Consider the following 53,280-nt stretch of genomic DNA (forward strand, 5'->3'; position numbering starts at 1 on the left):
TCTGGCATCTCATCTGGGAGGACGCAATCAAGGCATAAGCTACTCTGCCCTCTCTCTCCCAGCACAAGACCAACCCTCATACCGACCAAAACTGAATTCCATGCACTTTTTTCTGGAGCGGTATATTTGTTTTTCTTCCCCTCTCTCTTTTGGGTCTGACTTTCACGTTCACAGCCGAGGCCCAGGCAAACCGACGGCTCTAGTTATAGCTCATTAATCACTGTTCCCTCTCCCTGCCATCCCGACAAACCCAGTCACTAATTCATGGAAAGCACTTTATGACAGTACTCCTGAGTTTCCTGGAAATTAACCATTATTCTGGACTTCCATTATATTTCTAATAGCATGGGCTGGGGTGGGGTTGGCTGCGTTTCAATGATGGAAAAGGATGGTGGGAGTAACACTGGTCAAGAAATGACAACAACATAAACAGTGTAATCTTTCATTAATGTCAATGGCAGACTTAGTCAAGTCAGGGGTTGTAGAGGTTGATGAACGACGTATGGCAGAGTGTCAGACCTATTAGGTTTGAAGAAACAAACATTAGGGTTTGTTAAGCATGAATGAAATACAGACCCTGCTGTTGATCACTTCATCTGCATGTTGAATAAATGCACTTTGTAGTGACACGTACATTATTTGCCAGGTCTTTGGCTCTCTCTCTCTCTCTCTCTCTCTCTCTCTCTCTCTCTCTCTCTCTCTCTCTCTCTCTCTCTCTCTCTCTCTCTGTCTCTCTCTCTCGCTCGCTCTCGCGCTCTGTCTCTCCCCCCTCCCCTGACTGCTTCTCTCTCCTTTTGTATGTTTAGCCAACAACAAAGTGTCTTTTGTACATCTGTACATTTCATGTACATGTACATATCCATACATGTGCATTTTCATGTATATGTACATGAAAAATTAGGAAGAGCACCATAATTTGGTTTGTATTGCTCCCATTCCCTGTCTGTCCATCAAAATTGGTATGAAGCAGGCGTCCTGGTAGCGTAGCGGTCTATTCCATTGCCTACCAACAGGGGGATCGCCGGTTCGAATCCCCATGTTACCTCCGGCTTGGTCGGGTGTCCCTACAGACACAATTGGCCATGTCTGTGGGTGGAAAGCCGGATGTGGATATGTGGTCCTGGTCGCTGCACTAGCGCTTCCTCTGGTCGGTCGGGGTGCCTGTTCGGGGGGGAGAGGGAACTGGGGGGAATAGCGTGATCCTCCCACGCGCTACATCCCCCGGTGAAACTCTTCACTGTCAGGTGAAAAGAAGCAGCTGGCGACTCCACATGTTTTGGAGGAGGCATGTGGTAGTCTGCAGCCCTCCCCGGATCGGCAGAGGAGGTGGGGCAGCTACCGGGACAGCTCAGAAGAGTGGCATGATTGGCCGGATACAATTGGGGAGAAAAGGGGGGGGGGTGGTATGAAGCAAGAAATAACATTAGAAATGTTTCATAACTCCTAGTTTGGGTTTATAAATGAATTTTTTTAAAGCCCCCCCCCCAAAACACACACACACACACACACACACACACACACACACCTTTTCCGCTCCCATCACCATCAATTCTAGCCATCCCCGATGCAGACCGCTGTTGTATGCGCTGATGTCCTTGTACATTTGTGAGACGCATTTGATGTTGGACTGTACTATTTTATATCATTCTTAGCCAGAATCGGATAATCCTCACCCCTCTGTTGTTGCATGAGCAGGAAAATCACCCTCAGATTGTGAAATAACAGTTGCGATCCAATTATACATTTCAGCGTTGATTTAAAAATAGTCTTGACTGAGCTGGGGATGGGGCCCAGTGTACAGAAACCTAATAAGCCTTCCACTGCTGATTTAATGGATGAGAAGTCACAGATTTGATAAATGCAACACGGCCACGTGACATTTGACAAAGTGCCAATTTTGCTGGCATTTTCATGTAAATTGCACTCTTTTTTTTAATGTTTTTCAAAAATAAAGATCCTGAGCTGTGGTAGATATATACAATCTAAACACTGTTCTTAACCATGCCTTCACTATGATTTTGTGGACCACCGATCTCTCACAACAAGGACAAAGGATGGTCTCTGCTGTAAAACTTGACTATCAGCCATGTTTTAGCAAACAATGATCAAGGGCGCCACAAGTCGAATAGACTTTTTTTCCCTAGAGGCCTTCGGCAAAACAATATCCACAAGCAGGAGAGGGAGAATTTAGGATTTATACTTTATATTTGACACTTTGGGTGGCGCGGAGGCGCAGTGGTTAGCACGGTCGCCTCACAGCAAGAAGGTTCTGGGTTCGAGCCCCGGGGTAGTCCTACATTGGGGGTCATCCCGGGTCGTCCTCTGTGTGGAGTGTGCATGTTCTCCTCATGTCTGAGTGGGTTCCCTCCAGGTGCTCTGGTTTCCTCCCACAGTCCAAAGACATGTAGGTCAGGTGAATCGGCCATACTAAACTGTCCCTATGAATGTGTGTGTGAGTGTGTGTGTGTGTGTGTGTGTGTGTGTGTGTGTGTGTGTGTGTGTGTGTGTGTGTGTGTGTGTGTGTGTGTGTGTGTGTGTGCACCCTGTGGTGGCCTGATGGCCTGTCCAGGGTGTCTCTCGGTCTGCCGCTCAATGACTGCTGAGATAGGTTCCAGCATCCCCCATGTCCCTGAGTAAGGATAAGCGGTTTGGATAATGGATGGATGGATGGATTTGACACTTTTAATAGCAATGTGACATTCATTGAATGAGCCACGATGCACATTCATGATTACAAATGAGTTGTTCCCAAGACGTCATTGTGAAACTGTAGGTTTCATTATGATATCAACCACGATTTCATGGCATTTGACTCCTTTTAACATAGATTCACTGCGGGGTTTAAAAGGGACTGGAAATGAATGGTGCAAGTCAAGGGGGGGGGGGATACCGATTAGGATCCCGCCCCCCCAAAAAAATTGGTACCAACACTGGCAAGGGGGCAAAGTTCTAGGAAATTATACTTGTAGGTTTATTTGCTTTCAAAATATTGTTTTGTGTTTATACTTCCATCAGGAGAGAACAGTATCTAAGAAAACGTGGAAGGAAACGAGATGAAAACAAAGGAAGAGGAAGGGAACCCAATGTGATAGAGCCTGTCTCTCACTGTTCCTGGCTGACTCAGTGTCATGTGGGCCATGGCACCACTGGACAAAATCAGGGACCACAGTCACTCATGAGGTACCAGGGAGGACACAGAGGGGCTTTTTTTTTTCCTTTTTTTTTCCCCTCTTAAGAAAGCACTCAGATTGTACGTTTGAAACTGACCAACTCTGCGTCGTGGTCATAATGGAAGTTGAGACAATGCTATCTCAAATTTCCACCCGTCACGTCAACATGCGTGCATGCAACTCTTGATGACTATCATGCTAGCACTGCAAGGCGGTGTAGTTAACAGTACTAAGACATCGCTGGTTACATGTGGCCGAAGGGCCCAACTATGGGGACGCCTTACAAGTTGATAGCCTCTCTTGTGGAGAAAAATGTTTGCCCACTTGTTATGCTGCAAATGAGACGCACTTTGAATTTCCCATTTTGAAGGGAATATTCCAATGAAGATGTGCTGAGTTTCCAAATGAACCGTTTTCCTCGACAAACGGGGCTTTTTAAACAACTCCTCTTTCTTATATGAGGCAAAATAAAGCATGGACTCATCACCTATACTGAATTCAATCCTGTCTTTCTTTCTATCCATATAAAACCAGTTGCGATCATAGAGGCGTTGATCTTTTGAAAAATAACCAAAAGCAAATGTGGCGCTTAATGTGAATATTACAATCTGATATTGTTTGTTTTGCAAGCAGACCTGGACAATGTGTCTCCATTCCAAATAAGCATGCTTGGCAGTGACCAGAGTAATATGCACCAGTCATATGTGCCATTGTTCTATCCCATCTCTCTCTCACTCTCTCTCTCTTTCTCTCCCCCTCTTTCCCTCTCTCACTCTCTTTCCATCTCCCCCCTCACTCTCTCACTCTCTTCTTCTCACTCTTTCCCTCTCTCTCCCCCTCACCCGCTCTTCCTTTCTCTTTCCCTCACTCTCTTTCCCTCTCACTCTCTTGCGCTCTCACTCTCTCTCATATTCTTGCATTTCCCAATCACCTGCACTCAGTTCTATCTATAAGTTTTACCCTTTTTCCTCATAAAGTGCAGTCATCTGTCCTTCAAAACCAGCGTGAAATAAAGAAATGCGTGAGAGAGTGGAAAGAGAGTGGAACTGCAATGTAGTGTTTGAAAATATGGCAATTATTATCATCATGACTATCATAGGGAATATATGATATCTTCTTACATATGGAAAAAAACCATGATACATTTAAGGATCCAACTGAGGTCCATCATAACCAACTGTTATGTCATGTAAGGTAATGTAAAGTGTGATATCAAACCAAAACCAGTTTTCAAACAGTATGCCCTCACATATTTCCAACCTCATTTCCTGAGAAATTTCTGGTAGTAGATTTTTGTTATCATTAATTTAGATTAATTTAGACTATCATTAATTTAGACATTAATTAAGGCCAATTACCTCAGTATGTAAACGTCTATGTATAGCTGTAGTAACTATACTAATCTGTGTCTGTAGAATATTATGCTTTGTTATAGCCTATTGCTGCCATATGATGCCTCGCTGTGCCATACCTTTTCTGGTTGTCAGGATATATTGTGCTGTTTGCGAGGGTCTAAGGACAGGATGTTGTGTTGCTGTAAAGCCCCCTTGATGCAAATTTGTAATTTGTGATGTTGGGCTTTCCAAATAAAATTAACTTGACTTGACTGCAAAATTGTGTGTCATGATATGACAATATCCAAATTTCATCCTGATACCATACTAAGGCATGGGTAATATGATGATAATGACATTGCTTTGTATGTTTAAGAAGGGAAAAGTTCAGAACAGCAAGTTGAAATGATTAGAAAAAGCCAACACATGCATGCATGAGTCCTTTTTCTTTTTAGGTCTTTAGATAATAAAAAAAAAAAACTACTGACGCAAGTTTCAGAAAATTATTTGTTGTCTTTTTAGCTCCAGAGCTAAATGTCCATTACAACAATGACATCTACTGCCTGCCAGCACACTTGTAAGCTTGTCCTTGAGTGATCTCCAATAGATGCAAATTAAGTCCTTAGAATATATTAAAATTTTCAAATCATGAAAAATGCAAAGCAAAGTTCCATGGGATCCAACAATTATGAAGTTAATCACGAGTTTGACGTTGCCTGAGTTTTAATTTGGCTGGCAAAATTCCATGCACAAAACAAGTTCATTAAGTCAAAGCCTATAACAATGTCAAAAGAGAAATATTGTATCTCGTGGCCTGCACAATCTGAACTTCAACAAAGACTGAATAGAGACTGATACCCGAAACAACCCAGAGATCAAGGATACTGATTCTGAAAGAAACAAGGACAAACAGTGTCATGAAGCAGATGTGAAGCCCCACTGTTAAGACCAGCCTGGTATGTTGTAACCTTTACATGGAGTTTAACCTGTAGATGTCAGCAAACTCACTAAAATGGCCTTTAGAAAGGCACTCCTCATTGGCCAGCCAAACTGAAATTTGTTATAGCGTCTAAAGTAACTCATTTAAGTTCTAAAACGTATTTGCAATAGCTAGGTTTGGTGTTGGGGTCTGATTGTGTTTCCATAGCCTTGAAATGGGATGAATAATTACATGAAAACTCATTTGCAAACCAACGTTAGACTTTAAACCAACAGCAGTGTGGTGAGGCAAATGCAGTTGGGAGATACATTAGCCACTTTTAATGAGTTAAGTCACCAAGGGGGGGGGGGGTCTGAAAAGTCACTTAACACGGTTTATTTTGATGTTTTACCTCAAATTATCAAATGTTGTCCGGGTGGCATAGCGGTCTATTCCGTTGCCTACCAACACAGGTTCGAATCCCCGTGCTACCTCAAGCTTGGTCGGGCATCCCTATAGACACAATTGGCCATGTCTGCATGTGGGAAGCCGGATGTGAATATGTGTCCTGGTCGCTGCACTAGCCCCTCCTCTGGTCAGTCGGGGTACCTATTCGGGGGTGGGGGACTGGGGGGAATAGCGTGATCCTCCCACGTGCTACATCCCCCTGGTGAAACTCCTCACTGTCAGGTTAAAAGAAGCGGCTGGCGACTCCACATGTATCTGAGGAGGCATGTGGTAGTCTGCAGCCCTCCCCGGATCAGCAGAGGGGGTGGAGCAGCGACCAGGACAGCTCAGAAGAGTGGGGTAATTGGCCAGAAACAACTGGGGAGAAAAAGGGAGGAAAAAAAATTATGGAATGTTCCTGATTCATTGTTGAGCCTCTAGAGACCAACTGAGTGAAGTAATACTTGGGGTAGTATTGGTCGAGGATCAATGACCACACCGGGTTATAGAACTCAGGTTTAATCGTGGCTCAGTAGGCAGACGTAATAACCAGATATGGTAGTGGTGTAACCATAATAACAGTCCGGGTAGTACATAACACCTAGAGTAGTTCCAGTGGATATACATGGCATTATATCACGACATCCCCCCTGTTTAGTTTTCAATTTTTACAGTATCAAAATACTCTAGAACATTCCAATGTGGTACAATCATTGATCAGCATTGTACAGTCATTACACAGAGGTTGCCTTCTCTTTTTTTTTTTTTTTTGGACAACACACTCAGAATTGTCCATCTCAAAAAACAATAAACATATTCAGAGCCCTCCTTTTGTGTGTGATTGTCTCTACTCATAGTCCTTGTAGTGAGCTGGTTTGGAAACAGCTCTTCCATATCTTGTGCGTACTGTCTTGTGTGTTTCACAGGTTTGGCTGGAAGAAGTTCCAGCTGCATGAGTGTCCCGTTGAGGTTCTGTGAAGCGGGTTCTTGCGCTCCTCAGTGTATGGGGGTGGTGAATTTCCCGCATGTGGCTCCTGCCACATCTGAGTTTGTTCCCATTTGATGTTTGCACAATGTAGCTCCTTGGCTCATCGCACTTTTGTACGACGGTGGCTGGATACCAAGTCCCTTTTTCCTTGTTTAGGACAGATACATGCTGTCCGGGACCGAGTGGAGGTAGTTCTCTGCCGCTGCTGCGGTCATGATGTTCCTTCATGTTTGCTGTTCTCTGCTCCAGGTGGAGTCGGTTTTCCTCCTTGCCTGGCTCCCTCGACTCGGCAGCAGGGTGGTGACTGTCCTTCCGAAGATCAGTTCTGCTGGTGATGGTAGTTTACTGTCGATGGGTGTTGCTCTGACCTGTAGTAAGGCCACTTGTATGTTACCTCCTTGTCTCATGGTTTTCTTCACAATGGATTTGATGTGCCGCACATGCCTCTCAATGAATCCATTGCTTTTTGGATAGTGGGGTGAGCTTGTCACGTGCCTGATTCCCCAGTCAGCCGTGAATTTCTGGAACGCCTGCCCTGTGTACTGGGGTCCATTATCTGTAAGTATCTCGTCAGGCCTTCCAAAAAGAGACATGTACATTTCCATTTTTTGTGCAACTGCCTGGCTGGACACAGGCATGGGCATTTCATCCACTAGAGGGAACTTAGAATATCTGTCCACAATCAGTAAATACTGATGTCCATCGATCTCGAATAGATCAGAAGCTAGGGATTGCCATGGTTTTGACGGTGTGTTGTGTGGGTTGAGAGGTTGCTTTGGATTTGCATCCTGATGTTCCACGCATACGCTACATGACCTGCAGACTCTTTCGATGTCATCGTTCATTCTGATCCAGTAGACACTTTCTCTCGCCAGTCACCGTGTCTTTTCGATGCCCTGGTGTCCTACATGCAGCTGTTCGAGTATAGAATCAGTCATGGAGTCTGGGATGAGCACCTGTCTGCCTTTGAATATGACTCCTGCTTCAACTGCGAGCTCATCTCTGAATGACCAGTACTCACGTAGTTGTCTTGGTAGAGCTTTGATGTTGTCTGGCCATCCCTGGTGGATCAACTCTTTCAGTGCATTGAGTCTGGGGTCGCTGGTGGTTTCCGTGCGGAGTGCATCCTGTTTCTCGGGAGAGAAGTTTATCATTGCAACAGTGAGCATCTCTGGATCCTCGACTTCTGCCTCTATTCCGTCAATGCGCTCGTCCAGCTCGATGTTGCTGTTGTTCTCAGGGTTGGGTAGTCGGCTGAGTGTGTCTGCCAGGACCATCTGGTTTCCTGATCGATACGTGACCTCGTAGTTGTATCCTTGTGTTTTTATCAGCATTCACTGAAGCCGTGGCGGGGCGGCATGCAGTGGCTTTGTGCATATGGTAACGAGGGGTTTGTGGTCTGTAACTACAATGAATGACTTCCCATACAGGTAGGTATGGTATCGATGCATTCCATAGACTATGGCCAGCATTTCTCGCTCTATGTTGCTGTACCTGGATTGGCAGTCGTCCAGTGTCTTTGAGCCAAAAGCTATGGGTCTTTTGTTCTGCACTAATGCCACGCCCAGTCCTTTCTGTGATGCATCGACCTCAAGTGTCAGAGGTGTGCTTGGATCATAGTACTTCAGGCAGTCATGTTCGTTGATAACTGATTTCAGGTCCTCAAAGCTCTTTTGGTGGTCAGTGTCCCATGTCCAAGGCACATCACTTTTCAGCAGCACCCTCAGTGTGTGTGCTTTGTCTGCGAACTTTGGGATGTAGGGTGACAGGTAGGTCAGCATCCCCAAGAATCTGCTCAGTTCATCTTTGTTCTGGGGTGTCGGCATTTTCTGGATGTCCCTGATTTTGGCTGGGTCAGGTTTGATACCTTTGTCTGTGTACAGGTTGCCAAAGAATGAGATGCTTGTCTGTTTGATTGTGCACTTGTCACTGTTGAACACAATACCTGTCTTGGCTGCTCTCTCCATCGGGTTGGTCAGGTTCCTGTCATGCTCCTCTTCGCGTGCTCCGTAGACTGCGATATCATCGGCTATGCTGACGACACCGTCGAGCCCCTCCAGGATTTGGTCCATCTTTGCCTGGAAGAGATCTTGAGAGACACTGAGACCAAATGGCAAACGTTTCCAGCAGTATCTACCAAATGGAGTTCGGAATGTGGTTAGCAGTTGTGACTCTTCCTCTAGGTGTATTGACCAATATCCAGCTTTTGCGTCAAGTTTGCTGAATATTTTTGCATTTGCAAACTTCGGGTTCAGTTCCTCCACAGTAGGAATCTTGTGTGGGCATCTCCTAAGGCTGGCATTAAGCTTTTGGGGGTCTAAGAATATGCGAAGGGAACCGTCTTTCTTTGTGCTGTATGCCAGACTCGAGCACCAGTCTGTGTGCTGTTCTACTTTTCTTAACACATCTTGTTCGACTAGGTTATTCAGTTCATCTTTCAGTTTGTCTTTGATGTGAATGCTGCACTTACGTGGTGGGTCTATGAATGGTTCAGCATCCTTTTTCAGGAAGAGCTTGGCCTTTCCACTGAAGTTGCCAATTTTGTCAAACTGGTCTGGGTATGCTCTCTTTAGGTCTGGACTGTTAGATATGGTCATTTTGGGTTTTGTCTGTGTTGTGTTGACTTTTTTCTGGTTTGCATGTCCTTTCTCGGTCACTGCATCTACATTGACAGTCACTATGTTTAACAGTTCACATGTTGGCAGCCCAACTATGGCTGGCCCTGGTACGTCTACAACATAGAACTTTGCATTGATCCATTTGGATTCTTTGTACTGGCATGGAATGTCAATGGTGCCTAGGCAGGGGATGGCATGACCACTGTATGCAGATAGCCTCCAGTTGATTTTTTTCAGTCGTTTCTGGGTACATGCATTAACACCGTACATCTGCATGAAGGTACGCAACGGGAGTGTGTTGCCTGACGCACCTGTGTCTATCTTCAGACGTAGTGTGTATCCACGACCAGGTAGGTCAGGTGGTGTCACCTTCAGGACTGTGTACGCCTCCTCTCTGGCCGGCTTGCTGTCTATGCTATGCATGCACTTTTCACTGATAGTTATGGAGTGGAACTGTTTCCGGTAAGTACTTTTGTTCTCACTGTCTGTTTCACTGCTACTCTCTGCAGCATGTATGCGAGTCCTGCTCTGTTGCTTTTTGTCTATACAGGTTTTGCGCTTGTGCTGTTTGTCTTGTGGTATGTGGGACTTACTTCCCCCGCTCCTGCTCTGGCTGGAGTGTTCCTGGCACTCTCGTTTGGCCTTCCTGCAGCACCGCTCCCAGTGACCTTTTGCACCACACGCATTGCATTCATCATCATATGCAGGACATCGACGTGGTTTGTGGCTTCTCCCACAGTTAAGACATATGCGGTCCCTGTCCACAGCGTGGATTCTCTCATTGTGTGACAGGCTAAGTTTGTCTAACTGTTCATTGCCTGCTGTCAGGGCTTCATATTTTCGTCCTCCGACCAAAACCTCTGCTAAGGAATATCCTTTTGGTTTGCTGTATAGATCACTCTTCAGGGCATCATGGGGAGTGCTCGCAATGATAAGCTCAATCATACGCTCGTTAAGCTCTTCGTCTGAAAACTGACATTTCTGTGCTAGTGTTCTGGCTCTGGTCACAAAATCATCAATATTCTCATCTGGTTTCTGTCTGTGTTGCATCAGTTGCAGTCTATGGATTCTGAAATTTACGTTCAACTTTAGCTGTTTTTCAAAGAAGTCCCATAGTTTGGAAGGCTTTTTCTTTTCATCATCAGTGAGACCACTGGCGTTCAGTCTTTTTAATCCTTCATCTCCGATTCCACGACATATTTTCCTAGCTTGTTTATCTGCGCCATTTATTTCTTCATCTTCTAAATACAGAGTCATTTTCTGTTTATACAGTGAAATTGCCTCACCCAGGTCCGGTTCTGACCAATTCATCGTCGGTAGATGCGATGCCATGACGTCTCCTGTTACTAGCTAGCTAGTTAGCTTTGCGGCTAGCTCAGCTCCGGCGCACTCTTGCTTGAATGATGACAGAAATTATCCACGGACAATTTTATCAGTCTATCTTCATTCTTCATAGCGAGTACTTTACCGCTGCCACCATGAAGTAATACTTGGGGTAGTATTGGTCGAGGATCAATGACCACACCGGGTTATAGAACTCAGGTTTAATCGTGGCTCAGTAGGCAGACGTAATAACCATACATGGTAGTGGTGTAACCATAATAACAGTCCGAGGAGTACATAACACCTAGTGTAGTTCCAGTGGATATACATGGCATTATATCACTACACTGAGCACCTTTTAAATCTAGAGCCCTGCTTTCACTTTTTTATTGTTAACACATCCGATAGATCTGAAACTCTCGATAAGAGCAGGCTATCTACGTCCATAAAAAATGCAGCATATCTGCCGATGAGGTCACCAATGATTGTAAACTTCAGCATTGCTTTATATAGTTATCTGTTTACCTATTTATTTGCAATTTCGTTTAAGATGGAAGTGTGGCTGTTGTAGGTACAACACTAGCATCCTACCTGTGTTGTGGTCATAGTGCAGAGTGGAGAATTTAAATTGATGGTAACAATTTATGAGAAGGACCGGGTATTAGTTCGTCACACCATACGCATGCACATGCACACACACGGTGGGTTAAGTGCAGTAAAGGTCCTTCACACTCTCAATTTATGACTCTGGTGTAAGAGTGAACACCCAGTGCCGTCTTTGTGATAATGGGTCGATGAAAGCGATATCACTGTTAACTTGCTATCAAAGAGTGAAAGGTGAATTATAAGGAGGAAGAAGAAGGAGGACATAGAGCCATTTAATGCAGCTGCAGTTCCATTCTTTGCTTGCCTTCCCTCAGGCTCTCAGGTACAACAAAGGACCAGACCCAACAAAGCTTAACACCTAAAATCACTTAACTTATGGGTGTCACATAAGACGATAAAGACGCATATAGCCAGTTATACCAGCCACTCTCTCAGAGCAAATTCAGATATCAACATTGTTTGGGCCACTTGTCCACAGTCAAATCTAGGTCAAAGCTGAAAGGGCAGAGATGATGAACTTGAAGAAGAAGAGGACAACTCCCACATCCATCCCCAGGCCAGTTACAGCTCGGATTGCTTGCAGCGTGGGCAGGATGTTCAAGGGGACGTGTGTTGTATTGCATTTAATTGCTTGTGATTCTTTCTCTTGACTTCAAAGGCAGGGAGCATGATAGTTCAGGGGTCAAAGGCTAGGCTGTTGCCCAAACGCCCCCCAATTTCCTGTTTTGTCTGACTCTCCGAGTCAAAAGGCATTTGAAATGAAGGGCATGTGCTCCCATAGTTGACAAGACAAAGGCTCCGTGACTCTGTCTGTCTGCTTATCACTCTGGCGGTGCTGAATGTTTCGAGTCCTAACCCTCACTTCCTGTCTTAGCTAGGATTGGATTTTTGTTTATTTTCACACTGCAAATTGTCTTCAGACGTTTTAGAATAAGTGATTCTTTGTCATTTTTATAGTCTTACATGTTATTTGATAATGCATTATTCAAGCCTAATATATGAAACGGCACATTAATGTATATTGTGATAGCAAGAAAGCAGCAAGCTTAGAAATGGAATTTCAAAGCACACAAGCTCATCTTGCAATGATAAACTCTTAATTCTACAATAAACAGTGATTCATCTTTGCTCTTGCCGTGTCTCTCCATTTTACTCTACATTTTTCCCCCAATTTTTCTGACAAAATGTACAACAGAAATGCAGTAGACGACCATCTTGGTCCTTAACATAAGCATCTGCTGCAAGACCCACTATGAGGTGCAAGAAAAAATAAAACACACATATCTACAAGGTTTGAGGCTGTGAAAAATATCCCTTTTGCACTTTCTCCAAACAAAATAAAAAGCCACTGAGAAGTTTTTACCATTACAATATATTTGGATGAACACACGCCACAATACTGCCACTAACATCTATGACAGGCAAGCGATCACAGAGCACAAAAGACACAGAGGCAAAACGTGGGCAGGAGGGATTTTTAAGGGGGTAGTAGGGTAATGTAGGAGTGAGTGGCTCCGGTCCTAAATTACACTGCAACATGGTACCTCTCAAAGCCCACATCTGGGATTGGCCCTGACAACTGGATGCCGTACTGCTCTAATTTTGGTAACTTTGTTTATAACCCTATAATAGACTCAGTATAGGGCCACAGAGCCAAGATGGGGGAGGGCAGAATGAAACCAGCAAGTCCAAGTAGACCTCCGAGCAGCTATTTTCCAAAAAGCTGATGAGGTCATTGATGTTAAAAGTTAAACTTGGAAAAAATATATACTAGGTTAAAATCGTTGTTAGAATTTTCATATGTGTGTTTTTGGAGTTTGGCAGCAAGTCTCCATCTTCCTTAACACGTGTGTTTGGCACGTTGCACTCTTACTTGTTGATTTGTGCAAGCATGACGAGACCGTATGAAAAACTGTAATTACACTAAAAGCACACTGGGGCTTTACTTGCCCCGCGTTTTCAGACTACAGTGAATTACAACACTGGATTCACTGTATGGATTTGTACCACATACTGCGCCCAACCATCAGATTTGATCATGTACAACAATATACAGAGGAATAATGTGTAACCAACCAAACCCAGAACACGTTCACACATAGTACCATGGTGATTGAAAGTTTGTGAACCCTTTAGAATTTTCTATATTTCTGCATAAATATGACCTAAAACATCATCAGATGTTCACACAAGTCCTAAAAGTAGATAAAGAGAACCCAATTAAACAAATGAGGCAAAAATATTATACTTGGTCGTGTATTTATTGAGGAAAATTATCCAATATTACATATCTGAGTGGCAAAAAGTATGTGAACCTTTAGGATTAGCAGTTAATTTGAAGGTGAAATGTGTTTTCAATCAATGGGATGACAATCAGGTGTGAGTGGGCACCCTGTTTTATTTAAAGAACAGGGATCTATCAAAGTCTGCTCTTCACAACACATATTTGTGGAAGTGTATCATGGCAAATACAGAGGAGATTTCTGAAGACCTTGGAAAAAGTGCTGTTGATGCTCATCAGGCTGGAAAAGGTTACAAAACCATCTCTGAAGAGTTTGGACTCCACCAATCCACAGTCAGTCAGATTGTGTAAAAATGGAGGAAATTAAAGACCACTGTTACCCTCCCCAGGAGTGGTCGACCATCAAAGATCACTCCAAGAGCAGGTGTGTCATAGCCAGCCAGGTCACAAAGTAACCCAGGGTAACTTCTAAGCAACTGAAGGCCTCTCTCACATTGGCTGATGTTAATGTTCATGAGTCCATCATCAGGAGAACACTGAACAACAATGGTGTGCATAGCAGGGTTGCAAGGAGAAAGCCACTGCTCTCCAAAAAGAACATTGCTTCCCATCTGCAGTTTGCTAAAGATCACATGGACAAGCCAGAAGGCTATTGGAAAAATGTTTTGTGGACGGATGAGACCAAAATAGAACTTTTTGGTTTAAATGAGAAGCGTTACATTTGGAGAAAGGAAGACACTGCATTCCAGCATAAGAACCTTATTCCATCTGTGAAACATGGTTTTGGTAGTATCATGGTTTGGCCCTGTTTTGCTGCATCTGGGTCAGGATGGTTTGCCATCATTGATGGAACAATGAATTCTGAATTATACATCGAATTCTTAAGGAAAATGTCAGGACATCTGTCCGTGAACTGAATCTCAAGAGAACGTGGGTCATGAAGCAAGACAACGACCCTAAGCACACAAGTCGCTCTACCAAAGAATGGTTAAAGAAGAATAAAGCCAATGTTTTGGAATGGCCAAGTCAAAGTCCTGACCTGAATCCAACCAAAATGTTGTGGAAGGACCTGAAGCAAGCAGTTCTTGTCAGAAAACCCACCAACATCCCAGAGTTAAAGCTTTTCTGGTACGGAGGAATGGACTAAAATTCCTCCAAGCTGATGTGCAGGACTGATCAATAGTTACCAGAAGCGTTTAGTTGCAGTTATTGCTGCACAAGGGGGGTCACACCAGATACTGAAAGCAAAGGTTCACATACTTTTGCTACTCACAGATATGTAATATTGGATCATTTTCCTCAATAAATAAATGACCAAGTATAATATTTTTGTCTCATTTCATTAATTGGGTTCTCTTTATCTACTTTTAGGACTTGTGTGAAAATCTGATGATGTTTAGGTCATATTTATGGAGAAATTTAGAAAATTCTAAAGGGTTCACAAACTTTCAAGCACCACTGTACATGTGTATGTATGTGTGTAAGTATGTATGTATGTATGTATGTATGTGTGTGTGTTTACTGCACATATTCTTAGTGTGTCTGTGTCTTCTTTTTTTTAATATGGTGATGCTGGTCGTGTGGCTTGGGTTCTGGGCTGTTCTGGTGGCGTATGGACGCTGCTTGGCATCCTGTGCATCATATCCTTCAGAAATGTTATAATTATTTTACCCTCTTTCAATGTTGTATTCTGTAAATTGAGTAAACACAACATCCATTGCACGTTGTCCATCTTAGGAGAGTCATCCCTCCTCTGTTGCTCTCCCTGAGGTTTCTTCCTATTTTTTTTCTCCCTGTTAAATGTTTTTTTAGGGAGTTGTTCCTTATCCAATGCGAGGGTCTAAGGACAGGATGTTGTGTTGCAGTAAAGCCCCTTGAGGCAAATTTGTAATTTGTGATATTGGGCTATACAAATAAAATTGACTTGACTTGACTATATTCACGTTTTGCATTGTGTTTCTTTTCATGTCGGTGGTGTTATATTGCAGAGCATAGCCACTGAGTTAGTTGAGACAGGGCTGATTGCCTTTATGAAGTTCAATTAACCATGAAAGAATTTGTCATCCAAATAATTGTGTTATTGATTTTTAATAGCTACTGCAACTCACAGTTATACTGATCAAAAATCAAATGTTATAATGTATTTGTTTTCTGGGGTGAATAGGACATTTCCCTGATATTTAAAACAGAGAGGAAGATTAAAAAGAATGGGTGATAACCAAGACATCCAGTCAGTGATCATCATAAAGGATTATAACCGACAATAAAAGCAATAATGCCTTTTTTTCATGAAAAAGTTTACAAAAAAAACTGGATTCAATCTTGGTTGGTATGCTGTGTACTGTAAATAACATCAAGAATTAAAGAGGTTCAACTCCATTTCTCAAATACTAAACGGCAGGGTAAATTGAACTTGGGCCGGCCTAAACAGCACTACATCCCTGGTCTATCTCTTACTCATAACTACAGATGAGAGATTAAATAAGATATGTGATAAATCATCTTGCTGTAATTGTATGCACAATATACAGGAATAGATTAGCAGGGCCTGAAGGAACCAAGTCATCACAGAATTCATGTTTTGGATGACAATAATCACTGAACTGCTCAAAACTGCTCCCAGAAATGTGCGACTATGGTGACCTGATCCACCCACCCAAACGAGTACCCTCCATCTCAAAAAAACTCTCGTTTAATTCTGTTTCATTGACTGATTTAAATACGTCCTATGGAGAAGTCCAGCCTTTTCTCAACGATTTTCGCAGGCAACCACCAGAGGGCGACATGACTCCACTCCACCCCATTCACATTTATAGCCCCACCATCATGGATGTATTACTGACAGGCAGGTTTCACGAACAAAAATGATTGCCATTAATCCGTCGGTCACGAAAAAAATAACAGCAATCAGACAGTAGCTGTCTAATTAACGGCTGTACTCAGACAAATAGAAAAGTCATTTGTACACACAAGCACTGCTTTGGGTTTCAGATGTGGCTCAAGGCAAACGAGGAGCCGGACAGTATTAGGGGTGTGCACTAGTTTTTTTGGGGGGGGGGTTCATGGTCGATTAGTCGGTGGGTGGTCAGACCGAGTAATCGAATAAACGGCTTGCGTGGACACCGTTTAAATTGCAAGGTAGCAACCGGGGAGCCGGGGGTTACCAAGACAAGTCCCTTTCTTTCTCCATCAGTAAGCAAGCTAAACTGCAGGTATCACAAGCTAGCCGCGTAGGCTTTCAATCCACTATTTTGTACACGTTTGAATTCAATTCGAATATGTAAAAATTGGAATTATTACTAATCGAAATTGAAAATTCACATGTAAAAAACGAGATTTTAACATGTCAAAATTGAAATTGTACTTTCTTCTTTTTTTTTTACTAGTAAGAATAACATCTTTGCGTGTGAAAATTCAATTATTACAGGCAAGAATTCATGGCTTTCCCCCGTTTAATCCAGCTGGAGGAATCCTTTTTATTATCCATCCATCCTTTATCCAAACCGCCCATCCCATCCGGGGTCGCGGGATGCTGGAGCCTATCCCAGCAGTCATTGGGCGGCAGGCGGGGAGACACCCTGGACAGGTCGCCAGGCCATCGCGCGCGCGTGCGCACGCGCACACCTTGGGAAAATTTAGTACGGCTGATTCACCTGACCTGCATGTCTTTGCACTGTGGGAGGAAACCCACGCAGACAAGGGAAGACCATGCAAACTCTACACAGAGAACTACCCGGGATGACCCACAAAGGTGGACTACCCCGGGGCTCTAACCCAGGACCTTCTTGCTGTGAGGCGACCGCGCTAACCACTGCCCATTTTTATTAGCATAAATCAAGTTTGTATTGTATCAGTACTGCCATGTGACATTCCTATTTTGACATGTTGAAGTTTGAATTATTACATGTTCAAATGGAATTCCTACCAGTGAATATGTAAAATTGTGTTCATACATGTATTCTGATGTTATTGAACCCAAACCTTAAGCCATGAAAAAAATATCAATGATCATAGCACAAAAGTCACCCCCCCCCCGACTCGATCCCCATGAATGATTGTTTGATTTTGACGACCCGTTCCTCGTAGTTATCAGGTGGTTAGAGAAATAGCGGTGCAATGGGAAAGCCGATGGTTTGAATGGATCGATCTATAGTAAAAATTTTCCCGCCGTGTATTTGCTGCCTTTCTGTCCAAATTGGTTAGTCTTGACTTATTTTGACATGTAGTCATTAGAGACTTGCACTCAAATTGAAATTACAGTAGTGTACAACAGCCTCGCGCTCACGTAAATACAATTCTGTAAAGCGGACATGCTTTCAAAAATGAAATGAAAAGTTTCTAAATATATTTTTTTAAAAAGACTATAAAGAACATGAAACAAACCCCTGGGCTTTAAACCTGCATCAATTCTCTTAGGTACACTGTCATGCAGTTTTTCTTTTCTTTTCTTTTTTTAATAAAATCGGCTGGAAGGTTGTTCCACGCATATTGGAAACCTCGCCACAGTTCTTCTGCAGACTTTGGCTCTCTGGCTTGCATCCGTCTCTCCAGGTAATCCTAGACAGCCTCGATGACGCTGAGATCAGGGCTCTGTGGAAGCCATACAATCTGTTGCAGAACTCCTTGTTCTTCTTTCCTCTGAAGACAGTTCATTATGACCTCGGCCGTGTGTGTCCTGCGGCAGAATGAAGTTGGGACCGATCAGACGCTTCCCTGATGGGATTGCATGAACTTCCCAGCCTTGAGGATTCCATTAATTCTGACCAGATCTCAACATTTATTTGCAGAAATGCAGCCCCAAAACATGCAGGGAACCTCCACCGTGCTTCACTGTCGGCTGCAGATGCTCTCCGGCTCTTCTATGGACAAACTGGGTCCAGTTTGAGCCAAACATTTAAAATGTTGACTCGTCAGTCCAGAGCACTTGCTTCCATTGTTCAACACTCCAGTCCTTACGTTTTCGTGCATTGGTGAATCTCTTGGCTTTGTTTCCACTTTGGAGGAATAGTTTTTTTGGCAGCAACTCTTCCATGAAGACCACTTCTGACAAGACCTCTCCAGACGGTGGAGGAGTGTACTTGGGTTCCAGTGGTTTCTGTTAGCTCAGAGCTGATAGCGCTGCTGGACTTCCTCCAATTTCTAAGGGATGTGTTTGGCGTATCTCTCGTCTGCTGCACCGTTTCCATGGCTGACCACTTCGTTTCTGGTCCTCAGCCTCGTCCGTTCCGACGTTCTTCTTCAGACGAGCTTGGACGGCACATCTCGAAACTCGTCCTGACGTCATGCGAGACGCTGCTGATGCAGGATGCAGGACCACCTCGTGTCTTTGTTGCTACGCTCACTTTCGCCATGGTGTGAGAAATAATGATTTAAAGGTTAACCATCTGCCTCATCCTCACCTTTCACTTTGGTTCTCCTTCACCCAGTTTGACTCATTCTACACGCGTTTCTGCAAGGGTTAAACCAGTTTGGTTCAACCAACTCAACGTCATCAATCATTAGCACCCGTTTGTTATCTCTGTTTAATCATGCACTGGGCTATGTGCCCACAAAGTAATCATGTTTTTAATCTGAAAAGTGGTCCATTACTTACACTTTTTTTAAAAGAAATACTAAAACGTCTCCATTTACACTCTTCTACTGACACGCTAATGTAGAAAACAAATTAAAATGTAAGACAATATTGATATTACAAAAAATCTAGGGTGCCAGGGGTCCAGGTGGCGTGGCAGTCTATTCCGTTGTCTACCAACACGGGGATCGCCGGTTTGAATCCCCGCGTTACCTCCGGCTTGGTCCGGCAACCCTAGACACAATTGGCCGTGTCTTTAGGTGGCAAGCCAGATGTGGGTGTGTGCCCTGGTCGCTGCACTAGCGCCTCCTTTGGTCGGTCGCGGCGCCTGATCAGGGGGGAGGGGGAACTGGGGGAATAGCGTGATCCTCCCGTGTGCTACATCCCCCTGGCAAAACTCTTCAATTTCAGGTGAAAAGAAGCGGCTGGCGACTCCACATGTATCCGAGGAGACATGTGGTAGTCTGCAGCCCTCCCCGGACCGGCAGAGGGGATGGAGCAGCAACCGGGACGGCTCGGAAGAGTGCGGTAATTGGTCGGATACAAGGGGGGGAAAGCCAAAAAAATAAAATAAAAAAATCTAGGGTGCCTAAGACGTTTTGCACAGTATGGTCTGTAATTAGTAGGGAAGATGTTTTAGGTTGATAAACCATGGCAGTTTTCAATGTATTTACCAATTTCCTTTATTATGGTGGTAACACCGAAAGTATAGAAATGAAACAAACATTTTCTTATATAATGTACTTAAATTTTGATTAAATGTACAATAAATGTAAATGTAATTAAATAAAGATGTACATTTTGTACTTTGACAGTACCTATGCATTGCCAAGGTAAGTTTAAGCAGAATTTAAGAGCTGGGACAAAGATCATGCCTCTGTTTAAGAGATTTTGACGCATTAGTTTTCTTTTCTTTTTTTGTGACGACCGGTAAAATTGCCACAATCAGCTTTAATAAAAACTACATAGAGTATTTAATATTTCTTCCTTGCTTTTATGCAACCAAGTAATGTAATTACAATTCTTTTGTAATGCACATGAAAAGTATAAACTGAAGTATTTTGACCTTCTGTACACCCATTTCTCAAAAACAAGCTTTCATTAGATGGAGCTGATCTGAGGCACACATGTGAGCTTAATTTAATCGCTGCCAGTACGTCTGAAAGAAAAGTTTATCCGTCAATTTTTAGTAGTTAATTGGTGAAAGTAACTAATGAGAAAACTACAGTTTATGGTGGAGGTCACTAGGAGTGTCACGGCGGCCGAAGCAAAAGAACAGAGCCGCCTTGTGCAGCCTTTGGACTATGACATGAACTAAGTGGATTTCAGGAGAAAGTAGATGGAAAAACAAAAAAGAAAACAAGGTTCCTCACAGCATCTGATTTGATCTCATCTTTAAAGTACATATCAAAATTTAATCCTGAATAACTTATCTGAGTTCCTGGGTATATTCAACTGTTTATAAAAATAATGCGAAGTCTCCTCAGGGGGATCAGAATCGCTTCATTTGCCTGCGTTCTTGCCGTCTTTGTTTCTTCTCATTCACTTCCTCCTGTGCTGCAGGGCTCTCAGCTGAAAACCAAGGACCCAGAAAGTTTACCCATAGGAGGTGCAGTGCACGGGCAGGGGCCTAGTACAGACAGACAGGCGGATATGAAAAGAGCGAGGATCATAAAAAGGGAAACGATGCGGAAAGAATTGGACAGAAAAATCAGGAATAACAATAGGTTCGTCGAGAACTACATGTGCAAATGGAAAATGGAAAATTGTCATGGGAGTTAACAATCAGGTCACAGAAAGAATCCCAGCTCTGTGGCTGTAATAAAAGACAAAAGCTCTCACCAGCAGCCAGAGATACCAGAAGTAGGAGGTGATGGTGCTGAGTACTTGTACTATGGCAGTGAGCAAGATGACATCCTTAAGGTGCCTAAGACCAGAGAGCCAGAAAGCATCTTAAACGACTGGTGAAGCTATGCTGTTGTCTTTGGCAATAAAACAACACTGCTGTTTCAGATTTTTATCAAATTCCATTCAAATTTTGTGGAATACTTACTCTGCCATTCCCTGTTCCATATTCAAATCGATTCCTCCATCTAAAAGACTCCCATCCTCAGCAAACGCAGGCTTGGCCACGGCAGACATGGAGCGGTAACTCCCAACATATACTGCCAGTGCAAAGGCAAGTAGCAACTAGAAGTGACAGGAGCCAAAGAACATCAAGCAAGTAATCAACAGTGGAGGGTGGTAAAAATTTTGTTTGTGGGCCTTAGCCTTATGCAAGTCATTATATGATACACCTAATGGAGTACACTCACCCATGTCCATAAAGTGGATGAACTATAGAAAACCAAAAGATTTATAGCAGCATATATTGCCTGTGGAGGAAAAACACATCATTGAAACTGAAAGAGCTATGAGTAAATTAATCATAGAATTATCACATCAGGCCAGAAACCCACACAAATGTATTTGTAGTTGCAGGGCTACGATGCTATCATCAAACCATTCCCAGGAGGTGTCCTGGCAGCTCTGCCAATTAATGCACACCATGTTGGCTCAGGCCTAAGTGCAACATCCTGAGTTCAAATCCAACCCAGGACCTTTGTTGCATGTCTTCCTCTCCCTCTATCCACCCCATCCTTCCTATCTGACTTTACCTTTCCATTAGAGGTTGTCAGAGTGAAGATAAAAGATAATTAGAATGAAAACAGTCTTAGGAAACTGAGCTTTTGTTTTTGTTTTTTTTACTATTTCACTGGGTAACATCTACCAGAAAATGTGTGTCATACACATACTGGGTAAATATTTGTAAATGAAACATAACGCTGTGCTGAATGACTAGGCATATCTCTCCAGTAAGCAAAGGCTCAACATTAATGAGGTCTAAAACTGAAAACAAACTCAAAATAAACAAGTTTGTCCCTGAGGGACCATATTACATTGGCTAAAAATGGAAAAGGCCAAAACAAATCAAAAGTGTAGTCGCTGAACTGCTCTGTAACAGCTTTACATGCCAAACTGGTCTTGGGAGTTGATCACATTAATCTTACTCTAGGGATAAGATGAATGTGATGGACTCACAATATTGGTCTGTCTTGCAAGGCTCGCCCTGTAATGTTAACAAACTCAATTTGTTTTCAAGAAATGCAAGATATGAATAAGGTGCACAAATGTCTTTATGCATGCTCAGCAATCCAGGTAAGAAAATCAAAGCAGTTTGAATCAGTTCATCTGGATACAGTGTTTATTGACAGATACGTTTCATTACTCAACTAAGTGACATCTTCAGTCTAAACTGAAGGATACCTACAGTCAGTACCTACAGTACCTACAGAAAGTTGAATCAGTTAATCTGGACATGTTTACTGAGAGAAACGTTTCATCACTCAACTAAGTGACCTCTTCAGTCTTCTGTGTATTCTATCCCTGTGTGTACTAGTCACGGAGGAGCTGACCCCCCCCCCCCCCCGGTTCAGTGATGGCCTTTCCCTCTTCACTGTGATTGCAAACATTCCCAAATCCTCTGTGACTAGTGCACATTGCCATTGTAACTCTAGTTAATGGTTTCGACAGTTTGCATAGGATTCAACTTTCTGTGATTTTCTTACCTGGACTATTGAGCATGCATAAAGTCAATCATGCAATGTAGCCTTCAAAAACACCTGCATATAATTTGCAATGCAGTTAACATTGCTGCAAACATTAGAATTGATATAGGGAAAAAGTGGCAACATTAAATGATTGTAGGATTTACCGACATACATGCCAGGAGAGAATAAAAACAAATTTCAAAAAATGTCAAGAGTTCCAATGTTGATGATATTGTCTTTCACTGTATTACAACGAAAGATAATATAAACATCAGGTACATGATCACATCTGAGCATAGAGTAATGCTTTGAGACAACTTATTTGAAATAGTGTCTTTATGCATGCTCAATAACCCAGGTAAGAAAATCAGAAAGTTGAATCAGTTCATCTGGACACGTTTATTGAGAGAAACGCTTCATCACTCATTTAAGTGACCTCTTCAGTCTAAACTGAATGCAGGTATCCCCACCCTTACAAACAATACAGTGGCATAACAACCGAAACCAACAATCAGTTTTATATGCAAATATGGACGTGACCATTAACTAGTTTCATTAGCCTGTGTGCTACTTACAGAGAATTTGGGAATGTTTGCAATCACAGCATTGTAAGATGGTGACAGATGTACTCTTATCTATGTGAAGAGGGAACGACCATCCCTGAACCGAGGGGGGGCTAAGAGTACGTCTATCGCCATCTTACAATGCTGTGATTTCAAACATTCCCAAATCCTCTGTGAATAGTATACATGGCCATTGAAACTCTAGTTAATGGTAGCGCCTATTCGTTTATGAAACTGGTCGTTGGTTTCGGCTGTAATGCAACTGTATTTAATGCAACTGTATTGTTTATAAGGGTGGGGATAACTCAGACAGTTTAGACTTGAGAGGTCACTTAGATGAGTGATGGCAAAAAGCGCTGTGTTCAGATGAACTGATTCAACTTTATTTGATTATTTGAAATGTGTGTATATACATACATTTGTATGTATATATATATATATATATATGGCCCTGTGATGGCCTGGCGGCCTGTCCAGGGTTTCTCTCCGCCTGCCGCCCAATGACTGCTAGGATAGGCTACAGCATCCCTGTGACCCTGAGAGCAGGATAAGCGGTTTGGATAATGGATGGATTAGAGGCACAATCATGACATTACATAAATTTAAATCATTCCACCATGGTAGTTAAACCAATGGATTACAACGACGCAGCCTATATATAATTCAGAGTATTCAATACCTCAATAGTAGACTGCATCTGGAAATCTGATCTTTAAACGTGGATTGAGCCAAAAACAGAACTTTTGGCTTCTGACCTTTGAACAGACGTAACTGATAACAGACTTTTCATTCAACATCAAGGTGTTAGATTGGAATTCAGAAATCATTATTAGTTTTTTGCATATATTGAAGCAACATTCTCTGCAGTGTCTGCATTTGAACTTGCAGTCATCTGATCACTTTTCTCCTGTGTCAACATACGAAACAATGAAAAAAGTATTAGCCAACCAGCTTGGCACTCTCAAATCATAATAAAAGAGACAGACAGACAGACAGACAGACAGACAGACAAGTGTCTTACATTAGCTCCGAGAATGACTCTCGTGTAGAATTTCAGAGTCGCCTCGTTCTCCTCGTAGATCTGCTTCTTGCCTTTGGTGCCAACTTTCCCTTTGGGCTGGGTACAGTAACATAGGAGCGTGTGATCAGGTTTTAAAGAAACATGGGATCTTCAGATAAAGGGTGATCATACAGCCTGTCAAACTGTCACTGTCGGCTGCATGCTTGTGACTGAATTACCTACCGCCATTCGCCCAACGACGCTGTGCAACTATTCTTCGCTTCAAGGCAGCGTTATATTTCCTCTCTGACATCTACTTATGTCGTATCCAAGTTTTTCAATAAGTGTTTCATCAACATGAATGAGAGAAGCTTCACAGCGCCGTTATACCTTGTAACACATCAGCATTTACATTGACAGACAACATATCCGGCGCAGATAAATTGCGTCATCAAATATGTTGTCGCGTTATTTGTGAGCTTTTGTCAGTGAGCGCCATCTATTGCAGTAAAGATTACTTTTGTCGCCACTGCTACTACTTCTACTACTACCTCTGTTACTATTCCAAAAACCGCTACTACTTCTGATGATAATTATAAAAATGATTTTAAATTCAATATTCACGATTACATGACATTAGTGAAACTGTGGTTAAATAATGTTGGGTTCATTGTGTCTTTTTCGCTCGCCTGATGACGAACTTTGCATAAATATTTCCTCGGAAATGAACGCCCTAAAGCCGGTGCCATTTCTTTGCAAAGAAATAGCCACTTGGGTGCAGGCTACAGGGTAGATAGATGGGTGAAAGAGGGGGTCACACTTTTTATAGCAATATTTCCATTAATAAAAATTGTGTTACTATTTAGTCAGTTAAGTTTCCCTGATTCACTTTATCCAGGTGTACTTCACTATCACAGGTTGCTATATTTCATGCGATGAACAGCCATACTTGCCGTTTACCTTTGGATGACAGCAATATGGTAGAGATTGTTCTGGTGTGTGGGTCACATGAAGAAGACTAACAGAGATAAAACTCACTAAGAAGTCAACTGTAGACTGTTTCCGTTTATTTTTTACTAACATGTCCTTATGCAGATAAGGCTTTTTTTTAAAGAAGTCATTTAGAGAGCACTTTGTTTTTGAAACGCCTCAAACGCGTTGAAAGATGAAAAGTGGCGAAAGCGCGGGATTATTTGATGCTGATATTATCTAGCTTGAGAAATTTAAAACTGGCATTGTTTAACCGTTGAGATGAGTGAATAGATTTTTGTATTTTTTTATGGTGATTATATACGTAATTACATTAATTTTGCGATCCACAACGCTCTGGCTGTTTTGCTATGGAGATGTGCGCATGCGCGAGACTTCCTGTTTTCGCCGACATGACTATTGGAGCAACGGAGAATTTCCCGGTGCCTGCGGACTCTTTGCTTACTAATATTGAAACTGAAGTACCAGGAAACACGTTTCAAAACGAAGCACAATGCATGCAGAAGGACAGATCAGCTGGTCTCGTGGTCGCTCGCATGTTGTATCTTGAGAGATAGATGACTTGAGGCTAAAGTCACTCCTCTACCGCCAGCTCAAGAGTCGATATGGAATATTTGCTGCAGGTTAAGATAGGAGCTCTCTTTGGTTTGTTGTTGTTAACACTTCTCTTTGGATTCATTCCTGCTCGGGTGAAATGGTTCAGGGCAGCAAACGGGACAGGTGGGTACACTGGTGCTGTTTGATTTCTATCACAACGTTGCAGATACGGGGTATAGAATAACGTTTGTTATTGGGGTTGAGTCAAGAGACGTTGTTTTGCCATCTTTTAACTATAAGCACTTGTATATATTCACCTCCCCTGTTTTACCCATTTAACTCTCAAATGTATACTATTAAACACACTGTTCTACCATTGGGATGATGTAGTAATAGCTTGGTCAGCTTTGACTGCAATTTGGCCCCATTTGCTTATAGTAATGGATATTAGGAACATTGTTTCATACATCATGTTTCAGTATTTCTTAGCCTTTACAACAGGGGTTCTCGGAACTTTTGGGGGGCAGGCACCCCTTATAGGGGTGCAAATTATCTAAGGACCCCCTCATAATCCTAACACCGATTAAGCATATGTTTACTACCATTAGTACTCTTAGATACTAATAATATTTATCTATATCGCACCTTTCTAAGCAACGTTACAAGGTGCCATTGGAACTGTTTGTGTTCTAAAAATGTTCAGCCTAACTACTTCAGACTTGTTTCATAGTGATATACAAACATTTCTATTTGAATTATGTCAATACCACTTACTCCCACTGGGTGGGAGTAATGGACACAATATGCTTATTTTATTGGCGCAAATGGACCTCATCTGTAGATATGCACTATTTATTGATATAGCACAATTTTGTTAATTATAGTAAATTATTTCGTGGACCCCCTGGCTATGGGTCGCAGACCCCACTTTAAGAACCACTGCCTTACAATCAAATGAAATTTCCTGAAGGGCTGGAGTCACCTGATAGTGCATAAGCCAGAGGCTTAAAGGCCCCCAAGTGCTTGTCACATTCCATTTAAGTTAAACCACAGGCAGCCTTAACATGATGGTGAATATGTCTTTTAGACTTGCTCAGGCATTTTGAATCCAAAATGGAAGCGAAACTTGTGGGGTGTTCAAGTCTTAATTGCTGCCATCGGTTAATTTCACTGAAGTGTGTGTTGATAACATGCTTGTTACATTATCGTTCGTCTGTAAAAGTCTAACCTATGGTAAGAACTTTAATAATGACTTATTAACCATTCAGCTTGTGTATGTGGAAATGGCAGAAATTATTTTTTGATCCCCCTTCTTTTGGCCAACTGAACCTTAGTTTATTTTTGCCTATTTGTAAGAAAACTGTGTATTAAAGGTAGATAGAACTAAATCAAAAGTAAATAAATTGTAGATAAAAAATAAACTATCTGATTTAGCCTTTTTACTGGTTCATGAGCATACCACACTTGAGCAGAACAACACAGCCAATATTAATCAATTTTCACCTCACTTGTACCTCAGTGCTACTGCATAGCCATGAGCTCTATTCATAATACAAACAAAAGTTTTCCTATTGCACATTTGTTTTTCTTGGCTATATGTCGATCTATAAAGAGGTGCCTTTTCTGTTTCCTTTGCAGAAAACCACGGCATTGTTCTGAGTTTGATCAGCTGTTTTGCCGGAGGTGTCTTCTTAGCTGCATGTCTGCTTGACATTATTCCTGATTACCTGTCGGACATCAACGATGTGTTAGAGTCTAAGAGGGTGGAGGTAGGTCTAAGATTTTATGATTTCTCTGACACAGTCAGGGTGTGTCAAGGTCCTCACAGATACACCATCTAGAGGAATGAAATCATTCACAAGTGGTGGAGCCTGTTTAAAATCTGTGTTTTCCTCCCCTTTGCCCTCATCAGAGTGAATCTGCATTTGCTGTAAAGAAACTGAGTGTTGGGGGCGCCCCATTGGCTGAATAGTTAGGGTGCATATCACCTAATCGCTACATCCCTGGTTCAACTCCAGCCAGGGACCTTTGTTGCATGTCATACTCATCTCTCTCTCCTGTTGTTTCCTGTCCTCTGCTTCACTCTCAGCTAGCCAATAAATGCAACAACAAAAAAACTAATTTAAAAAAAAACTGAGTTTTATTTCTAAATCTGTCCCAAACAGACCAGCTTCCCCCTTCCAGAGTTCATCATTGCCGCTGGTTTCTTCTTTGTCCTCATTATTGAGAGGATTGTCCTCAACTGCCGGAATTCAGCGGGGACTCATGATGAAAGGGCTCCCCTGATACAGACCAACAGCAGCGTGCATGGGCTATCCCATAATCAAGATCTGGAGGCTAGTGGGCAACATATCCATGTCGACTTTCACGCTCACTCTTCCTTCCGTTCATTCATCCTTTTCCTGTCTCTCTCCCTCCACTCGATGTTTGAGGGCCTGGCCATAGGCCTACAAAACACTGATTCCAAGGTAAGAATAAAAATTAAAAACCATGTTGTAACCTCATTGGAATTTCACTGTACATGTGAGTGTTTAGTCAAGTTTCCAGATTTTTTCTTAGAAACTCAGAGCTACAAGAATACATGTTGCACAAAGATTAATCAGGAATTTATTACTTTGCATATCCGCACACACACACACACACACACACACACACACACACACACACACACACACACACACGCACGCACACATACATCAGGGTTTCCTCCATAAAATGCCAGACAAAGAACTGAGGGAAGATTTATCCTATTTGGCATTAATGGTATAATCTGAAAGGAGAATTGAAATTAGATGTGTGGAGTCAGCATTCTCCTTTTTGCACAGACTCCGCCAGTCAACCTAAGTAATATTAGTCATTTTACTTAACTTTTACATTTTCCATCATGAAGGCAATATTTGCTCCAGTAGCCTACATGGCCTGCATTACATACACATGGGAAAGCACAAAACATCCTGAATGAATTCTCGCAAACATGCAACAACACTGAATACAAACAGACGAGTGTGTAATCAACAGGATCAGAGAGCTGCCGTAGCCGTACATGTGTGTAAGGGTCAGTAACTAGGTTGAAGTTACTTTGACAGGAATGAATGAATGAATTTTTGCCATCATGGGAATAAAATCTTTGACCCTCCTAATCATGGGACAGTGTCTCACTATCCAGACCATGTTATCAGTATCCCCTCAGGACATTCCATGTTCTTCATGTGATTTTTTTTGTCTTGTGGTGTACTTTGTGTGTTCGGCCAGTACATATCAGCTAATCCATGTCACTTTGATACTGCAACCCCTGATCTGGCGTAGTTTTCCCATCATGAATTGCAAAGTAGAAATTGATGCAGGGAGAAAAACAAGAGAAGGAAGCTAATTTCTATCAGCTGCCTCTCTTCTGCTGAATTGCTCAATTACACAGCCTGTCAGCTGATTCTACTTCCCTAACATGAGGAGGTGTCCCGTAGGCGGTGGATCCTGTTTTGAGTTCACTGACTTAATCTAAAACCAGCAGTCAGTTTTCCCAGTTAATTAATCACCCATTGATGTTCAGTCAGAGCTGTAAATACTGGGCTTTTAAATTTCCTTTGACTGACTATTCAAGCTAATTAATAATCAATAGACCATTGAGGGGAAGTGATTTAAGATGGTATCAAAGAAAGTTGAAATCAGTTCATCTGGACACAACGTTTATTGAGAGAAACGTTTCATCATCACTCATCTAAGTGACATCTTCAGTCTCAAGAGACTGCAGGTATCCCCACCCTTATAAACAATACAGTGGCATAACGACTGAAACCAACAATCAGTGTCATGTGCAAATAGGCGTAACCATTAACTAGAGTTACAATGGCCATGTGTACTATTCACAGAGGGTTAGGGAATGGTTGTAATCACAGCACTGTAAGATGGTGACAGATGTACTCTTGCCCCCCCCCCCCGTTCAGTGATGGTCAGTCCCAACTTCACATTAGGGCTGTCAATTAATATTCCAAATTCGAATATATAACCGAAGTGTAAAAAAAAAAAAACAGACATTCGAGTGTGAAAATTCACATTTATTTGTGTGGGGGGAAGAAGCGCTACTGTGGCTGTCTGTCTCGCGAGGGCTTTGGATGCTGCACTGCATGTGCTGCATGATGGACAGGAGTCACACATCACTTTCACTCTTGCCCAGCAAAGATGGAAAAATACTATCAAATTGTTTATTTAAAGGGCATCGGGGTAGCGTAGCGCCCTATTTCGTTGCCTACCAATGCAGGGATCGACTGTTCGAATCCCCGTCTTACCTCCGGCTTGGTCAGGTATCCCTACAGACACAATTGGCCGTGTCTGCGGGTGGGAAGCCTGATGTGGATGTGTGTCCTGGTCGCTGCACTAGTGCCTCCTCTGGTTGGTCGGGGCGCCTGTTCGCGGGGGGGGGGGGGTGAATAGAGTGATCCTCGCATGCGCTACGTCCCTCTGGCAAAACTCTTCACTGTCAGGTGAAAATAAGCGGCTGGCGACTCCATATATATATAGGCGGAGGCATGTGGTAGTCTGCAGCCCTCCCCGGATCGGCAGAGGGAGTGGAGCAGCGACTGGGAGTGCTGAGAAGAGTGGGGTAACTGGCCAAGTTCAACTAGGGAGAAAAGGGGGGGTGGTTATTTAAACCAGTATGAATATAACCTAATCTGTATAAAAATTAGGTTATCAAATAACAAATCTACTACAAATCATTCATCTCACTCCAAGAGACAGTGCGTTCTCATTTCTCACTCTAGCACTAACCACAGTGCAGAGAGACAGAGAGAGATTTTTTTTCAATTTTAAACAACTCTGTATTTTACATAAAACGAAACTTTAACATTGACACATCTATTTTACAATATTTAATAGACGTAACTCTTTTTCATTAACACATCCAAAATAAGAGTTCATCTTCCATCATACAACTCTGCATCAATTCAAAAATCAAGACAGAGAGAATCTTTTTTTTTTTTAGAATTTAAAACCACTCTTTGAAAAGAAACAAGCTTTAACAATGACACATCTTTTCTACAACATTAATGGTCACTCCTTTACATTAATACGGCCAAAAAAGAGTTAATCTTTCATCACAGAACCCCAGATTGATTCAAAGACAAAAGATGGACACAGATTTTTTTCATGCAAAAACAACTGAGAAAAAAATGAATGCACAGAAAAGTCTATCATAGAAAACGAATAATACTTGAATAGAATTAGCAATAGTAAAAGATGCTTGAAATTTAAAAAGTGGTTCAAGTCACAAGACTCACAAAGTGTTAAAAAAAACATTATGCAAAAACAGAATTAAACACCAGTTGCATCTCACTAACTGAACAAATGGCTGTAGTAAAACACTACTGCGCAATGAATTCATTTAAGTTGTTCATTAGGGTAAAGAATCTGAAATCCACTCCAACTCTCACCTTCACCCGTGCAATGAACAAAGGAAGTGAATCTTCTCCTGAACCATTACTAATTTGACTTCCTACTTCCATAAATTGATAGCTTAGCTTGTCCCACTACAAAATGTAGAAGTTGGCACTTTTCTGCATCCTTCCTCTTTTACCCAGCGCCAAAGATAAAAACAATTTCATTCAGTTTTTCTTTACAGGGTAAGAGTATGGTTTGTAGAGCTTCAAAAAGCACCTGAAGTCTTTCACATTCCAAGTGATAATGAAAAATTGTCTCTGGCAACTGACAGAAAGGACACTTAACAGAAACAGTTGGATTTATTTTAGAAATGAAGGTATTGACTGCCAGTGCTCCCTGTAGATCCACCACTGCAGGTTACTTGACTTTTTGTTCAGCAGGCTTTATATAGCACCCTCCACACTGGTTTACAATCATCTGCCCCTTTTAACTTTGTTCTGCATACAGTGTTCTTTCTCTCATTCAGCATTCTTTTGTTTGTGGCTACAACACAACACTTGTACAAGACTTTGCGATCTAACATGTAACGATCCATTTTAGTAGCCAAATTAGAGACCAGCAAAGGTCCCGTTAGTCCAGTCTGGTCCATTTGGAGACCCAACTCGGGGAAAGGATCTCCATTATCAGGAGTCTCAGTGCCAATGGCATAGTCCTGCAGCATGTCCAGTTCCTCAGTGGTGAGTCTTTTAGTTCATGCATTCAGAAGAATGTCCCTAGTATGTTGGCTTGACCTCAAGCCCAGCAGTGAAGCTATTGCCTCTGTGTCAAGAAGCTTCAGACCTGCAGCATCCGACTATGTGCTTCAGTTTAACAGTTCCAGCTGAGCATAGCCTCCAGTTGAGACCAAGTTTGCTGTCATCCTTAACGTCCAGCCTGGCCCCATGGATTAAAGGCTCTTCCAGGAGCCAAAACAGAGATGCTTTAGGCTCCAGTCTGCACCACTTAAAAAGAGTCCAGGCTCTAAACAGTCCTTGATAGAAAGGTGGCAGAAACAAAGAGGCGTCTAAACCCAAACCCTGTACCTTCTTTAAAATAATGCTCATAAGAGGTCTCCACAGCATATCATCAGTCCCCATGATGTAACGCTGTATAATCTGTAATCTAAATGTGGCTACTCTGCTCTCTAGATGCATTAAATCCTGTCCTCCATCCTCTTTTGGTAGGTATAGTACACTCTGTGGCACCCAGTGCAGTTTATTCCAAAAAAAGTTCACCAGAATAGACTGTACTTTTTGTAGCAACCTAGCAGGGGTTCCATACATGTAAGCTTGTGCCAGAGGATGGAGGCCACCACATTATTAACAAGTAAAACGCTTCCTCTGTAAGACATCTGTGGCAACCGCCATCTCCACTTTTGTAATCTCCCCTCCACCTTTTCCATCACCCCCTCCTAGTTTTTCCCAACAAGTCTGGCCATCACCTAGAAACACTCCTAGGTACTTGAAACCTCCCCTCTTCCAATTTAGTCCTCCTGGCAGCTAAGGGAGACCTGCAGACCACTTTCCAACCACTAAAGCTTTACTTTTTGCCCAATTTACTTTAGTGGCTGAGCAATTCCAAAAACATTTCACAATTTTTCCAACCAAATTGACATCATCTTGATTCTTTACAATGCCAACTATATCATTTGCATGTGCAGATAAAACAATTAGTGTGTTAAAATCAGGTAAAAACAGACCACAAATATGAGTGAAAATTGTGCAACAAGGGTTTGATTGAAAGCACATAGAGCATACCCGACATTGAGCAGCCTTGTCTTATACCTCTAGATGCTTTGAAAGGTTTACTCAAAACACCATTAATTTTCAGTACACTCTCAATAGCTTCGTACAAAACCTTAATCTTGGCAATAAATCCAAGGCTGAGGCCAAACCTTTCTAACACTTTCCAAAGGTATTGGTGCTCAACCCAGTCAAAAGCCTTTTCCTGATCTAAAGAAACCAGACTAGCATCAAAGTCCAATGAGCCAGAGACTTCCAAAACATCCCGAATTAGTGACACATTGTCAACAATGGACCTGCCAGGCACACAGTATGTTTAGGTCCGATAGTTGACCTGATCCATCACCTTCTTCAGTCTGTTGGACAGGACTCTGGAAAGCCGCTTCTAATCTGCACACAGAAGAGAGACTGGACACTGGACGCCAGCTCTCCTGCAGCTCAGAGGACCCCGCTACTCCTTGTTGGTCTCCTCTGAGATTCTGGGCAGCCTACTGCAGAAGGACTCAATTGGTGTACTCACTGCTGTACACAAGAGAGTAAAAATCCACACCCCCTGTACCTTAGCACCCAGCAAGGTAACCACAGCAAGGCTTTTTTAGACTTGAGGTCTTCAAAGCAGCCTCAGTTTCCTGTGGACCATGCAGAACTCTGCAGCTCCACTATTTCAATCTCTAGAGCACTCACAAATTTGGTAATGTCATAAGAGACATTGAGAGTGTACTGTTGAAAAAGCTGCTTAATCTCTACCTTCCCACAATCCCACCACTGTTTCAATGATGTAAACTCCCTTTTCCTAGTTTTGAAAATATTCCAAAAAAATAGAAAAGTTTCTGTGAAATGTGTATCTAGTAACAGAGCGGTGTTAAAATGGCAGTAAACAGACTTTTTTTTGACTTGTGCAATAAAAACATTGCATGTCACCGTTGAGTGATCTGAAAAATGTACAGGCATAATCCTGCATTCGTTAAAAATACTAAAATGATCCCTAAAAGCAAAAAAAACGATCCAATTGTGCCATAGTAAATGACTTTTCTTTACTATGAACCCAGGTGTACTGTCTAACGTCCTCATGCATCTCTCTCCACACATCAAATAAACTATGAGTTACTGTCAACTGTTTGATTGCACATCTGGAGGCAGCATGAGGTTCAATATTATTCCTGTCTACATTGTCATTTTCTGTGCAGCTAAAATCCCCTCCCAGAAATAAAACTTCTTCAGGCCCACACTGATATAAAACCACACTACTACTACTACTTTCGGCTGCTCCTGTTAGGGGTCACCACAGCAGATCATCCGTTTCCATCCATGTTTGAAATAGAAACTCAAACTTAATAGTTTTGATTTGAAGTAAATTGAACCATTTTTGACAAAGTTATGACCGGAAAACAAATTTGACCTTGAGCAGGTCATTGACATTGCTCACCCTTCCTGAAAATGTCATGTCGTTTGCTGCAGCCAATTTTCCATAAAGTTGTGGACAGATACATGGAGACAGACCAATAAACTACTAATACTACTACTTTCAGCTGCTCCCGTTAGGGGTCGCCACAGCGGATCATCCGTTTCCATCTCTTCCTGTCCTCTGCATCTTCCTCTGTCACACCAGCCACCTGCATGTCCTCTCTCACCAGATCCATAAACCTCCTCTTTGGCCCTCCTCTTTTCCTCTTCCCTGGCAGCTCCATATTCAGCATCCTTCTCCCAATGTACCCAGCATCTCTCCTTCACAGTCAAAGCCATCTCAATCTTACCTCTCTTGCTTTGTCTCCAAACCGTCCAATCTGAGCTGTCCCTCTAATATACTCGTTCCTAATCCTGTCCTTCTTCGCCACTCCCAATGAAAATCTTAGCATCTTCAACTCTGCCACCTCCAGCTCCTCCTCCTGTCTTTTCGACAATGCCACTGTCTCCAAACCATATAACATAGCTGGTCTCACAGCCATCTTATAAACCTTCCCTTTAACTCTTGCTGGTACCCTTCTGTGGCAAATCAGTCCTGACACTCTTCTCCACCCACTCCAACCTGCCTGCACTCTCTTCTTCACCTCTCTTCTGCACTCCCCATTACTTTGGACAGTTAACCCCAAGTATTTAAACTCATATGCCTTTGTCACCTCTACTCCTTGCATCCTCACCATTCCACTGTCCCCCTCTCATTCACGCATAGGTATTCCATCTTGCCCCTACTGACTTTCATTCCTCTTCTCTCCAGTGCATACCTCCACCTCTCCAGGCTCGCCTCAACCTGCACCCTACTCTCGCTACATATCACACTGTCATCTTCAAACATCATAGTCCACGGAGACTCCTGCCTGATCTCATCCGTCAAGCTGTCCATTATCATTGCAAACATGAAAGGGCTCAGAGCCGATCCTTAGTGTAATTCCACCTCCATCTTTAACCCATCTGTCATTTCAACCGCACACCTCACCACTGTCACACTTCCCTCATACATATCCTGCACCACTCTTACATACTTCTCTGCAATTCCCGACTTCCTCATATAATACCACACCTCCTCTCTCAGCACCCTGTCATATGCTTTCTCTAAATCCAGAAAGACACAATGTAACCACATTTAAAACCACACTGAGGTCAGTTAAAAACTGAACTCTGTCAGGCCCTACATTTGGAGCATATTCATTTACAAAAACCCAAATAAAAGACTCATATTCTGCTCTTAACTACCATCAATCTACCTTTCACTATTTCTTCTACCACAAGATTGTGGTAGAAAGTTTTTAGAAAAGAGGGGGCCACTCCTCCACTAGTTTTACTTAAATGATTTAAAACATCTTCACCATCCCACTCCTTCTTACAGTCAGTGTCATTCATGATATCGCTATGTGTTTCCTGAACAAACGTGACGTCAGTGAGCTTTAGCTTTACAAGTTCAAAAAGATATGCTCTCTTTCTCACATCTCTTGCTCCATTTAAATTAAGTGTAGAGACTTTGAAATTGGCCATCGAGACTGATGTGAGAAAAATACACGATAAAAGAACAACATTAACCAGAACGGGAAATGATTTGTCATATACTGCTTCTGACTCTTCACGCTGTATTTCTTGTTCGATTTTCAGAACCATTTTCTTTAACCTGTACATCTCTTGATCACTGCGCCACCCTTTTTCTTTTTTTCTCATCTGGGATTTACGAGAATACAGAAACAGTTCGTTATCTGCAAAAAGAAAAATCCTCAGTTTTGACATGTCTCACATTTTTTGTCTGTTGCAAGAATTTCTTAATCTGGCGTGCACCGTAGTTCTCTTGCTTTGTTTCACCAGACAACTGGGAGGTAGTGTGAGTCTGGCTAGCTACACTACAATCCTCCTCCTTAAACTCATCTTCAGACATTTATACCACCTGGTGCCTGCCTCTCCCCCCTGTTATTGTTCCTTTTTGGCTTGAGAGCCACTCGTTTTAGCTGACTGCTTTCTCTTAGGTACAGGAACATTACAGATTTTTTCTTACTCCATCAAATCCTCATCGCTGCTCAACACTACACCTTCTGCAGCTCTACCTGTAGTGTGTGATGCCACTGCCTGTTCAAATTGTGCCTCTTTTTCATCATATATATTTTTCTTTTCAGACCTTTCACTCCTTTTGGGTGTTTCAGTTTTGTCAGTGTAGTCTGTAGTCTGGACCTTTTCTGTTGTCTCTTCACTGCTCTGCCTGGTTTTACTCTGTTTCCTCTCACTTCTTCACTCCACTTGCGTTTTGTCGGAGGAGGAGTGTTTCTCAGGACCAAACCAAATGGCCCTCTCCTCCATAGCCAAAACACTTAAAAATCCCAGAGTTTACAAAAATCAGATAATCAAAATAATGTACTTTCACCTTAAACACCAAATTCAGTTCTTCGTCTTTTTTATTCAAGATCATATGAACCTTTTGTCTGTGTGAAACTACATGTTGCACCGGCAGCGACTTGCAGCCAGACGAGTTTCCTGATTGATGACACTATTTTTCCATATCTCGACAGTTCTCTTATCAAAAAGTTATCGGTAAGAAATGGCAGAATGTTTGTAATCATGATTCTTGTCGACAGTGTGGTGGGTGGCGATACTGACACGAAACTGTCATTAAGAACAATGCCTGCTTCAACCACTTTGCTTTATCTACAGTATCGACAAAAATCACCACAGCGCTGTTCATTCTAGCATGCCGACCAAACGCTGGCCAACCGCAAACACACACGCACACATCTATCCGTCCATCCATTGTCTTAACCGCTTATCCTGCTCTCAGGGTCGCGGGGATGCTGCAGCCTATTCCAGAAGTCATTGGGTGGCAGGCGGGGAGACACCCTGGACAGGCCGCCAGGCCATCACAGGGCCGACACACACACACACACACACACATTCATTCCTAAGGACAACTTAGTACTGCCAATTCACCTGACATACATGTCTTTGGACTGTGGGAGGAAACCGGAGCTCCCAGAGGAAACCCACACAGACACGGGGAGAATATGCAAACTCCACACAGAGGACGACCCGGGATGATCCACCAAGGTTGAACTACCCCGGGGCTCGAACCCAGAACCTTCTTGCTGTGAGGCAGCTGCGCTAACCACTGCGCCGCCCCACATACAAAATCCCCTAAAACCTCCATACACACCAAACCAGTAACCCTACAATACACACTATATACAATATTTACAAGAAAAATATCGACTAAGATATAAATCGCTCACAACCGCTGTCATACGTGTGCTCAACATGCTCACTCGCACTTCTGCTCAGAGAGAGGACAAGAGAGAGGAAGAGATCCATGGTCTTTTGCGGTATAGGACATTATTTTATTTGTTTATTTTGTAATGTGTAGGTATGTAGATCTTGCATGTTTACGTTGAAATAAATACACCTATACAAGTAGTTATGTCTATCATTGCTTTGCCCTCTTATGGACATAATGCGCAAAAATATATTTGAATGGGTTCGAACCTATGTGTTCTGTTAGAAGGAATCGAATGTCATTTTTGGCCAGTTTTGACAGCCCTACTTCACATAGATGGCCTCTTTGACTCCCCGTTCAAACCAGCCTTCCTGACATTTGACAGGGAGTCAAAGAGGCCATCCTATGTGAAGAGGGAACGACCATCTCTGAACCGAGGGGGGGGGGGTGGCTAAGAGTACGTCTGTCACCATTTTACAATGCTGTGATTGCAACTATTCCCCAATCCTCAAAGAAAGTTGAATCAGTTCATCTGGATACATTTAGTGGTGACCTCTTCAGTCTCAACTGACTGCAGGTATCCCCGCCCTTATAAACAATATAGTGACCTAACGACTGAAACTAACGATCAGTTTCATATGCATATATAATATGCGTGACCATTAACTAGAGTTTCAAAGGCCATGTGTGCTATTCACAGAGGATTTGGTAATGTTTGAAAGCCCAGCATTGTAAGATGGCAACAGGTGTACTCTTAGCCCCCCTGGTTCAGGGATGGTTGTTCCCTCTTCTCATATAGATGGCCTGTTTGACTCCCTGTTTAAACCAGCGTTCCTCCCTATCAAGGATGTGCACATCCTCATCCTTGAAAGCGTTGCCACTGTCCTGTAGATGGGTGTAGACTGTGGAGTCCTGGCCTGACGTGTTAGCTCTTCTGTATTGTGCCATGCTCTTGGCAAGCGTCTGTTTGGTTTCCCCGATGTATAAGTCATGGCAATCCTCCTGGCACTTAACAGCGTAGACTACATTGCTCTGTTTGTGCCGGGGAACCCGATCCTTGGGGTGGGCCAATTTCAGGGGCAGTGTGTTTTGGGGTTTGAAAGCAACTGAGACGTGGTGTTTGGAGAATACGCATCTCAACTTTTCCGCCACTCCCGCCACATATGGAAACATCACTCGTTTACACTTAGGCAGCTGTTGTCCTTTTCCTCTCTTCAATCAGCTAGTGTACTGTTTGGGCGTCCTCCTGGCTTTGACAAATGCCCAGTTAGGATAACCACACTTAACCAGAGCCTTTTTAATGTGGGATTTCTCCCCTTCCCCGGCCGCTGTGTTGGTGGGGACATTGTCAGCTCGGTGGTACAGCATCCTGATGACTCCTAGTTTGTGCTGCAGTGAATGATGAGAGCCAAACCTTAAGTACTGATCAGTATGTGTAGGTTTACAGTAAACATCAACAATCAAATGTTCCCCATCACCAATTGCAATTTCACAGTCCAAGAAGGCTGACCTGTCATTTTTCACATCCTCCCCGGTGAACTGTCCACAGAGTTAATGTGGTCGGTGAAATGTGGTACATCCTGAGATTTGATTTTAACCCAGGTGTAGGCCATAAAATCTGAACCAATGGCTAGGTGGTTTTCCTGGATAGGACATCAGAGCCCTCTTTTCCACTTCCTCCATATACAAGTTGGTCACAACAGGTGAAACTGGGGAACCCATAGCATCTGTCACCATCTTACAATGCTTTGATTGCCAACATTCCCAAATCCTTTGTGAATAGTACACATGGCCATTGTAACTCTAGTTACAATGGCCGTTGGTCGTTGGTTTCGGTCGTTATGCAACTGTATTGTTTATAAGGGGTGGGGATACCTGCAGTCCATTTAGACTGAAGAGGTAACTTAGATGATGATGAAATATGTCTGTCAATAAACATTGTGTCCAGATGAACTGATTCAACTCTCTTTGATTTTCTTACCTGGATTATTGAGCATGCATAAAAAAAGGGTTAAAGTGGTTATAGTGAAAAGTGTTTTTTCCCCCCTCCTTTAGGTGTTGGAAATCTGCATTGCCATACTGGTCCACAAGAGTATCATAGTTTTCAGCCTTTCTGTGAAGTTGGTCCAAAGTGCAGTTCCTCCTCTATGGGTGGTGGCTTACATTGGGGTTTTCGCCATCATGTCACCTTTAGGCATTGCCATCGGCATCGCTGTAACGGAGGCCCAACTAGAATCCGGGGCTCTGATTCAGGCGGTCCTTGAGGGTCTGGCTGCAGGTACATTTGTTTATATCACCTTCTTGGAGATCCTTCCCCATGAACTTAACTCCTCAGATAGGCAACTTCTCAAGGTCCTCTTCATCCTGCTTGGCTTCAGTGTCATGGCAGGCCTTACTTTCATGGGCTGAGGCCAAAAACATCATACAGGAGTGGCTCCCCTATGGATGACAATGGGGCTGGTTTGATTTGTGCCATCTACCCCTGCAGCCAAGAAAGCCTGCGGAGGCATGTAGTTTTAGGGCAAAACCATTTTCATAATGAAAGTGGAAGTAGTTTTAGTATAGCACTGTTATTTCAAAGGGTCAACAAAGATTTATTTTAACAAAAGAGGGTTTTATTGATTTTAGTATACTTCTTTTATGCAAAAAAGGTGCTTGACTAAACCGACAATGTCATTTATTATTTTAAGGAGGTTTTATGTAGATGTAATGATACACTTGATTGATACAATTGAAGAGGTCACGATATCATTCTATATTTTAACTGGTCTATAAACTCATTGCATCAGCACCTTTACATTCATTTATATGTCATTTAAAGGAGGAAGTTGGTAGCTACTTGTTTCCAGCATAAGCATTTTTCGCTCCTTTGTTTTTGTATTGTATTCATGTGAGACTATCGTTCAAAAGACTTTGAATTCTTAAGGTTTCCATTCACCCACGTTTTTTTTTTTTTGCAAACAAAATGGGCAACACTATTTAGATGGAGTCTCCAACAGGAATCCACCTTGCGTATATAGATGAAACTACTCACTGCACTGTACCTGGCTGCTTGAATTTGTCAAATAAACCTGGGTATATTGAAACCTTCCCACTGTTACTATGAGACTGCTCGCCAAAATAGTGTATGTTAAGGGTTTTGTAACAATTTATGCAAGTTGCAGTTTGGACTTATGACTTTGCAAAAGAGGCTGTAGTTTTATGGGATTTAACCTTCTTTGTTTAGTTCAAAAACTAACATGAACGCACTGTACACATAAACAAGAATCAAGAACAATTTATTGTCATCATGTACTTGAGCACACAAAAGAAACGAAATTTCGTTTCACCCAGCCCACAGCAGTGCAACACAAAAGATAAAAACATATCCAAATTTCCAAAAACACCAAAAACAGAAAACCAAGCAAAAAAAAAGCACACAAACAGTCAAGAACACAGTCCATTCAGTGCAACACAGTCCAAAAATGCCACCCAAACAAGAACGGATATTGCCCAATTCAGTGTTTTATGAAATGGAGAAATGGCTTCTTTCTTTTTTTTTGGTGGATCCCAGTTAGATCAAGGTTTTACCATTAATGGTCCTGAGGCAATATGGATTTCATACATTTTGTTCCCAGATGCAAAAAGTTAGCCAATTGTTTTATCTGACTTAGAACAAATAAAATGAAGCTGAGGTGCACATCCTTTGCATTTTGTACAGTATGCTGCTGAGTTTGTGTTTTCATGTACATGAGGTCTATGGAGCCTACTAACAATTTTTGCTGTAAATTGATGTGTGTATGAATTTATGTCTATATTAAATACCTCTGTTCGAAGACAGTTCCTGTGTAATAATTACAAACCCTAAAAACAGACCCAGATGAAATGGAATCCATCAGAGGGTTGTCACAGCTTTAAACATAGCAGGAAAGCCTCTCTCTATATTAAAGCTAAATTAAAAATTATCCGTCACAGCAACCATGGCATCATTACAAATTTACGCATGTCATCACCTTTGGCCCTTCAAAGCCATCCAACCAAAATTAATGACTTTCATTCTTTTTCTTTTTTTCGTTTTGCTGTAATGCCTATGAATTGTTCCCTTATTACATCAGTGTTTGACTAAACTTTGTTGTGCCACTGTTGCGGTTACCAACTTCAAGTTTAAAGTTCAAAGTTGATTTATCAAATGCACAGTTCCAGTGTTCACTGTAACAGCTGCTGGCTGTGATATGTTCGACTTTGCCTCTCCTCTCAGCAGCAGAAGAGTAAAAGTAAGTAAGTGTAATCAAGTGTAACTGGGCGGCACAGTGGTCGAGTGGTTAGCACATTGCCTCAAAGCAAGAAGGTCCTGGGTTCAAACCCCAGGCCGTCCCAGATCCTTTCTATATGGGGTTTGCATGTTCTCCCCGTGTCAGCATGGGTTTCCTCTGGGTGCGCCAGTTTCCTCCCATCATCAAAAAGACATGCATGTTAGGGTTAATACTCCTGTCTGTGCCCCTGACCGACCAAGGCAATGGAAAGAAGAACTGGAGTTGGTTTCCGGCCGCTGCAGCTGTCCACTGCTCCTATACAATAGGATGGGTTACATGCAGAGAACAAATTCGCTGTAAAATTACAATTCATTGGGGCGTCCGGGTGGCATAGTGGTCTATTCCTTTGCCTACCAACACAGGGATCGCCGGTTCGAATCCCCGTGTTGCCTCCGGCTTGATTGGGCGTCCCTACAAACACAATTGGCCGTGTCTGCGGGTGGGAAGCCGGATGTGGGTATTTGTCCTGGTCGCTGCACTAGTGCCTCCTCTGGTCAGTCAGGGCGCCTTTTCGGGAGGGGGGAAACTGGGGGGGAATAGCGTGATCCTCCCACGTGTTACGTCCCCCTGGCGAAACGCCTCACTGTCAGGTGAAAAGAAGTGGCTGGCAACTCCACATGTATCGGAGAAGGCATGTGATAGTCTGCAGGCCTCCCTGGATCGGCAGAGGGGGTGGAGCAGCGACCAGGACGGCTCAGAGAGTGGGGTGATTGGCCAGATCGAATTGGAGAGAAAAAAGGGGGGGGTTTACAATTCATTGTAAGAATACAATGACAAAATAAAGTGGCTTTCTCTAAAACATTTAGATAAAGACAGAATGGGGAAAAAAAACCTGTCAAAAAAATTGCTGTCGTGTTACATCACATTCCAGAGGACAGTATCCATGCATTTTTCACCTGGATCAGTAGGTTGTTACCTTGCTGTTGTAAATTCAAGCTAACAAACATGCGTCCATTAAATAATTTTAAAAAAGCACTATCTCAAGCAATTATGTATTACTGTGTACCTTGGAGTGGGATTGATGTTTGTTCATCTGAGAGAGTTCTCTTTGCTGTCCTTTTTGGATATTTGCTTTGTCAGCGTGCCATCTTCAGCATAAAATTTACCCCCCTGAATGCTAGTTAATTCCTCACTCAGCTGACATTGTGGGTTTTGTCCCCGAGTTTTGTAATACAAAGCTGCATCAAGGTTATATTCATCACAGTTGCAGTACTTTCCCATCATCCGTGACATGCTGCCATGACTCCGGTCCTCTTAAAAAGGGGAAGCTCTAAAATGAGACTGTCAACTGAAATATGTCCAGCTCTTCTCTCTTCCCCATATCACTCCACTGATTGGAGGTAATTGCATTTTATGATTAAAACTTATGCATAACGAAGACGTTGCATATGCAGGTAAACAGACCTAGACATATATTGTCTTTGTCCTAAAATGGAGTTTGTCCATATTGAACTCTGACCCTCTGGTGAGGTTGTAGCTTTTTGCTTTTACCACAGGGTGGGAGTGTTTGCTCACCGGTTAATACCGCAATTGCCCTCTGACCTTTAATTTATTGCACCGATGTAAGAGCCAAAGTGATTTGATTAGTTAGCAAACCAACAGAAGTGTGGTACCATAACCATTCCTTTGACCCAACATGCTTCTCAAACAGGGGGATAATTCTGTCACGTTATAGACATTACTGATGTTAAATAAGATATGCAGGCGCTACCTTGACATTTTGATCATTTAGAGCAACAAAAAAAAACAACAATTTTTTGATAAAACTTGTTACTGATTTGAGTGGTCTTACCAAGAATTACAAAGGCCACCATAGGCGTTGGCGGCAGCTCTGGTTTATGCGGTTACTATTGTGGAACCAAAACGTACTCTCTAGTTTCACTTGGTGTTTTGAGCACTCTGGTCAAAGGATGACCGCATTGTCTGATGAAATCAGCAGGAATCGTTTGTAAGTTGAAATGTCAGACTGATTCTAGTGTTGCTTCACAGGTCCATTGGTTTAAAACTGTTCATCCTTCCTCGGCGAACTTCCCCATTCTCTCTGCCACAGGAATCGCAGATCACACCCACGATTTTAAATGCATACAAATCCTATTTTCTGTCTTGGTTTTGATTGAATGATCTCTTTTGCAATGTATAGACATTGTGTATGCTTATAGGATGATGTAACCACTGGGAGTTCTTATTAATCAGAGAACTTTTCATACAGAAGAACGAAAAGAAAAAAAACCCCATCTATAACTATGCCTGATATGATAGATGGAGACATTGTTTAACCCATGTTTTTCTTTGTGAGAGGAATAGGGGGTTATTCATCACAAGCATCCACTAATGAGAGAAGCTGATAGAGGAACAATAGGAGAGTACAGCAAGGCTGCCAGTTCTTGCTGACAGAGCCCTCAGTGTGTGCAGGAGAGACCCGGGGGCCCTGGGTCCAACACTGGGCTCATTTTTAGCATTTAGCCCAGGAAAAATACTGGGAGAGTTAGGTTGAATGTTTAAATGTGAAAAATTAGCAAGTGGCTAGAAACTGTGCGTTACTGGAGACAATGTTTTAGGAAAACTGAACATAATAAAATGTACAATTAAACATTGCAGTCACTTCTGAAAGGCTTCTGCATTGTGCTTTTGTTTTCGATCCATTTCGATGTGATTAGACAAGTTCTACTCTGAATAGGCTCTGCAAATGGCTGTATTTTTACCCCACCTCGATGGGTTATGGAAGGCCAAAGAGAAGGTTTATGGATGTGGTGAGAGAGGACATGCAGGTGGCTGGTGTGACAGAGGAAGATGCAGAGGACAGGAAGAGATGGAAACGGATGATCCGCTGTGGCGACCCCTAACGGGAGCAGCTGAAAGTGGTAGTATTAGTTTATTTGTCTGTCTCTGTATATTTGTCCGCAACTTCATGGAAAATCAGCTGCAGCAAACGACATGACATTTTCAGGAAGGGTGAGCAACGTCAATGACCTGCTCAAGGTCAGATTTGTTTTCCGGTCATAACTTTGTCAAAAATGGTTCGATTTACTTCAAATCGAAACTATAAAGTTTGACTTTCTATTTCCAACATATATTCTTATCCTTTGCCATAGTGAGAAATGCATTGTTTTGAAAGTTGGTAATGGTTAAAGTCTAGGGATGGGGTGTGTTGTGCCTGGCATGGTTTGATCAAAGATTTGTCTTCAAGCCTCATAACAACCTGTACAGTTTGATGAGGAAAACTATGTCCAGCAGGAAATGTCTTAATTAGCAACAAAAATTTAACTGACCAATTTAACTTGACAGTCCCCGGCAAGTAGTCCTCTACTAATAATACAAGTCACAGTTGCTAAATGCAATGCACAGTTTACATATTAGTCAGTGATTGCTATTGTAACCACAATATGGAGTGAGCATAGATGCACATTACAAGGATTGCCCAACCAATAAGACATGGTAGAGGTCATCTCAGGCAACTTGTCTGATCATGTGCTCTGAGGAGGAAAAAAAACAACCATTGTGCAATGAATATGACTTTGAAATAATGAACAAGCAGAATGAGAAGCTCAGTGTGAAAATGTTTTGTTTTTTTTCTGTATTTTTTCCTCATATCCGTTGCTCCCTCTTTGCAACAGTTTTTCCCACAGAATTTGCCGCTCATCAGCAAAGAAATAAATACTGTCCTGATTTGTGAGGGATTTTTTTGTGCAGCAACAGTTCAATCTGTCAAAACCGACATAAACTGGTAAGCCATGACAAAAAAAGAAAGGAATAAAGATGAAAATGGATCAAGAGAAACTGTTGTAGATCTGAAAACACTACTGCTTGGAACAAAAGCTGTCTGTCATGGTTGTTGTGATTAGAAAACTCAATTAAAATGTGCTTTGATGCTTTGTGATAGAGTTGACTGATGTTGCCTAATCATGGATAAATAATCTGTGTGATGTGGGTACCAAAATAAGTGGCTCCATTCCTGAGCTCTACCAGTAAGGAATGTGCAGAGAGGAATGCGTAGGACAAAGTGGGAGGTTAGCCTGGTTGAAGTTTCTGGCCTCCATCTACAGAGGTGGCCATCTGTCATGGGACAGTTTCCCAGGCTTGCAAGTATGGAGCTCAAAGCCCATCATTCGTCCTGCGTGTGCCTTGGTTAATATTCTTGGACAGTTTTTAATGGGTGAAAGCAGGTGTGACCAGGATCACACTGGAGACCAAACGAGTGCGCATGTCTATCGTAGTAAGAAACACAAGTAAGATAATGTTAAAATCATATAATTTAGCAAAATTATAAGATATAATGTCTCAGTTTGGCTAAAATTTGAAGATCCTTCCAATTGCAAACTGTACGTCGTCAAGAATTTGTACCCAAGGTTAGATTTAGGAGTTCTCTCTTGCAAAATTAACCATTGTTTTCCACGCACCACTCCCGAATAATCTCACTGCAGTTAGTTCTCATTGAGCACGAGGTCAAAGCTAGTTGTGTCTGATGAGTGTTGGGAAGTTTTGAAATGTAATAGATTACAGATTATTACTTACCCTGTTAAAATTTTAAGTATTTTAACAATTTCATCAAAGTAATGTAATTCATTACATGATTACTTTTTGATTAATTCAGACTGGGCAATAAAGCTGAAAAGTCAAAATTTTAGCGCACGCTGGCCAATAAATGAGGCCTGTCTAGACATACAGACGGCTCCTTGTAAGCCATCCTACCCCTTGATCTCAAATTTGTTAATCTTAAATTTGTTCCAACAGCTTCGCTGACCCACGTTGTCCGGAAATATGCCAAAAGAATGCATTCCTGGGCATCCGGGTGGCGTGGCGGTCCATTCCGTTGCCCACCGACACGGGGATCGCTGGGTCGAATCCCCGTGTTTCCTCCGGCTTGGTTGGGAAGCTGGATGTGGGTATGTGTTCTGGTCGCTGCACTAGCGCCTCCTCTTGTCGGCCAGGGCGTCTGTTCGGGGGGAGCAGGAACTGGGGGGAATAGCATGATCCTCCCACACGCTACGTCCCCCTGGCGAAACTCCTCACTGTCAGGTGAGAAGAAGCAGCTGGTGACTCCACATGTATCGGAGGAGACATGTGGTAGTCTGCAGCCCTCCCCGGATCGGCGGGGGGGGGGGGGTGGAGCAGCGACTGGGACGGCTTGGAAGAGTAGGGTAATTGGTCAAGTACAACTGGGGAGAAAAAGGGGGGGAAATCCTAAAAAAAAAGAATGCATTCCCGTATGGCGAAAAGATGCAAAGCAACAGAATGAATGTTATACTCTACATATAAGCTTATTACCCAAAAGAATGTAATTGGATGTAACCCCTTTGTAATCACCAACATTTTAATTAGTGACTGTAACTTATTTACATATTTCTACACAGTAACTGTAATGGATTACAATTACATTTATTTTGTAATTTGATTACGTAACAATGTTACAAGTAACGAGTTACGCCCCAACGCTGCGTCTGACACATCTAGAGGAGGCTTGTGTTTTTCCCAATTGCTGGATGTCAAAGCATTTATTGTGAGAGCTGAATATGTAGTTGTACTAAGTGTGCTTCCGTGTTCAAGTGGCAGAACCTTCACTGCAATGTTTGATTTTGCCATGTAATTCAAAAACAAAGCAGCATTTTGGTTGACGGTCAGTCCTGGGATACAGTCCCAATCAATATCTACAACACGGTTCACCTTCTCTCCCCAGCCCCAACCTATTCGTTTTGTCGCTGTTGCTTGCACTGTATAGATTAACCACTCACAGTAATGCAGTGGGTCACACTAATCCGTTTTTGAGTGGCACTTTGCTAAACTCCTCCCCTCATTCTTCTTGTTTGGCTCCTGTCTCTCAAACCTGTGCTGTCCCCGCTGCCTCTCTCTCTCTCTCTCTCTGCCGTGTTCTCTCCCCCATCTCTGCCAGTCCAGCTTCCAGTGACCTGTCCTGAGGTAAGGCTGCTAGGTTCCTTTATACATAGATAATGTTCCTTGATACCAGAGTGCTTTAGACATAAGATAGTTCAGGTGACAAAGGCGTGTGTTAAGATTTATAACTGTACTGGCACGGCTGTTGTATTGGTAAATACTTATTTGATGATTAGCATTAACAACGCAGTATATTGGACAGTGGATTGCACATGGATACTGTATTTAACTGAGGTCTGAAGATTTGTCAGGAGTAGAATTACTGATTAATTAAAGCACTTAATCGATGAAATAAGACACAGGGCTGTTCTTAATGAGAATAATCTTATGACCAGGTGAGATTGACTTACATGGTTTGGTTCTCTAGTGAGCCGTTGCAAACAGCAAATATAAGCATCACAAATACCAGATGAATGGAACCCAATGGGCAACGCTGAAGTATTTTTGTTTTATGTTCAAATGACATTTAATCAATGTAGAACAATTTCACCACCTGGATTTATGCAATACAGAAATTTAATGTGAGAAATTGTTTAAAAATCAATTTTTTTGCAAGTAAAAATAGTATGTTTTTGGATATGTTGTGTAAATTAGCTGAGGTATCATGGCTGAAATTCAGATATCTTCTGTAGTGTAACCGCTCTGCTGATCTCTGTGCTAACATTTGGAATTCACAAAGCAAAGATGAAATTCAGTTTTTTCTCCCTACCACAACGCCAGTTTTGGTAGGAATATAATTCTGATTCTGACAACCTGCTCTTTCATTGGCGAATGTCACTTTTGTTTCCATGATAAAGAAGCTAAAGGATCATTGAAAAAAAGAGAAGAGGTCAGGCAATCAATCCTCTTACAAATTGATTTGATGTTCTTATTTTGCTCTGATGCAACTCCCTCCACAGTGTCAACGGCGGTAAGAAGCTGAAACCATGGCTGCTGTAAGTTTACTTTGCAATCATCTCAGAGAACAACACCTGCCTATGTTACATTTTGTCTCTGTATCTTCTGCATCGAGCCTTGGTTTTTTATTGGAGTAATCTGCACCCTGAACTCAGCTTCAGCATTTGGGGATGTTTGAAGGTCTATGCGTGATGCTACTTAATGCCATTATTGTGCCACTGAATGCATGCTCTGGGATGGATTCCTAAACTGTTTTTAAGAAGTGACTTTAAAAGCCCCTTTTCCTAATCATGTGAGACAGATTAGCAAGCCACACGCTGATCTGCATCGTCTGGGGGTCTGCCTTGACTGAAATTAGTTGCAGATATTGAATGGGTCGTGTTTGTGTGTGTGTGTGGGGGGGGGTGAATAATATACTTTACCTATACATTGTTTACAATAGGTGACATTTAGGTATTGACACTGTCCCTGTCTTTGTGCAGACTGGAACGTTCCGTATGGTGTCCGAGGAGGAGCAGGCTATGAGGTCCAAGCTGGAGCACTTGACAGTGAAGGACCATGGGCCTGTATTTGGACCTTGCCTCAAACTGCCTGGCCACACTGTACAAAAGGTAATACATCATTCAGTGAGAAAATCCACTTAGACTTCATCTTATCCTCTTCTCAGTCAAAACGTCAATGACAAAGTGTGGATGCTCCTCCCAATAACATCAAACCTGATCAAACTATTAAAGCCAGGTCTCAGCTGGCATATTAACCCTAGCCCCTCCTTTTATACAGTATTATTTTCGCTCACGCTCTTGTGATGTGGCTCTCTCTATAGGCAAAGGATGAGCTGAATGAGACAGATGAGAGGCGCTTGGCGTCGCTGAGGGAGCTTAGGGCCATGCTGAAGGAGAAGGCCAGAGATGGAGATGACCTCACCAAACTGGTGCTGGAATGCTTCGAGGACAAGCCCGACTCTTTACTACTGCGGTTCCTCAGGGCCCGCAAGTTCGATGTCATTAGAGCCCATGAGCTCATGAAGGGTAAGCAGAAGCAGAGAGAGTGTCCAAAAATAAGGATTTTGGTGAAACTCATATCCACATCAGTCCATCTGTATAGCTATTCATTAAGGATAGCTACTCTAATTCTGTGGTAATGCAACAGACTAAAATTTGTACAAATCAAAAGTAAGTGTTCCTCTAATCATTTTGGCATCTTTATGTCCAGTGTTGCACACAAGCATCTTTGATGTGGCTCCTGTAGACATTCTCCAATAGACTCGCTAAATGGGGGCCAGGGCCTCTTTTGTACTCTGTTTTGCATGAATCACACCCATTGCTCAGACAGAGAGGATGGCGTTCATTAATTGGGGGCTTTCAGATGCTCCTGACAAAGGCTTCCTTTGTGCCCAAATAGGGACAGAAAGCTTATTTTGCATGTGCAGCCAAAGTGCTTTGCTGGGAACATCCTTGTGCCTGCATTGAGTATACTGGTTTGTGAGAAAGCGCAGAGGGGGTAAGATCAAAGCTCAGTGTTTCCATTCTACATTCTACATTCTACGTTCTACCTTCTAATTCTACATTCGACATTCGCCATTCTCAGCCAGTGCAGTCACTACGCCTTCTGGACTGAGCATGCAACACTGCAAGTACTTCACATCAATAATTAGAATCCAGAATCCATTTGCCAAATTAACTTTAAATGTACAAGGAACTGAAGTTGGTGGGTTTCTCACATAAAACATGATATTAAAAGCCCAGTAAATCCATGTTTATAAGGGTGTGGGAATTAAAAGAAACTTGGTGTTAATTAACAAATGTAAAAATATTTAAAAAATTTTTGAAATAGTGAGTCTTCATGACAGTTTTCATAGTGGAGAACCTGCACACTTGTTTAAAAAGTTAACAGAAATATACACATACATGTATGTGTGCATGGGTAGACAACTTTACTAGGGGGTGGCATGGCTCAGGAGGTAGAGCGGGTTGTCTAGTAATCGGAAGGTCACTGGTTCGATCCCCGGCTCCTGCAGAGAGCGTGTTGAGGTGTACTTGAGCAAGACACTGAACCCCCTAACTGCTCCTGATGAGCAGGTTGGCACCTTGCATGGCAGCCTCCACCATCAGTGTGTGAATGTTAGGCATACATTGTAAAGCACTTTGAGTGGTCGGTAGACTAGAAAAACACTATATAAATGCAGTTCATTTACCATTTACCATTTACATGTAGGGTCATGGATTATAGACATGTGCACCCAAGGCATGCATGTGTGTGCGTGCGCACACACACACACACATGCAGCAGCAGTAGCATCATAAATTTGCTCTACTGGGTTAATTGGAGCTTCCCTATGGAGAGAATGGGGACAGTAAAGCAGAGTCATTTAGACAGCATTGCTATTGTCTCTGGTCCATTCACACTACTCTACTGTCTAGTCCTGTACATCAACCTTGTGAACAGTACATGACCTGTAAATATTCTTTGACAGAATACTGCCAATCTCCCTCCCATTGTTTGCTTGTGTGTGTGTGTGTGTGTGTGTGTGTGTGTGTGTGTGTGTGTGGTTGGCGGTTGGGGGTGCAACTCCATAGGTTATGTACGTTTCAGGAAAGAATACCCCGAGTTGTTTGAGAACCTGACCCCCGAGGCAGTCCGCAGCACCATCGAGGCCGGCTACCCCGTGGTTCTGCCGACCAGAGACAAGTTCGGGCGAGTGGTCCTGCTCTTCAACATTGAGAACTGGGACCTGGAGGAGATCACCTTTGATGAGGTAGACAGACCCTGTGAGGATCTCACCAAGCTGTGCTGTGGCCCGCCTTTGTTATGAGCAAGTCATGATTCCTGCAGGAGCTTACTGATACTGACTCACTTTGTGTTCGTGTCTAACAGACCCTCAGGGCGTATTGTGTGATCCTGGAGAAGCTCCTTGAGAACGAGGAGACCCAGATCAATGGTTTTATCCTGATAGAGAATTTCAAGGGCTTCACCATGCAGCATGCCTCGGGGATTAAGCCCACCGAACTTAAGAAAATGGTGGATATGCTGCAGGTAAGAAATTATCATTCACTATATTACCTGAAGAGTAAATTCAGATGGTCGATCAAGATTGCTCTTGCTCTGAGATCATCAGTGATCCACAAACATCTAGATTTGTTTTGTTTTTTTCTGCTGTCAATCATCTACACCTTTTTATGTCTTGTGTGCAGGATTCCTTCCCTGCTCGTTTCAAAGCAGTCCATGTCACACACCAGCCCTGGTATTTCACCACCACCTACAATGTGGTGAAACCCTTCATGAAGAGCAAGCTGCTGGAGAGAGTGAGATGGGATGGGGAGGGTCGGGATAGACTAGAGACTGAGGAGACTTGTTGGGATTTGAAGGATAGCCAAGTGTGATGCTTGTTTCCATCAAACATCACGTCTTCAGTTTCTTCATAGAAAGTGTTATGTGTAATTTACATCCCTTGTATTTTATGCTCTGGGTTTTTGACATAAACTGGTTGTCTCCCCTAAACTCTTTCTATACATCTTTTCAGGTCTTTGTTCATGGTGATGAGCTCCACAACTACTTCAAGGATTTTGATGCTGATATTCTGCCGGCAGATTTCGATGGGAAGGCTTCTGTTGCTGACTACAAGGATATCGCCAACAAGCTGTTTGGCTCTGAAGACACGGCTCTCTAAAAGCGCAGTGTTATTTCCTCCCAACACCAGGCTGGAACAATCATTCCAAAACCATCCATATAAGATGCTGCTTATCTGACCGGGTCAAATTTGAGACCCGCCTTGAAGCTACGTTGAAATTTCTACACTATTTTGAACATTTAGGGAGCAAGGGATGATTTGTAAAATGGGTAGTAGGAAAAGAATTGAGAAGAATAAAGGAAGTTGATTAGAAAAGGTGGTGAGACAATTGATGAGATGAGCTCCAGCCACAGTTTAGGATTGTATTCCGTGTTACTGTAAGAGCACACAGAGAGAGGTTTTGATATGTGATGGCTGAGCTCATAAGCCAGTATGAGGTCAAAAGGTGTTTGGTGTTCTTTGCCTTAAACATGTACTTTCTCAATGGCATGTGTAGAGAGCCGCATTGTGCCTGTATTCCTGTCAGCCTGGAGTGACCATAGCAAAATGTTATGATAGTTTAAGGAGTATACTGTAGAATGGTATGAGGAAAGAACGAAGGATAATGAGTTATGAATAATGCCTTTATTAGATTATCGTTGAAAGATGGAGAAAAGGTCAATATTCTGATGCAGCGCATGGGATAAGTTCCTCTTTAGCCTCTGGAAAGTCTTGTGACAATGATGTCGACAAACATTTAGCGAGGAGCCCGCCACCCGGATGCATGTCTTCATACCGAAAGTATATAAGATTTGCATTGGACTGGAAGAAGAGTTGTTTACCTGTGCCCTAGCAATGTTATCACTGCTGTGCTATTATCAGTACTTTAGTTTCAAAAATGTTTTCAATAAACAAATCCAATTT

The 53,280-nt window shown here is 42.5% G+C and overlaps 3 protein-coding genes across 3 annotated transcripts; 2 read left to right on the top strand and 1 right to left on the bottom strand.

Moving 5' to 3' along the window:
• Positions 1-19,890: 19,890 nt before the first annotated feature.
• On the bottom strand, positions 19,891-24,791 carry tmem208 (transmembrane protein 208). The gene is made up of 6 exons (XM_056278993.1): positions 24,616-24,791; positions 24,394-24,489; positions 21,535-21,594; positions 21,273-21,409; positions 21,062-21,146; positions 19,891-20,849 (listed from the first exon to the last, which is right to left on the bottom strand). The coding sequence occupies exons 1-6, from the start codon at positions 24,619-24,621 to the stop codon at positions 20,712-20,714; spliced, it is 522 nt and encodes a 173-aa protein (XP_056134968.1). The 5' UTR covers positions 24,622-24,791; the 3' UTR covers positions 19,891-20,711.
• A 988-nt stretch (positions 24,792-25,779) lies between these two features.
• slc39a1 (solute carrier family 39 member 1) lies at positions 25,780-41,546 on the top strand. The gene is made up of 4 exons (XM_056278812.1): positions 25,780-26,082; positions 27,538-27,668; positions 28,065-28,367; positions 39,787-41,546. Exons 1-4 carry the CDS (start codon positions 25,968-25,970, stop codon positions 40,138-40,140), a joined length of 903 nt encoding a protein of 300 aa, XP_056134787.1. The 5' UTR covers positions 25,780-25,967; the 3' UTR covers positions 40,141-41,546.
• A 4,449-nt stretch (positions 41,547-45,995) lies between these two features.
• LOC130112002 (retinaldehyde-binding protein 1-like) lies at positions 45,996-52,476 on the top strand. The gene is made up of 8 exons (XM_056279311.1): positions 45,996-46,249; positions 48,812-48,822; positions 49,263-49,420; positions 49,633-49,837; positions 51,386-51,564; positions 51,684-51,842; positions 52,001-52,111; positions 52,330-52,476. The coding sequence occupies exons 1-8, from the start codon at positions 45,996-45,998 to the stop codon at positions 52,474-52,476; spliced, it is 1,224 nt and encodes a 407-aa protein (XP_056135286.1).
• Positions 52,477-53,280: the final 804 nt, after the last annotated feature.

Source organism: Lampris incognitus, chromosome 4 (assembly GCF_029633865.1).
Source record: "Lampris incognitus isolate fLamInc1 chromosome 4, fLamInc1.hap2, whole genome shotgun sequence".
NCBI classification, from domain to species: domain Eukaryota; kingdom Metazoa; phylum Chordata; class Actinopteri; order Lampriformes; family Lampridae; genus Lampris; species Lampris incognitus.

Coding starts and splice junctions, on each gene's coding strand:
- slc39a1 (XM_056278812.1), top strand. CDS start 25,968: ATGGAATATTTGCTGCAGGTTAAGATAGGAGCTCTCTTTGGTTTGTTG. Junction 26,083..27,537: donor CAGGGCAGCAAACGGGACAG/GTGGGTACACTG, acceptor TTTCCTTTGCAG/AAAACCACGGCATTGTTCTG. Junction 28,368..39,786: donor TACAAAACACTGATTCCAAG/GTAAGAATAAAA, acceptor CCCCTCCTTTAG/GTGTTGGAAATCTGCATTGC.
- tmem208 (XM_056278993.1), bottom strand. Junction 21,595..24,393: donor GAGTCATTCTCGGAGCTAAT/GTAAGACACTTG, acceptor TTTCCTCCACAG/GCAATATATGCTGCTATAAA. Junction 21,410..21,534: donor CATCCACTTTATGGACATGG/GTGAGTGTACTC, acceptor TGTCACTTCTAG/TTGCTACTTGCCTTTGCACT.
- LOC130112002 (XM_056279311.1), top strand. CDS start 45,996: ATGTGCAGAGAGGAATGCGTAGGACAAAGTGGGAGGTTAGCCTGGTTG. Junction 49,421..49,632: donor CTGGCCACACTGTACAAAAG/GTAATACATCAT, acceptor CTCTCTCTATAG/GCAAAGGATGAGCTGAATGA. Junction 51,565..51,683: donor AGGAGATCACCTTTGATGAG/GTAGACAGACCC, acceptor CGTGTCTAACAG/ACCCTCAGGGCGTATTGTGT.